At 36.5% G+C, this 65,459-nt stretch overlaps 3 long non-coding RNA genes across 4 annotated transcripts; 1 reads left to right on the forward strand and 2 right to left on the reverse strand.

Moving 5' to 3' along the window:
• Nucleotides 1-10,937: 10,937 nt before the first annotated feature.
• LOC131434108 (uncharacterized) lies at nucleotides 10,938-24,072 on the reverse strand. Its single transcript, XR_009230313.1, has 3 exons — nucleotides 23,943-24,072; nucleotides 23,509-23,813; nucleotides 10,938-12,439 (listed from the first exon to the last, which is right to left on the reverse strand). It is a non-coding gene; the product is annotated as an uncharacterized LOC131434108 (long non-coding RNA).
• Nucleotides 23,939-46,366, forward strand: LOC131434083 (uncharacterized). Of its 2 annotated transcripts, none has more exons than XR_009230309.1 (2): nucleotides 23,939-24,806; nucleotides 39,756-46,366. It is a non-coding gene; the product is annotated as an uncharacterized LOC131434083 (long non-coding RNA). The 2 variants fall into 2 exon arrangements; XR_009230308.1 differs by lacking the exon at nucleotides 23,939-24,806 and adding an exon at nucleotides 24,813-25,359.
• On the reverse strand, nucleotides 37,791-39,737 carry LOC131434096 (uncharacterized). The gene is made up of 2 exons (XR_009230311.1): nucleotides 38,847-39,737; nucleotides 37,791-38,365 (listed from the first exon to the last, which is right to left on the reverse strand). It is a non-coding gene; the product is annotated as an uncharacterized LOC131434096 (long non-coding RNA).
• Nucleotides 46,367-65,459: the final 19,093 nt, after the last annotated feature.

Below are 65,459 nucleotides of genomic sequence, written 5' to 3' on the forward strand. Positions count from 1 at the left end.
CTCGTTTCGAGTGACATTTGCCGGATCTGCGTTGCCGTCCCATGTCTATGTCGATAAAATTCGCCTCCCTGTTCGGCTTTTTGTTCCAAATGTAATGAATTGTACGAACTGCAAAAAATTCGGACACACAGCTACTTACTGTAGCAATAAACCAAAATGTATTAAGTGTGAAGGGCCTCATAAAGATAATGATTGCAACAAGGAAATTGAAAAATGTATTTATTGTGGGAATAGTCCTCATGATGATATTTCAGTATGCACTGCATTTAAAGTGCACAAAGACAAAATTAAGCTTTCTTTAAAAGCACGGTCTAAGCGCACATATGCAGAAATGCTTAAAACGGTCATTGATGTCCCCCCTTTGGAAACCGAAAACGGGTTTTCAAATCTAGAGGAAACAGAGGACTCTGACTCTGACGAAAATAGTGAAGGTAATTCGTTTATCACTACCCAAGGGTCAGTTAAGAGAAAGAAGTCTTCTTCCAAATTACCAAAAAAGACACCTAAAGTTTCATCTTCAAAAAAAGATCCCCGTGTTAAACAAAAAAAGTCAAAACCAAAGACTGTGCCTCCTGGTTTGTCAAATTCACAAACCAATCCAGGATCTAGTACAGAAAAAGATAATAATCCAGTGGGCTCCATTTCACAGCCACCAACAGGATTACTGAAGTTTTCGGAAATTGTTGAATGGATTTTCTCAGCATTCAATATATCTGAACCCTTAAAGACCCTCATAATGACATTCCTTCCAATAGCTAGAACCTTTTTGAAGCAGTTATCAGCTCAATGGCCAATTGTCTCAGGTTTTGTATCTTTTGATGGATAATTTATCACCCGTCGCAAATGATACAATCACTGTCCTGCAGTGGAATTGTCGAAGCATCATGCCAAAACTTGATTCATTTAAAATATTATTGCATAGTCAAAAATGTGATGTATTTGCTTTATGCGAAACATGGCTTACTTCAAACATAGCTTTAAATTTTAATGATTTTAACATTATACGTCTCGATAGAGACTCTCCGTATGGTGGAGTGCTTTTGGGAATTAAGAAATGCTATTCCTTTTATAGATTAAACATCCCTTCAACTTCTAGTATAGAAGTTGTTGCTTGCCAAATAAACATTAAAGGCAAAGATATTTGCATAGCTTCGGTTTATATTCCTCCAAAAGCACAAGTTGGACAGCAACAGCTTAATGAAATGGTTGAAGCCCTTCCTGCACCACGATTGATTCTGGGGGATTTAAATTCGCACGGTATTATGTGGGGTTCCGTTTACAATGATAGCAGATCATCTTTAATACAAAACATTTGTGACAATTTTAGCATGACGGTATTAAATATGGGTAGCATGACACGGATCCCAAGACCTCCGGCACGCCCAAGTGCATTAGATCTATCTCTTTGCTCAACATCAATTCGACTAGATTGCACCTGGAAAATACTGCCTGATTTACACGGTAGCGATCATTTACCAATCATCATCTCAATTAGCAGTAGCAATTGCATTGCTACTTCCGCTAGTATTCCATATGATTTGACAAAAAATATCGACTGGATTAAATACCAAAGTAGTATCTCTAGTATTTTGAATTCAATGGAAGAGCTCCCTCCACTTAAAGAATATGACTTCCTCATTTGTTCGATTCTGGAGGCAGCAGAACAATCCCAAACTAAACGCTTTCCTGGGCCAACGACTAACAGAAGGCCTCCCAACCCCTGGTGGGACAAAGAGTGCTCAGAGGCTAAACTCGCAAAACAAAATGCTTGCAAGACGTTTCTAAAACGGGGAGGAGGAACTCCTCAGAATTTTGAAAAACTTATGGTTTTAGAAACCAAGTACAAGAGCATACTTCGAGCCAAAAAATGTAGCTATTGGAGACATTTTGTCGAAGGTTTGTCAAGAGATACCTCAATGAGCACTCTTTGGAACACGGCCAGACGAATGAGGAATCGTAACGTGGGCAATGAGAGTGATGAATACTCGAACCGATGGATATTTGACTTTGCTAGGAAAGTTTGCCCAGATTCTGTTCCTACGCAGAGCATTATACGGGAATCTCCTCCAAATAATGGTTTTATTAATAACCCATTTTCAATGATGGAATTTTCTATAGCACTCTTGTCTTGTAACAATAACGCTCCAGGGTTGGACAGAATTAAATTCAACTTGGTGAAGAATCTGCCCAACCTCGCAAAAAGACGTTTGTTGGAATTGTTCAACAAGTTTCTTGAGCAAAATATTGTTCCACCTGACTGGAGACAAGTGAAAGTTATCGCCATTCAAAAACCGGGGAAACCAGCTTCCAATCACAACTCATATAGACCCATTGCGATGTTGTCCTGCATCAGAAAATTGTTCGAAAAAATTATTCTACGACGTCTCGACACTTGGGTCGAGACGAACGGTTTGTTGTCAGATACTCAGTTTGGCTTCCGTAGAAATAAAGGGACGAATGATTGCCTTGCATTACTTTCGTCTGACATCCAAATTGCCTTCGCTCAAAAGCAACAAATGGCATCTGTATTTTTAGACATTAAAGGAGCATTTGATTCAGTTTCCATTGATGTTCTTTCAGACAAGCTCCACCAAAATGGACTCCCAGCGGTTATAAATAATTATTTGCACAACCTTTTGTCAGAGAAACACATGCATTTTTCACATGGCGATTTGGCAACACTCAGAAATAGTTACATGGGTCTCCCGCAAGGCTCATGCCTCAGTCCGCTCCTCTATAATTTTTACGTAAATGACATTGACAGCTGTCTAGTAACCCCATGTACACTAAGACAATTGGCAGATGATGGCGTGGTTTCAGTTACTGGACCCAAAGCTATTGATCTGCATAAACCATTGCAAGATACCTTAGATAACTTGTCCGATTGGGCTGTTCATCTTGGTATCGAATTCTCTGCGGAGAAAACAGAGTTAGTCGTCTTTTCAAGAAAGCATGATCCCGCGCAGCTTCAGCTCCATATGATGGGAAGAATGATCCAACAGGTTTTAACTTTTAAATACCTCGGGGTGTGGTTCGATTCCAAATGCACGTGGGGAGGACACATTAGGTTTCTGATAACAAAATGCCAACAAAGAGTAAATTTTCTTCGAACAATAACAGGATCTTGGTGGGGTGCTCATCCGGAAGATCTAATAAAATTGTATCAGACAACGATACTTTCAGTGATGGAATATGGATGCGTTTGCTTTCGTTCCGCTGCAAACTCTCATATTATCAAACTTGAGCGAATTCAGTACCGTTGTTTGCGAATTGCCTTAGGCTGCATGCATTCGACACATACAATGAGTCTTGAAGTTCTGGCGGGAGTTCTTCCATTAAAAGATCGATTTTGGGAGCTTTCATCACGCCTGCTAATAAGATGTGAGGTGCTGAATCCCATGGTAATTAATAATTTCGAACGACTAGTCGAGCTTCGATCTCAAACAAAATTCATGACAGTATATTTTAACCATATGTCACAGGAAATCAACCCTTCAAGATATATTCCTATCCGTGTCAGCCTCCTAAATGTCCCTGACTCAACTTTATTTTTCGATACATCCATGCAGCGCGAAGTGCGTGGAATCCCGGATCATCTACGTTCGACGGAAATCCCAAAAATATTTTCAAGTAAGTTCAGGCATATTGACTCTGAGAAAATGTTTTACACGGACGGATCGCGAATTGAAGAAGCGACAGGGTTTGGTATGTTCAACAATAATGTTTCGGCCTCATTTAGGCTTCAAGAACCTGCATCTGTTTATATAGCAGAGTTAGCAGCAGTTCATTATAGTTTGAGTGTAATCGTCACATTATCTCCAAACCATTATTTCCTCTTCACAGATAGTCTGAGTGCAATTGAAGCCATTCGCTCAAACATGACTGGCAAGACTGAACCGTTTTTCCTGGGCAAAATAAAACAGTGCCTGAACGACATATTGAACAATAATTATCTAATCACTATAGTCTGGGTCCCGGCTCATTGCTCCATTCCTGGCAATGAAAGAGCCGATATTTTAGCCAAACGTGGTGCTATTGAGGGTGAAATTTATGAGAGACCAATTGCTTTCAACGAATTCTATAGCTCGTCTCGCCAAAGAACACTTGCCAGCTGGCAAGCTTCTTGGGATAAAGATGATCTGGGTCGGTGGATGCACTCAATTATTCCGAAAATATCGACAAAGGCATGGTTCAGGGGACTGGATGTGAGTAGAGATTTCATTCGTGTGATGTCCAGACTCATGTCCAATCACTACACGTTAGATGCACATCTCCTTCGAATTGGGCTCTCCGAGACTAATCATTGTGCTTGTGGCGAAGGTTATCGAGATATTGATCATGTCGTTTGGACATGCGTGGAGTATCGTGATGTCAGATCTCAACTAATAAATTCTTTGCGTACCCAAGGTAGACTATCCAATATCCCAGTTCGAGACATTCTTGCTTGTCGTGACCTTTCATACATGAAACTTATTTATCATTTCATAAAGAAAACTGGAGTTTCAATTTAATAAAGGCCCCTTTCAAGACTTAGTTCTGATCCCAGCTGCGTCCATGAGTTCAACCAATAGCTAAATTAGAATAAAAATAATGTAATGATACAAACAAACTCGAAACAGTTTATGAAATTATTAACAAAATGTCTGAAAATAACAGCTTATTTTGTAATTTATAGAAGTTAATCGTTTGGTTCAAATAATATTTCCGAGTAGATTTCATAATTAATGACGAGTTACCTAAGATGATATTTAAGTAATAAGAGAATATGTTTTAATAAATGCAAAACGTTGTGACTATGTTAGAATTAAATTAGGATAAGAATATTATGTAAAAGTGATGCTACGGCGAAGAAAAACTTATGTAAACTGCTTTAAGAAATAAACGTATTTATGAAAAAAAAAAAAAGAAGTGCGTGTGCATGATCTTCCCTCAGGCACTAGCGATCATTTTGTTCGAAAAACGTTTGTTACGCATGCGCTTAAAGAAGGCTATACCTTCTTACGTAACTTTTGGTCCGGACACAAGGATTCCGAGTGAATCGCTTGTCACCTACGACAACCAGATGGCTACATGTCAATATTACCAAAACGCTGTTCACTACGGTAAGCCTTGTGATAAACTGAATCAAGAAGACATCGTACACCTGTATTAAAAAAAGTACTAAAATTACAATCATTAACTTTTAATTTCCTTCTAGAGGATCCACGTTTATTATTTGAAACTGAGTAGCAAATTGACGTAGGGTCCGATACATTATTTGAACATCAACCTTCACTACCTGGAGTAAGTTGGGGGTCGAATTCTACTCTATGAAATTTAGAGGCGTCCTGAAGTCCTGAAGAGACATATGTTTGATTTGTTTTGGCAACCTGAGATGAAATACTGCGAAAGCACCTGCGGTCCTACTGGAAGCGTAGTTCTATTAGTTTGTTTTGAAAAAGTGTGCTCTATCGGTTGCAGCTTGTAAGCGCTGGTATGAACGATTTGAAAGTGACAAAAAAGCTTTTGAAGAGGCCGACTCAAAAACAAATTTGCTGAAACGTTAAACATTATTCGCTAAGCCATTTCTGATTGTCTACCCGTCATGGAAAAAAAGCTCAGAAGGTGGCAAAATGGGTTCCTCGTGAGCTGAATGATTGACAGCAAAAAAAAAGCGAAATATTAGCTCTCTCGGCTTGTGGCAGAAGATGAAAAATGGGTTGACAGAAAACCAACATTCGACGCCAACGGTTAAATCGGTCTTCCCGTGCACCGCACCGAGTTTGCGCCAAGTGCAAAAATAATGAGCGCATGTGAAGCGCCGCAGGTTGATGGAACTGTTGACGTCTAACTACACAACTTTTGTCCAAATCACTGTTAAAATTTAATCGGAATATGAAGGTATCAGAGTTCCATATAAACTTATTTGTATCCAGGCGAACTATTTTTTTCAAATTCAAAATACGAAAAATAAAATCGCACAAGCAATTGTCAGGTATTGATTATCTACTGCTGGTTTAGACGATTTTATTTTCCGTATTTTGCCCTTTATAGAAAACAAATATGTAGGAAGACTGGTTGAAACTAATCGCATAGGAATTAAAATGATACTGTAAATTTGGTGGAATCAAAAAGTTTCATCTACGTCTACGTCTAGCTTCTCAAACCAGGGAGACACTGTGAATAGTAATCGCTTCCGAGAGTGAACGGTAAAATTGCAAACGACCAGAATGCTCCACAAGGCATGAGAAAGTTATTTACAGCACGACAACTCCGCCACACAATAAAACCGATTGAAAATCTTGTTTCTGAATTTAGATGGAAACTTTTGCCCCACCCCCCATACTCTTCAGATTTGGCTCCTTTCGACTATCCGGTTGGTAGTTCAAAGAAGTCACGCGAGCCATTTGTCGTATGCTCCAGTCTCGAGTCTGGAAAATGGCGGGTGGGTAATGTCACAGACATAACTGGAGAACACTTCCGAACAAAGATAATCGTTCGTATTAGTTGATTGATTGTGTGAATTTTGGAACTTGCAGTCTATACTAAATAATGACTTATTGATGACAAACATATTCTACCATACAATTCAATGGAAGCGGGTCATGTCGCTGAAAGCCATTTCGCCGAATGCTTTTTTTTCGAACGCCATTTCACCGAAAGTCGTTTAACCCAATGGAATCATTTCACCGAAAGAGTCATTTTTCCGAAGGATTCATTTCGCCGAAAGGGCAATTTCGAATACGTCACAATGATAATTAGTAATAATTGACTAGCTGAGTTGGCCGCCGATCCACCGTTGGAAGCGGCGGCATCTCGCGTACAAACCTGTAGTCGCCTCGTTTGCCCGATCTACTCAAAGTTGGGTTTATTTGGCTCAGTTATGGAATTCAGGAATTATTTTCTGGTTAAGCAGTCAATTATAAAATTCAGGTTCGGAATTCAGATCTAATATTGGGTTCCAGAATCTAGATCGAAAATTCATATCCTGAATTTCGTTCATGAGCTCTGAGGCTGAAATCCTAAATCGGAAGTTGGGAGTCGAATCCCGAACATAAATTAAGGAACAAAAATCAATCAAAAATCAAATCTAGTCAAGAAGCTAGATCCAGAACTTAGAATCAGGATTCAGTTTCTGAGTCTTAGATTTTGATTCTGAACCTGTTATTCTGGAACTAAATTGTGAAACTTAAAAGTGTGAAACTAAATTCTGAACCTGAATTTAGGTTCAGAATTCAGGTGTACCAGCTGAAAATAAAATAAAAACTATACAAACAACAAAACCAACTCATTTTTTAACTCAGATGGGAACTTTTACCACATCCGCCATACTCTTCAGAGTTGGCACTTTCCGACTATCATTGGTGTTTATCGATGTCTCACGCACTTTCTGAGAAGCACTTTACTGGTTCTCGATTGTATCATTTGAAAAAAATAAATGAACATGAATTAAGCGACGCATCTCTCGCCGGTGATAATGCAAAAAGGTGAATAATTGTTGCTAATTAGTTGTTTAGTTGGTTCTGGTAATGTTGAATTTGTTACTCAATTTATTTTTTATTTTATTTTGTACTTCCTTAGTTCATGTGAATTTAATGAAGCACCTCTCCTAAATAAATTTGGAAACAAATAGAAAACCAGTAGGGAGTTTGTTTCAAATTAGTTGCTAATTAGTTACGGTAATTTTAAATTTGTTGCTCAATTTTTTAATTTTTTTTTTTGAATACTTCACTAAGTTCATGTGAAGTTAACGAAGCATTTTTCCCATATATACTTGAAAATAAATTGTAACCCAGTGGATACTTTGTTGCTAAAAAGTTTCTGATTATTTACGATAACTTTGATTACTCATTTTTTTTTTCAGTACTTCGCTAAGTTCAGTTTTTCAAGTTTTTTTTCAAGCTTATACAAAGGTTTTTTTAGCAGAATTTTCGTCGTGTTGTGAGCAGTTTGTTCGACTTGTTGTGAACAGTATGCTTTCGAGCAGTTTTTTATTTCAACCAATTTTTGAGCAGTTTTGCCGAATAGTTTATTTGAGTTGATTTTTTTCAAGTAGTTTTCGAACAGTTATGGAGATTTTTTTCAAGCAAATTTTTCGAGCATACATACTTTCTTAGCAATTATCTTCGAGCAGTTTGTTCGAGTAGTTTTTTATTCGAGTAGTCTTTATTTGAAGAAATTTTGCGAACAGTTTTTTTTATTTGTTTTATGAGTAATCATTTTCGAGTAATTTTCTGAGTAGTTTATTTTAGTTTTCATTTCCGACTAATTTTCGAGCTGTTGTTTAAGTAGTTTGTTTTCGAGTAGATATTTTTTCGAGGAGTTCGGTGAAGCAGTTTGTTATTTCAAGCAAATTTTCCAGAAGTTTTTTTCGAGCAGATTTTCTTGAGCAGGTTTTCCGAGTAATTTATTTGAGTTAAATTTTTTCGAGTTATCGTTGTTTTCAAGCTAACTTTTCGAGCATAGATATTTTTTGATGCAATTATTTTTGAGCAGTTTGTTTGAGTAGTTTTTTATTCGAGCAGTCTTAATTTGAAGCAATTTTTCAATCAGTTGTTTTTATCTGTTTAATGAGTAGTTATTTTCGAGTAATTTTCTGATTAGTTTATTTTAGTTTTCATTTTCGGCTGTTGTTATCGAATATGTATTTTTTATTTTCTCGAGCAGTTTGTTTTCGAGTATATATTTTTTCGAGTTTTTTATTTCAAGCAATTTTTTGGAAAGTCTTCGAGCAGATTTTTTTGTGCATTTATTTTCGAGTGATTTGTTCGAGTAGTTTTTATCGAGCAATTTTTTCTTATTTCGAATAATTTTTCGAAAAGTAGTTTTCAAGTAGTTATTTTCAGCACACCGAAGTTCTTTTCACGGGTTTTTTTATGTGGCTTTTTACGCGGATTTTCGAAGCTACGATTTTTTCACGCGTCCCCCGTGTAAAAAGGATATCAATGTGTTTGTTTTCGAGAATTTTATTTGAGTTGTTTCTTTCGAGTAGTCTTCGAGCAGTTGTTTTTGTAATTTTCTTTCGAGCAGATTTTTCAAGTTGTTTCGAGCAGTTTGTTTTCGAGTATATATTTTGTCGAAAGCAGGTTTTTTCAAGTACCTCTTCCGAATAGTTAATTTTAGTTTTATTAGAGCAGTCTTTTCGAGTAGTGTTCAAGCAGTTATAAATATTTTTTTTTCGAGTAAATTTTTCGAATTGTAGTTTCGAGCAGTTTGCTTTCGAGAAGATATTTTTTTCGAGCAGTTAACGAAGTACCCCTCTCAAATAAATTTGAAAACAAATCGAAACCCAGTGGATAGTTTGTTGCTAGTAAGTTACTACTTAGTTACGGTAATTTTGAATTTATTACTCTATCTTTCCTAATATTCACTGGGTTACTACTTGTTTTCAAGCTTATTTGGGAGGAATGATTCGGTAACTTCATATAAACTTAGCGAAGTATTAAAAGAATTGAGCATCTAATTCATAATGACCGTAACTAATAAGCAACTTATTAGTAACATATCCACTGGGCTTCGGTTTGTTCTCAAGCTTATTTGGGAGGGGTGCTTCGTGAACTTAATATGAACTTAGCGAAGTTCTCCAAAAAAATAGAAACAAATTCAAAGTTACCGTAACTGATTAGCAACTAATTTGCAACAAACTATCCACAAAGTTTCGTTTTTTTTCAAACTTTTTTCGGAGGGATACTTCGTTAACTTTATATGAAATTGGCGAAGTATAAAAAAATTAACAACAAACTCAAAATTACCGTAACTAATTAGAAACTTATTAGCAACCACTTATTCACATATTTGCGAGGTGCCTCGCTTAGTTCATGTTCATAAAAATAAACAGTTCATTCGACGTGGCTCTTTCGATTTTTTGTAAGTCGATTTGAACACTAATTTAAATGAACTTAAAAAACAACACCCTCACAGATTTCTCTATTGAATATTTATATTAGAAGGTTGAATAGTTTTTGACAGAAAAACGACAATCATAGCTTTTGAATGGTAGCTCATATTGAATGACTTGGTTGAGCAAAATTGTGCGCAATAATTAGAAAAAAGGGGATTTTTTTTGAGAACCACCCTACTTTTCCTCCGACGAATTTATCTAACTCGATCAAAAGGTAGAGGTAGGATGATGGCTTCTTCAGCAAAGTTGTTGCAAATCAAAATTTTCTGCAACTTTGCTTCGAAGTGCTATAATTTCTAAATTCAATTAAGAATGTTAGAATTTCGGAACACTGTGCGATGAAGGTTGAGAAACAGTACCAATTTCGTGAATGTTTGGAATTCGTTTCTCAGACCGGGGATTTGGAGGCTTTGAGAATTTGATTGCAGCGAAAATTATCGAAATATACAAACGAAGTTTTCTGCAATCGGCGTTGAAGATATTTTGACCTGAGCTTTGAAGTTTGGTGCGTCAAGATGACAAAAAACCTTATTTGTACAGGATAAATAGGTATTTTTCTATGAATATTGGATCGATTTTGATGACTCAAAATCGTATGGAAATCCGTTGGGATCCGTTCTAAACGGATAAGGAAAATGCTATTTTGAACACCAATCAGTTAGAATTTGCGGCTATTTAGGAGTTTTGGTAACGTATGGGAACCGCTTTGTGCTAAGTGCACATAACTGTTCTATTAATAATAATTTATCATCTGTTAAGGGCTGGAAAGCCGTCACTAAGTGCCGTTCTTTCGGCACTTCAGTAAAGAAATGGCAGTTCGATTACGTTTGCTTAGCGGTTTAAGTCGAATCGTTGGGTGGCGTTAGCAGTTTAACCTGAGCTGCTAATGCACCGATAAGTCGAAGACGAAACGTTTAAATCAAATATAGAATATTTGGATTTCTCAATTACTCTACTAAAATAGCCTGAAGCGTTAAAAAATCATGAAAATTAAACTTCTTATATTATTATATATATTTAAGAAGCGTTCCTCTTCACCGACTTATTTCTCAATATTTTTCCACGAAAAAATTACAAAATGGGTTTTCGAATGATGGTTTTTATCATTCAAAACATTTGGATATATTTTGTTGAACGATAATTCTGGAAAAAAGTTGCGCCAGTTGAATACAAACGCCTTTTGCGGAGACACCAACCACCAAAAAAAAACAATATTTAATAGCGAAAATATTTTTGTCTCGCTAATGTCCCGTTTCGGAACATTGCGTGCCTGGTTGGGAAACAGTACCCAGTTTCGTGAATGTTTGGAAGTTGCCTCTCAGAGCGGGAGAATTTAAACAATTTAAAATGTAGTCATCATGAAAATTAAACCTCCTATATTAGGCAATCCATTCTATTCTACGTTCCATAAAATGTTGGCACTTGTTCAGATTACATCAACAATTTACGTTCATAACAACACCATCAACCATCCCGGAATGGAAGCGTCCGAGTTTCCTTGACGGGAATTCATCCCGAACGGAAAACCACGCGTCTCCACCGGTATCTATCGATTTTCTCAGTCCAAGACAATTGTTCTCTTGCCTAGCAAACGACCAGAGGAAGGAAGCATTATTCGATATTTTAGAAATCATACAGTTTCGTTCCTGTCCGGGAATGGCGACTGACCGGCTCCCTTGGAAGGATGGAATCATCTTGTATGGCATCCTCGAATCGGCGGAGGAAGTTCAAGGCTCAAAGCCCAAGGTACTCACTGTGCTTGTTCTGTGCGGTGGTATGAGTGAAGTACTTTTTTTTCGAGTGCATTGATGTTGGTTTGTTTGTTTGTTTGTTCGTTCCATCAAGGGAACTCAACTTGAGTTTGCTGCTGCTGCTGCTTTGTTGGTAAGCGGAAAATTTTCAAGCTCAAGTTCAATCGATTTTTCCCGGCTACCTTCTCACTCCTTTCGACTCACACAGCAATACACAAACACATACAATAAACCACTAGAATGTAGGGTAAAACCAAGTTCGTTGCAACGTGGTGTGTCCTTCGTAGGAAAACGTGCCGCTTTCGGGAAATAATAAAAGAAAACCAAGTGCAAGGACTTTGGTGGCGTGTGGATGCGATTTATTCGTTCAGCACGGCTATATTTCAGTTTTCAACTAGCCAAAACATGAATCGAATGACCAACCGACCGCCGAAGGACGGGGAAATAGTTGGCTTCCGTGGGTGGCTTGGCTTTGTGCCGTGCAGCGTTGCCATGTTTTGTTTTTTCCTGCTTTCGATCCGACTCACGGGTGCGGCGGGGTTGGAAGCGAAGAAGTTTGCTTTAATATTGCAACTTTGCTGTTGTGCTTTTGGGGTGAGCCCTCACCTGGCAACGGATTGCTGTAAGTCCTGCGTCCTGGAAGCGTTGGGTTTCCATGGGTCACCAGGAATGGTCGAAATCGGCCTACTTTGATGTGTTGTGGCTTCTTTTGTTGTTGTTGTTTTGATGTGCAAGGACAGCGTTTGCTCGCCGTTTGTGTTAGGAATGATTGGGCAGCTTTTTCGGTCATCAGTTTCCGTGGAGATATCTGCATTAAACCAAAAATAAAACTGTTAATTTTTGCAATATTATTTGTACTCTATACTGTTTGTTTAAAAGTCCATTAATGGTTGCTTTATAGTGCTTCTAAAAAAATTTCAAAGCATCACTTCTCCAGTTCGAACGAATTTCGAAACTCTCTATCTCTCTCTCTCTCTCTCTCTCTTTCAAAATGAAAGGTTTCATGGTCCCATAGCCTGCTATTGAATTTCATTTGAATCCGACTTCCGGTTCCGGAGTTATATGGTAATATGTGAAAATTTGAGAAAAAGTTTGCACTCAATTATCTCTGAAATAGCTCAACCGATTTTCGCAAGATTCAAAAGAAAGATCTTAAAGTTTCCTAAAAATTTGTGAAACATTTCATCCGGATCCGAGCGTGATAAGTGGAAAATTACCAATTTCATTAGTATTTTTTCACGAACGATGGTCAAAAACAAATCCCATAACACTGTCTGATAATTTTTTCTAGTTCGCTTTCTAGAGCTTGTTAGTTTGTGGACAAAAAACCTTAATTCGGCACTACTGATCCCCCCCTTTTCCAAGTTCCGCAAGCACCGAAAGTGGCGATGAAAAACTCCAAAAATAAAATTCACTTTGATTTCTCTGCGATGCTTGAACCGATTTTCACAAATCTTAATTTGAATTTAAGCTCATATTATCTACTGTGAAATTTCATCCGTATCCAACTTCCGGTTCCGTAGTTACAGAGCGATGAGTGTCGAAGCTTTCAAATTGGCATACAGAATGACAATACGAGGTCTGTTCAAAAAGTTCCCGGAATTTTTTAATTGCGCGCGTCTGGAGAGTCCGGTGGTCCAAATTTTTTTTTATTGTGTTGGTACATATGTCCCTAATGTATGGTGAAATTTTCAGCTGTATTCATTGTTTACATTCTGTCTTGTAGCGGCTGGTGTAGACGTGTTTTTTTGAGCTCGGCGATTTTTGTTAGTTTAAACAATGGAAGAATTGAAGAGTCAAAGAATTTGTATTAAATTTTGCGTAAAAAATGAAATAAAGTGTAACCAAATGTGCGAAATGTTACAGAGAGCCTACGGTGAGTCTGCTATGAAAAAAACAAGTGTTTACGAGTGGTATAAGCGTTTCCAAGATAGCCGCGAAGACGTTGAAGACGACGAAGGCTCCGGTCGACCCAGCACGTCAATAATCGATGAAAATGTGGGAAAAGTGGAAAAAATGAATCACTATTAGAGAAGTTGCTGATGAAGTTGGCATATCAGTTGGCTCATGCCATCATATTTTTTCAAATGTTTTGGTCATGAAACGAGTGGCAGCAAAATTCGTTCCAAAACTGCTGAATTCATCGTTGCTTATTCGTGATTTTTTGGCTAAAAACAAGACTTTAATCATGCCCTCCTTATTCACCAGATATCGCCCCGTGTGATTTTTTCCTGTTCCCAAAGTTGAAGAGACCCATGAAAGGACAGCGTTTTTCATCGATTGAAGAGATAAAGGCAGAATCGCTGAGAGTGCTACAGAGCATTACAAACAGTGACTATCAGGGGTGTTTCGAAGACTGGAAAAAACGCTGGCATAAGTGTATTATATCTAGGGGGGATTACTTTGAAGGGGACCATATAGAGGTAGACGAATAAATAAATATTTTTTTAGAAAAATGAGAATTCCGGGTACTTTTTGAACAGACCTCGTACAATACCGTGTAACGTGGAAGAAGAAAACACAACACGCACGATGCGTGCTTTGTTCTATTTCGGGAACGCTGTAGAGAAAACGAAACGGTTACGGATGTCTGCTACTAGTGTGTGATATTGGTTAAAGCCGGTGTCAATGAATTGAAGTTTATTTGAAAAAATATGCAACTTTTACAGCCGGTAGTGCAGTAATAACCATGCCGGTGGTGTAGTGATGTCAATAATAATAATAAAAATAATAATCAGGTCCGTGTGCAGGGGGCTTGGGAGTTTAGTATGGGAAGATTTCTCAACATTAAGAATATCAAGGGGAACGTGCTATTTGAGCCAATTTGTTCTGAATCCTCTTTCGAACTCTCCCTTGAACCCCTCCCTTGAATGATTCCTGCACGGAACGACCGAAATTAGCTCTGCGCCTAATTCGTATTACTGTTTTTGAATTAGATGATTTTAACAACAAAATTTCCAAAATGACTATGAAATTAGTTAAAACTGAGAATTTACTTTGCTAAAAAAAAACTCTTACTTTTAGAGAATGTGGCGAATATTCAGGACACAAACCAGCAAGTTTTCAATCCAACACGAAATTCTCATTGACAACTAATTTTGTTATTAAAATCAGTAAATTTGTTTCTATTCATCTATCACCATCATTGCTGAAGGACAGCACATAGGTTTTATTAACAAGTTTTTTAGCCAAAAACTCATGGGAAATGTCAAAGCAAAACAATTCATTAAAAAGTTTAAAAGGACAGACTTGTTGAAACTGTTTGCAAATTGTGTTGATGTTTTTCGCATGTGTTACGATATATCCATATATAAATGTCTAAACCGATAGGTAAAAATTACGTAAACTCTCAGTAGAATATGCATTTATTCAGAATTTGTGCGCATTTGAAGCGATTGTGCATAGTAATGTTTTTACGTGGAACTGTCGAAAACAGCGATTTAGAAGAAAAAATTTCAAAAAAAAGTTTATGTTTCGTTTATGTCTTTGTCTCCAATACAACATCGTATTTATACCTGCCAATATAGAAAACACAACCGCGACTGAAAATTTCTTTTCGGTAGTAGTGTGCCATCTAGTGGCTAGAAGTAATTACGATTGTAGGTGACAGTGCGCCATGTAGCTGCAGATTGCAGAAGCCAATTTAGCCATTCATGTTGGTTGAAAACAACATTTGATTTTTCTAACTCAACTAAAAAATTAGTTGAATGGGAATGGAGTGCCATAAAAAACTAGCCATTTCAACTAATGTTAACAGTTCGGGTGAAAAGTTCGTATCGTTTAATAGAAACACACATATTTTTGCCAAAATTCGTTTTTATTATTCAACATAATTGCCATCAGAGGCGATCTTCCAACTTTTCGATACCATTTTTGTAGTACGATTTGTCCTTTGCCTCAAAATAGGCCTCAGTTTCAGCGATTACCTCTTCATTGCTTCTAAATTTTTTACCAGCGAACATTCTCTTGAGGTCTGAGAACACGAAAAAGTCACTGGGGGCCAAATCTGGAGAATACGGTGGATTAGGGAGCAACTCGAAGCCCAATTCGTTCAATTTCAGCATGGTTTTCATCGACTTGTGACACGGTGCATTGTCGTGATGAAACAAAACTTTTTTCTTCTTCAAATGAGGCCGTTTTTTTTTTAATTTCGTCCTTCAAACGCTCTAATAATGCTATATAATAGTCACTGTTGATGGTTTTTCCCTTTTCAAGGTAGTCGATGAAAATTATACCATGCGAATCCCAAAATACAGACGCCATAACCTTACCGGCCGATTGGTGAGTCTTTCCACGCTTTGGGTTCGGTTCATCGCGTGCAGTCCACTCAGCTGACTGTCGATTGGACTCCGGAGTGAAGTGATGGAGCCATGTTTCGTCCATTGTTATATATCGACGAAAAAAATCGGTTTTATTTCGATATAACAGCTCCAAACACTGCTCAGAATCATCAATTCATTGTTGTTTTTGATCGATTGTGAGCTCACGCGGCACCCATTTTGCACAAAGCTTTCTCATATCCAAATATTCGTGAATAATATGTCCAACACGTTCCTTTGATATCTTTAGGGTGTCAGCTATCTCGATCAACTTCACTTTACGGTCATTGAAAATCATTTTGTGGATTTTTTTCACGTTTTCATCGGTAACAGCTTCTTTTGGACGTCCACTGCGTTCGTCGTCTTCGGTGCTCATATGACCAGTACGAAATTTTGCAAACCACTTACGAATTGTTGCTTCGCCCGGTGCAGAGTCTGGATAACACTCATCAAGCCATTTTTTGGTATCGGCGGCACTTTTTTTCATCAAAAAGTAGTGTTTCATCAACACACGAAATTCCTTTTTTTCCATTTTTTTCACAATGACAAAAGTAGCTTCACTCAAAATGCAATATCTCACAAACTAATAATCAGACAGCTGTCAAATTTATACACGTATCTTTTGAAGGTTGGTACTAACTGAAAATGGTATGGATTTAATTCTAGTGGCGCCCTCTCATAGAAACGATACAAACTTTTCAGCCGATCTGTTATTAAAACAGGTTTTTCTAATACCTTGCTAAGTTTATATCAAAGTAATGAAGCACCCTTCCTATATAGGCTTAAAAACAGTGGATAATTTGTTGCTTATTAGTTACTAATTGGTTTCGGTGGCTTTGAATGTTTCTGTCAAGTTCTTCGTTATCTTCTCAAAATTTCATGAGCTTAAATAAATGTAGAAGCAAATTCAAAATTACCGTAACTAATTAGCAACATACTATCCCTTGGGTATCGATTTGCTTCCAAACTTATTTGGAAGGGATGCTTCGTCAGCTTCATATGAACTTAGCACAGTACTCAAAAAAAAAATGAAAAAAATAATCAACAAATTCAAAATTACTGTAACTAGTTAGCAACTAATTAACAACAAAAGAGGTGCCTCGTTAAGTTCATATTTATCTCGAACGATCCATAGAAAATTAGCGTTTTACTTCCAGTGACATTACACTATATGTACGGAACCTGAACTCGCTCTTCAAGCCTTGTCTAGTAAAATGAAATTAAGATTGCAAATCATTTTGCGAACGATTGTATTCATTGGTTAGAATCCCTAAAAGACATAATTCAATGGAGAAAATAACTGCCCGACTATTAGAAAGGTGTTTATGGCTAGTTCTATTTTCAAATCATCACATTGCCTTCCTCGATACGCGCAGAAAGGCAAAAATAAGACTTCCGTAATTGAATTTCTGCATACCCAACCGAATTACCACCTCTCTCTCTCTCGCTCTCTGTATAATTCCTTTGACAGTTCGTTATCCACGCAAAACGAGTAATCGGCAAACGAGCGAGAAACAAGAAACAAACAAACAAAAAAAAGGCGAGAAAAAAACATACACCAAAGCAAAACAGCAAACGTTGCACAACGAAGTAAGGAACAAGAAGAACCCTGCTGCTGAAAATTGAAAAGAAGATGACATAATAAACAAACGCAGAAAAAAAACGAGGTGCTCACATTTTTACATAATATTTTGATATGTACGTAGCACGCCCCACTCGAAGCAAAATACATTCCTCCGGAACAAAAAAAAATTGATGAGTACGGGAACGGTGGGTGGTGGGGCTCCAAACCTAGCAAATTGAAACTGAAAACGCTCCAAGTTCCCAGTGTTCCCCCCTTGCGGGGTGGGGGGCTGGGGGGTGGAGGGTGGGCACAGTAGGAAGGCAGTCAGTCAGTCAGGCGAAAAAGTACAGCAATGTTTTTAAAACCGACTAAACTTCGGGACTGCTGAATGGAATAAACCAAGACGGTTGTATTGGTGAGTGACTTGCTCATCCGTGGGTTCAAGAGAGAGAGAGAGAGAGAGAGAGAGAGAGAGAGAGAGAGAGAGAGAGAGAGAGAGAGAGAGAGAGAGAGAGAGAGAGAGAGAGAGAGAGAGAGAGCATACCATCATCAATCGAGTCAGCGCACGTCCCCTTTGGCAGAGAAAAAAAACATGTGTGCTATGTCGAAGTCATCCGGGTGGTGGAGGAAGACTAAGGAGGCGGAAGAGGAGGAATATCAGGCACAAAAACGTGATGTGGGGAAGGTGTGCGATTCCAACTAGCAGAAGCGGGAACGAACGAATCATCCAAGCAACCAACCAACCAACCAACCAACACGAACACGAATCCCGGAGCATTAAGCGGAGAATGTGGGGCACGAGTGGTGGCACGACAAGACAAAACCCCGAGCAATAAGCACACAGCAAGCGGCGAACGCGCTCAATAAGTATGACAGAGGAAAATTCAAGTTCACTGTCAAGGTCGTAATCAGTACGCAAGCGCTGTGGCTCTGCATTGCAGGAACGGAATCGAGAAACCGAGTGTACACGCGATCAAGTTTTGTTGTTGTGGTTGTTGTTGTATTTGCTGTTCGCTTCTGCTTCCCAGTTTCAATCCTTCCTCCCCGCACCCTTTTTTCATCAGGTTTGCAAGACCCAAAAAAAAACGGACACCGGAGAATTTGTTCATACCCCGATTTGCGCATAGGTTATGTGCGGGAAGTGGCCGGTATGGGCTGCCTGCCTACCAGAGCTAGTAGCTTCCCCACCTATGTGGCATTTTGGGGCGATAGTTGAGCAGGTTTCACTGCGGGAATCGGGCCTGGAGTGCTTCGCCAAGCCGCATTCGGTGAGCAGAGCGTTCAAAGTTTTGTTCGATTCTTCTGCATGGATTGGTTTTCCGATTTCATTCTCGATTAGCTACGTTTCTAGTTTTTTTAGACGATCCCGATTTATAGCAACATTTTTGAACTAAAAATATTCGATACTCCTGTAGACACGCAACACACTTTTATTTTCATTCATTAATAAACTAAGCAAAAATTAACGTAAATTGGAGATAACAAACATCAAATGATAAATGCCAAATTTTTGTAATTAAAGTTCTTTTTTGCGATTCTCTATTTCCTGAAATCATTTCCTGGAAAAAGGAAGAAAAAACTTATATAAAAAGGTGGGTGGGAAATGTCAGAGACATGACCGAAATGACATTTCGTACACTGAAACTGAACTCTTGAAATATTCTAACATCAACTAATGCCAATACTTTTTATTCATATCATTTTAATGAAGAGCTGTAGGAAATTGAATCATTCACATAAGCTCTTAATCATAATCGAACAAATATTCAGAACCTTCAAAAAAACTACTCTTAGAAATGTTCCAAACGGGTCGATCAAACTGACCCGAACAACTTAAACAAAATGCTGAAAAAGTGTTAAAAATATATTCGAAAAAACTGTTATTTCAAAACTACTCGAAAATATCTAAAAACTGTTAAAAAAAACAAAAATAAAAATTTTCTGTAGTTTTTCAACAGTTTTAAGAAATGTTTTCAAAGAATTCTTAGAAAACTTGTCTTAGAACAGTTTTTCGAGTAGTTGCTCCGAATAGTATTTTTGTTAGTTTATGAGCATTTCTTAAAACTGTTAAAACACCACTGAAATTTTTTGTTTGTTTTTTGAACAGCTTTTAAGTATTTTCGAGTCGGTTTAAAATAACTCTTCAAAGATTTTCCGGACAAGTTTTCGAAGACTGCTGTACAAGAATTCTTAAAACTTCTAAAAAAACTACTGGAAAAACTTAACAATTCGAAGAAACGGCCCGAAAACGGTTTAAAAATTACTCGAAAAACTGCACAGAAAACTGTTTGAATAAGAATTTTGAAAACTGTAAAAAATCCACTCGAGGAATGCTCAGAAACGGTCCGAAAAACTTTAAAATTCTCAAAAACTGCTCGTCCAACTAAAAAAATGCTTAGAATCTAATAAAAAAAAACTACTAGAAAGGCTGTTCTGACTACTTTAAAACATTTAGATTCTATCTGTTAAAAAAATTAAAAAGGCGCATAAACTGGTAAAAATTCTACTCGAATTAAAAGCTCGATAAACTGTTAAAATACTTTTTGGACAATTTTTCGAAAACTGCTGTAGGACAATTCCTCAGACTGTTCATAAACTACTGGAAGAACTAAAACAATCGAGAAACTGCCCGAAAACGGTATGAAAATTACTCGAAAAACTTCGCAGAAAACTGCTAGAAAGAACCGAAAAACTTTAGAAATCCTCGAAAACTGCTCTAAAACAAAAGAAATGCTTAAAATCTAATAAATAACTACTCAATAGAAAACAATAGAACAATATTCAAAAATTATAATTGAACAAATATTTAAAAACTTCGAAAAAAATTACTCAAAGAAATGTTCCAAACAGTTCGTTAAAACTGCTCGTAGAAAAAACTGGAATAAACTATTTAAAATAACTCAAATAAATGCTCAAATGTGGCTTGAACAACTTAAACAAAATGCTAAAAAAGTGTTAAAAACTACTCAAAAATACTTAAAAGCAGTTAAAAAAAACTCAAAAATTTCTAAGGTTTTTTAACAGTATTAAAAAATGTTTTTAATTTTTTTTAAACTGTTAGAAAACTTGTGCAAAAAGTCTTTATACAGTTTTTCGAGTACTTTTTTCGAATTGTTTTCTATTTTTGTGTCGAGCAGATTTAGTACAACCTTTAGAAATGTTTTTTGGAGTACTTTTTTTTTTTAAATAAAACGTATTCATTTCAACTTTGTTGAGCAGCTTTTGAGTATTTATCGCGTAGCTTTTTGACACTATTCAAAGTTTTTTGTACGAACAATCTTTTCTAACACTTTTCTTGGCAGGTTTTCGAGCCTTTTTTTAATGTTTTCGGATAGTATTTGGTATTTTTTTTCTTCGAATTCCTCATAATTTAGTTCCATCAGTTTTCTTTAGCATTCCTTATGTTTGAGCAGTTTTAGAGCACTTTTGCAAGAAATCTTTAAAAAGTTTTTCAAGCAGTTATTTCAAGTTGTATTTTCATCAGTTTATGAACTTTTTTGAAGCGTTTTTCGAGTAGTTTTATGACTGCTTTTCAAGAAATATGTTCGAGTATTTATTTATTAATTTTAAGCATTTCTTAAGTTTGTCTAGCAGTTTTTGATTTTCAGCCGTTTTTGAAGTTTTCTCTTGACGTTTTCTGTGCAATTTTTGAGCATTTTCGAGTAGTTTTTGAACCGTTTTTCAAGCAGTTTTAGAGCACTTGCTCGAGAAGTCTCTGAACAGATTTTGGATCTTTTATTTCGAGTAGTATTTCGGTTATTTTATGAGCGAACAGATTTTTAACAACATTTCAGTTGGTATAAATGAGTTCATTAGGAGTAGTGTTTGTGATATTTCAAGCATTTCTAAGGATTGTCGAGTATTTTTCGAGTAATTCAACAGTTTGTGACATTTTTCGGGTACATTTCGCTTTTCTGACCTCGTTTTGAGTACTTTTCAACCAGTTTTTCGAGCAGTCTTAGAACACTTTTTCGGGATGTATTTATACAGTCTTTCGAGTAGTATTTTGATCACTTTATGAACAATGAGTTTTTGAACAGTTTTCTAAGCGGTTTTTTTGAATCAGATTTTAACCATTTACTAAGTTAGTCTAGCAATCTTCGACGATTTCTGAGAATTTCTCGAGTAGTTTTTTTACAGTCTAAGTTCTTCTACAAACAGTTTTCTGGGCAATTTTTTGGGTAATTTTTAAACCGTTTGAGGTCAGTTTCCTCGAATTTTTAAGTTTTTCCAGTAACAGTTTCTTAACAGTTTTAGGAATTGTCCCACAGCATCCCTAGAAAACTTTTCCGGAGAGTCTTTAAACAGTTTTTCGAGTAGTTACTCTGAATTGTATTTTTATTAGTTTATGCGTATTTCCAAGTTGTTCGAACAGTTTTTAAATTTTTTTTTCTATTATTTTGATAATAACTTTTCAAACGGTTTTGCTAGTAGTTAATCTGAATAGTATTTTTATCAGTGTATGCGTATTTCCAAGTTTTTTGATTTATAACTTTATATTTATTTAAAACTCCTACTCGAAAAAATATTTCAAAACTGTTCAAAACAATTTCAAATGCTTATATATCGATGAAAATGCTATTCGAAATAACTGCTCGAAAAAACTAATGACTACTCGAAGAACTGCTCGAAAAGCTGCTGGAAAAACTGTTGAAAAATTCAGTTTCTTTTTTTATAAACTCAAAAAATTATTTCAAAACTGCTCGAAATAAATTCTCTTAAACTGCTCGAGACAACTGGGAGAAGAAACTGTTTGGAAAAGAATTTCGGAAACAATTATAATTGTTCGCAAATACTGAAATCTGCCCTGAAATTGCGTCAGATTGTTTCAAAAGTTGCCCGATAAACTGCTTTTTAAAAAGGCTTTAGGAACTGTGTGATGAATTACTTTAAAAAAATCATGATAAACTGCTTCAGAAACTGTTCAGTTCTAGTTCAGTTCTAGTTCAGTTCTAGATCAGTTCTAGATCGGTTCTAGTTCAGTTCTAGTTCAGTTCTAGTTTCAGTTCTAGTTTCAGTTCTAGTTTCAGTTCTAGTTTCAGTTCTAGTTTCAGTTCTAGTTTCAGTTCTAGTTTAAGTTCTAGTTTCAGTTCTAGTTTCAGTTCTAGTTTCAGTTCTGGATTCAGTTCTAGTTTCAGTTCTAGTTTAGTTCTAGTTTCAGCTTCAGTTCAGTTCTAGTTCAGTTCTATTTCAGTTTACTTAAGCTTCTCGTGACGTTTCAAGTTCATGATGTAGACTACGAATAAAGCTAGCGAAAAACACTGTGAGAAACTAAACAGATGAAAAATACTCTGAAACTACATGATCAAATATCCGATGCCATGATGTAGTAGTTCTTCCCACTAATCAGATTCTCGGAATAATGGATCATCTATTCGTACGGATTAACATATAATTACATTGTTATATTTGATATATAGAATTAAAATCTTCCATCATCGCTCGGCTACGTGAGTATGTATGGGTGTGCTAATAATGATACCGATATAGTCGGGAACGGGATATGCGAGGGGTGACAAAACATGTAATTAAATTCAGTTTCTTTGCCAGGATCATGAAGGTAGCGAAATGCAAACAACGACGTTTTCGGTATCATTTTACCGATCGGTGAATAAAATGTACGTACGTAGTAGGCTTTGCCTGTTACCGTAACTACGGGCGTTACGTAAAACACAATACCTACACAATACGTTCGAACGAGTTAGTGTCGAGTGTGAAAAACACACCCTGGAAAAGCACTAGGTGAACAAATGACACCGACACACCACCAAGCTGTTTCATCACCGATAATTTCCGTATCGATTTTCCAGTTCCCAAGCTGACAAGCTGATGAGTTCTGGCCCCGCTCCGCACCCCAGTCCTATCTCCTATCGTTCCCGTACCCATTAACCTTGCGCCCTTGTCGTCCACCTGCTGATTGTCTCCCGAAACAATGAGAAAAGTTGCTTCTTCTATATCGTGTCAAAATTCACTCACACCGAGCGAAAAACTCACCTGCCTACCGCAGCTCCTCTGGATTCCCTCGGGAACCCAATCGCGTTTCGCGTTTCGCACTCTCACACAAATATACATCAGTCACTCATCGAGTGCTAACCGCACCGAACCGGCATCCCATCAGCAGCTGGTTTCCTTCTTCGTCCTTTCTTGGCTTGGCTCGAATAAGCAGCAAAATGTGAAAAAGGTTCCATCCGATAGCTCCATCTCCCTTGACCTTGATCCTCATCGCATGTTCCAGGCCTCCGGGCGCGTTGCTCCATCTCGTTCTGGCTGCCCCGGACGATGGTTTCGCTGCTCGCTTGCTTGGATGGTTGGTAAAGTTGGAGAACACGCAAATTGAACATCAGGCCAACGACGACAATAACAGGAACAACAACAACAACAACTACACTGGCAAATAGGCATTCCCTCCTGTATTTTAAAGCACTCACCGAAAACATTTCGCAATACCATCATCTCCTCCACCGAGCAAAGGTTGTGCTTCATCATTTCCATTCTAAGTGCCCATTGGAACGGTTCCACATCCACGGAGAGAGCGAGACCGCCGGACGGAGTCCAGCCGGGAGCTGCTGGAGAAAAAGATTGATCCATTAGGCATTGGGCGATAGGATCTGGAGTTTTGTTTTATTCGTCGTTTTTTCGGTGTTATCTAAAAAGTGGTATAATTTGTTTTGGGTTTTATTTTTCGCGAAAAAAATTATTTGAAAAACCGTCCTAGGCCTACTGCGCGATGTCCTATAATGGATACTTGCCCGTTGTGTGGTGGTGGTCGTTGTTGTTGTAGTGTTAGTGTGTAAACTGTCGAGCAAGTCGAGAAATTGCGTTGTTTGATTTGATCAAAAAAAAAATCGAATCGAACCCAAAATAAATCGGAATAAAAAACGTTAAGCCAAAATTGGAGTAGTTCTCCAAATTTGAAATTAAAATAGTCATATGAATTAAGTGCTCAAACAGGATCAGAAAAACTAAAAGAAAACACGTAATACAAGATAATGCGCAGTACGTTTTCATCCCAGTCATCATCGAACAGCTGTGGTGCAGCAAAAAAAAAACAAACGAATGAAAGTTCTGGAATAAACGTAGAATTCGCCGCGCGTGGCGATCGGTACGAAAATATTAACTTTGTTCGATCGGTTCCTCCAAAAAAACGAAAAAAAAGAAATGAAAACGTCACTTTTCCCCATCGTATCGATCATTAATTACTAATCATCGGTCAGCGAATAATCAATTCTGCTCCATCATCCAGGAATGGCAAGTGTTAGTGCGACGAAAAAATTCCCGAATCCGAGAGAGAGGTAAGTGTGTTGAATAAAATTACGACTCATCAGGAGGGAAGTGAGTGTCCCCCGCCCCGAAATGCCATCATCATCATCTTCCCGAATTCGAATTTACATTTACACTTTTTTTGTTGTATTCCCTCGTACGACGACGGAATATACCAAGGGGGAATCCGAGTGCTCTCTGTTTACGCCAGCCCACTCTCTCTCAGTCTCTGTTGAGAGAGAGAGAGTGAGCACAGGAAGCCACTCACTTCACACGGGCACGCATACAAACTCTCATCACTCACAGGGCACTCTCTCTCTCTCTCCCGTTCTCGCTCTTTGCGGTGTCGTTGTTTTGGGATTGGGGCTAAATTTTCCAAGTTCAAGTTCATTGTGTGTTTTTCCTTTCATTCATTTAAACGCAATTTTCCGTGGCTGCTTGCAGCCCTCTTACAAACTTGCCCGGTTCGTTTGCCAATGATGGGAAAATGTTTCTGAAATTTTTAATCGAAAAACAATGGTGTTGTGTAAAAAAGTGTGTGCTGTTAAAATTGAAGCCCAGCCGAATTTTATCAACCATCATCAAGTAAGTCATGTTTTGTTGTTTCTTTTTTTTTCTTTCTCTCTCTCTTTTTCGGCTATGATTTCATGCGGGGGCGTAACAAAAACAAAAACGAACAACAAAAACAACCTTAAATTTGCAACGTTTTTCGGCCGAGGATGATTTGGTCGATCGATTTTTCCTAATTTGTTCGGGGGAAGAAAAAAAAATCAGCTGATGTTTTGCACGTCCGTCCAACCAAGCTAGAGAGAATGACACGAAAGAAAGAAAGGAAGAAAGAAGAAGAAAAAAAAACAAAACCGGTCGATTGGTAAAACGTGACATGACAAATCCGACGACGAGTGGTGGGGATATTGTTTTCCAAGATGGCCGCGCGTGCACATTTTTACAGTGGGTATTGAACGGTTTCACAACCGACTGTGTGTGTTTGCCGCCGAGGGGGGACAGAGACAGAGAGTACCACTGCTGAATGGAGAGGGGGGGGGGTCATCATCAGTGTGTCTGCCGCCGCCGCCATCTTTGCTATGACGAAATACGGCGGCACTTCACACTCCATGCCTGCTGCGATAGGGCAATGGGAAAATCATTCCGGTTGTTGGTTGACAAAGGGTAAGTGTTCCGAGGAGTAGGGGAGAGGCTTTGACTGTTCTGGAATTTCGTAATCGGAGTATGGAAAATTTAGTTTATTTTTTCACTTCCTGTGTTGACATTCCAAGAGCAGCGATGATGAAATTCCCTCTGTCAAATAAAGTTTGGAGGTTATGTTTCCGGTGACGTTTGTTTGTTGTTTGTTGTGTGTTGAAACTGTGCCACGCTGTCTGCCTGCACCGTGACAGTTTTAAAGCGTTAATCTAATCAATTCATTATTTTCCGTAAAATTTTATCATGATAATATTTTGCATTTTCACAATTACCAGCTAAACTTCAAAGTACAAATTTGATGTTGATGTGGAAAATGGTCTGTTATCGTAAACAAATTAGTCACTCGTCAGTGTGCAACCTATCGATAACAAACAAACAGCTGTCCGCACGTGTCTTTCGTCGCATTTGCTAGATATATAGGTTTTACAACAACTAGGCAACCCGCAATAAAAGTATTATTATTATTATGTCAGTGATTGTAAGTCAGCTGATTGTTTAGTTCGAAGCCTACTTGGACTTCAAGTGCTTCTCTGATGAAGCGTCGCAGTGCAAATAAAATTTACAAGCACATATGAAATTGAGGGATTTGAAAATTACATTGTTTTAAATGGAATGAAATAAAAAACCTATTTTAATCCACCTAGTGGTGTAATGATGCCTTTCTCATATCAATCATACTATCATATATAATACTGTGGTATTCTTCAAAATAATTTTCTTCGATTCCTAAAAAGAATAACCGAAATCGGTTAGTTTGACCGTCTACTGATAAAAACTATTAATTGGAGAAGATTTGAGGTCGATTTAGAAAACTGTTTACGGTTTTTCGCCCTTTTCAGTGATGGTATAAAAATTTTAACACTACCCTATATTTCCGGATCCGGAAGTCGGATCTGGATAAAAATCAGGAATTACGTTTGGGACCACAGGGACTTTCATTTGAACCTAAGTTGGTGAAAATCGGTCGCCCCATCTATGAGAAAAAAATGAGAAATTTTAATTTTTTGTACATTTTACCCCATAGTTCCGAAACAGACCACAAGACCTTTCATTTGAGTCTATGTTTGTGAAAATCGGTTCAGCCCTCTCCGAGAAATGTTAGTGCAAAAAAACGTTACATATTCACATACGCACATAAACACACACACACACACACACACACACACACACACACACACACACACACACACACATACACACACACACACAGAGACAGACAGACATTTTGCGTACTCGACGAACTGAGTCGAATGGTATATTATATGACACTCGGCCCTTCGGGCCTCGGTTCAAAAGTCGGTTTTCACAGTGCTTGCATAACCTTGCTATATGAGAAAGGCAAAAACGGAAAAAATTGGTTGCGACTGTGACTAGAACCGCGGAACATTCGGTCACACAGTACGTCCCGGTAATTGATTAGGCCACCGAAGCACATTCAAATTTGACACAAAATCATTACGAATGGAATTTTCTGTCAATAGATTACAAGTTAGATTTGACCAGTGAAATTCTTCTTTTTCTTTCTGTGTAGCTAATTAGTGAACCCCCTTCAGGCAAGAATTGGAATGAAAAAATCAATTCTTTTTCTGGCTGTGAACATCGAGAAAGTTGTCCTCATCAAGGGGATCCCCGCTAGTGCGGCGGGCATTTTTAAAGTCTATTTTTGGGGATTTTTTTTCTGAAAAACTACACACGGGCAAAATTCTGATTCAAGAAATGAGCAAAACGAGTAATGATTTGGGGAAAGTAGTATATTTTCATGTTATGATAATACACCATGGTTAAAAGTTCTCGGATCATGATCCTTTTGGACTGATTTCGTTGAAATTTAGCGTAACGCATTTGACGTTGTTGGGTATAACTTCAGGCGTGTGTGTCTTTGCTACATAAATTCAGGCGTTATGTTTCAAAATATGAAGATTTCAAATATGAATTAAATGGAATGGTGTGAAAGTGTGCGGCATATTGTTTACACGATTTCAACTAATGTCTCAAAAAGTGAACATTTGAATAGCAAAACAGTGAAAAGCGCAACGAATTTCTTTTAATTTGAAGCATCAACAATTTAAGTATGTTTTTGAACAACCACGACAACTAAAATAACGCTTTTACCTGCGTTCATTGCTCCAGTTTTGATTTTTTGTTTCAGAATTTGAAACACATAAACGAACTGCATGAAAAAACACGTGTGAATCAAACCTCTTAAAAAGATACTCTATGTAGAACGCTTGCAAATACCGCGGATCGATTTTTTCTTTGTTGTTTTCAAAACATCGTTTGCAAAATCGCCTCATTTGAAATATTTACGTGAATCAATACAGCTTATGTTCTTATATCTATGAAACAAATTATTCAAACTGGTTGAACAAAAAAATCTAATTTTCGTTCTCTTGAGGCAGACGGTTCAATGTGATGTCCGGATAGAAAATTGGATTTACGAGCTTTAAAAGAAATACATTCCTTTTTAATTTTCTAATCATGACAGCAGTAACAGATTTCTTTCCGTGCAAGGATCAGCCCCATGGGGTTGTTCGAGCCATTGGTGTGGAACAAGGCTACCAAAATTTCTAATGATCTACAATCAAACAGTTCAATCAATCGTCTCACTTTTGAATCCGCAATTGCACGAGAGTCTGCTTAGATTGAACTTGATTAGGAACCAACACCGAACATTGTTTGTTTTATAGCCGACGAAATTACACCAACATCCCAAATGTATGCAATTATATCTTTGACCATACTTGCGATACGATTTTGATATTTAAACTTCTTTTCGCCAAGCTTGTGTTCAAGTTTTGTATGCAAGCAATGATTTTTATAGCGTTAAGTTTCTCTCCCATTCTGCGATTTCGGTTGAAGCGATAAACTTTTTCTTATTATCAATCGAGTTCATCTTATATAAGCCAGAAATTAATCTTAAGCATTCAAAATTTACCGTGGGGTAGTTGTCAATTTCTCAGGCGAAAGGACATTACATGGAATTTGGTGACACAAGATCAGAGCATACCAATTAAAGCTTCAAATCGTTTTATGGCAATTTTTGTCTTGCTGTCTAGCAACAGCCTACCTCTAGCATGCTACGCGTAGGACTGAAACGTCAGCTATAATTTCGCTTCTATTTATAGATTTGCGTGCTTCCAACAGTTTCGCTTTTGCATCGATTGACCAATCAGAGCGATGCTTTCACTTCGATATATCGCTTACTGCTTCAAAACCGTCGTCTATGGCAGGGAAATCCGATATGCCGGAGATTTTTAGCAGACAAAATACGACACTGCTCGCTACTAATCAAAATTTCAATTATTTATAATTGAAAATATGTGGCTTGATACATTCAAATCGAATCTTAGAAATATTTGCGATCAAATAATGCAATAATATTAACAATTGATACAAAATATACTGAGCTGTAAGTGTTTAAAACCTGACCATATTTCTACGTGTATTTTTCTTTGAGTTTCTGATTTGCACCCCTATATAGAAAATAAAGATGTGTTCCACATCAAAACCGTTGAAACCGATTTCAACAGGCTTAGGCTCTTTTAACAGTTACTATCGGGCCTTTGGCGGTGACTTCTGATTCCGGAAATACCATCATATTTGACATAAATGATGTAACCGACAAAACGCGTTGTTTTCTTCGCGCTTAATTTTTTCGAAGATAGCAGAACCGCTTTCAACAAGCTTAGACTCTTTTGAAAGTTACTATTGAGCCATTGAACAAGTTCAAAAATCAAATGGCTGTGACTTGTGATTCCGGAAATATGATGGTATAAATGGCGTAACCGGCAAAATGTTTGTTTTTTTTTGCGCTCAATTTTCTCGAAGATGGCAGAACCGATTTTATCAAACTTAGGCTCTCTTGGAAAGCTAGAGTGCGAAGATCAAATCGCTGTGACTTCTGATACCGGAAATGTGATGGTATAAGTGACGTAACTGACGTTTTCTCAGAGATTGCAGAACCGATTTCAACAAACTTAGGCTCGTTTGGCAACCACTATTGGTTTCTTTAAACAGGTTTGAAGTTCGAATGGCTGTCACGTACGATTCCTATGGTATAATGGCATAAGTGACGTAAACGCCAAAACTAATTCCTTGTATATGGACTACCCGATATCAATAATTTTAGGTTCGTTTGAGACTAAAATTTGAGCGAAGGATCGATTTCGAATATTATATGGTAAAAATGTCTAGTTTTGGAGGCATAATCGTTAAAGTGTAGTAATCGACAAAATATTTTTTGTCGTGAATACGACTTACTTTACTATGGGATGCATTTTCAAAATTCACCATTTGAGAGAGTGATAAGTTTTTGATCGTGAATATCTCTTATTGTATCTAAAGAATCAACATAATTTTTGCTACATGCCATCGGAAATATGATCACAATTTTATGATAAAATTTCCAATTGTGTGACATAATCTCAAATAATTAAAAATTAAACTTTTTCTGAAATGTTTGGTATAAACGAGTATCAAAGAGGATAATTCATGAGGCGCGTTTGCCTTTCTCGTATTTTTAAAGCTCATAGCTCAGTGATCTGTGAAAGGATTTATATAATCTAACTACCAATAGAATCGAAATTTTTCAACTTAAACGTGTATAGCAACAGCTGGGAAGTATTTCAATAGTACACTATTGAAAAGCCTGTCTCCTTTGACCCATGTCAACACCAGCCAATCAGAACGCGTTCCGGAGGAAGAGAACAAAATATCTGCTGCTGTACAACAAATCGTTCGAGAAAAATGTTCTGAACAGTGTTTAATATCGTAGTGAGTGAAAATATAATATCTGAAAGGCAGGAATGAATCCCGTACAGCATCCTGATAGTTTCTTTCAATGAAATGCAAATCCAAAATGAAATAATCGACATTAAAATTCTATATGCTACTATTTTTATAGCCGTTAGGACCGCCCAGTAGTGAAAAAGCCACAAACGAAATCACGTAAAAAGAAACCCCTTAACAAAAGTTTTATCAGTTTGGATTCTATCGCCACAGCGAGCAGATGTATTTCGTGTCGTTTGCAAAGCTAGTTTCGCTTCCGACAAGAGCGATTGCGTCACAGCTGCTAGTCATTTGCATTGATGAAAAAACGAAAAGGGGACAATGGTGGAGAGCATCATCACACAAAATAAGCCGTTCTAATGGCTCTAAAAGTTTTCTAAAGAACTAGTAGGATTTCTTCTTCGCAAATCGAAGGTAAATATCCTCCGTTTAGTGCAAATCTAGAACTGTTTGATTAGATTTGTGCACTTTTTGCTGTGTGAAATTCACAGTAATCGAGATCAAGTGAAGTCTTCTTTGTTTTTGCGAAAAATGTGGAAAAGGGGAATGCTTGCATAATTCATACAATTGAGTGTTAAGGAACATGTCAGTTGTTTTCGTATTCGCGACATACAGTTATGTCTCTGACATTACCCACCCGCCGTTTTTAAACCGTATAAATATTTCAGATTCAAATGCTTAATTACTGATACTTTTAGTCTAAAATATATTTCGAAATATATGACATAAGCGCTGACGCATGCTTTTGTGAACTACCCGAATCACTCTGAATGAATTGGTGTCAAAAATGAGCCAATGTCAATGTCAGGAAATATCTTAATCAAACCTGTTTTAATCCCGTTTGTTATGATGCCTTTCTCATATTATATGATTGAGAAGGGCTTTTTTAATTTTTCGCCAAACTATTAGTTCTTTAGAGCATCGAGGGCAGTATCTTAGGTTTTAAGTATCACAGTCTAACAGTGATTACAGATATTTTACATCATTTTGTAACATACAGTCGACTAAACAGAGGGTTTAACACGCTTCCTTGAGCACACAAATTCGGAAATAACAAGTAACTCCGAATAAAATTTTTAATGTGTAACAGACAAGAAATCCTGACTTATTTGACTTAGGTTATGTCTAACAAACCACAAAAAAGTCAGTGAAAATCAGTGACTGCATTACCGGAGTTCCACAGGGCAGTCAACTAGGACCATCCATATTTTTGCTCTACTTGAATGATTTGAATATTTGGCTAAAACAGCATTCTAGTCTAAGACAATGATAAAATCCGATCAATCCGATCGGCATGGCACATGCCTTGCTGGTAATGAGAAAATTCCCTCAATCGAAATCTAGGTGCCACGAAAGTGAGTTTTCCTTCCCGGCCGTAAGTGGAACGAATTTCAGTCATTCAGCAATAAGCCATGATAAAAAACTTAGAAACAACGAATAAGATGATGGAGAAGAAATAGCGTGAAATACGAAAGCGAAAGAAAATGCCATTTTCTTACGTAACGATTTTCTTCTTCTGGCTCATCACTCGCACCACAACGCGCGCAGTAGGCAAACCATCCTGCGATGGGTTGTTCGTTCTTAGAGCAGAACTTGATTTATTATACAACATTCACCCTCAACCCCCTTTGCTTTAACCCTTTTCCCCCACAATTCGCAAAACCATTTGTCAGCGTCACGCATTCAGTTTCTTTTTGCACGATCTTCCCGTTTTCATTTTTTGCTTAATTTGTAGATTGCGATCGTTCTGCTTCTTAGTTCTCTGTGCTTCTCTCAACTGTTAACTTACTGACTTAAAATCGATGCAAATTTGTGTTGCCAGTTCTCGTTTTACAGCTCCCCTCCTACTCCCTCAGGCAACCAAATTCCCGTACCCCCGAGCCATTGCAATGTCCACCATTTTTTTCGTTTTCTCGTTTCTTCAACCATCTGCGCATCCTGTGTTCGTACGTAGCAAATCGAGGCAACTCTTCCTCCATCCATATCGTGCCACGGTCACCTCGAATTGGCAAAACAGGTTTCGTTCGTTCCGTTCCACTCTGCGCTTCTGAGTCAAGTTCAAGCTCAGAAGTTTGCGAATTTTACTTTTGCTAGCAGAAGCAGCAGCTCAGGAAGAAAAAATAAACAATTCCACCACTTTCGGTTGAACCAAAAGCACACTGCTAGGTGGATTGGGTTTGGAGGTTTCGTTTTTCCTTTATTATCATATCCAACGCGTTGTTGCAGAGAACAGTGACTTTGCGTTGCAAAAAAAAGTAACATTTTATTGGTGTTCCCTCGATCTCCTGTATTTTTGGCAAAAGTTCTTTGTTCCAGTCGGAACCGGTTTCCGTTGTTCGTTCGTTCGTTCGTTCGCTAACTGTCCGGAAGGTGAACTGACGAAACCCAACGCAAAGCCAACGTTCTTGGTTATGTAATAAAATATTGTTCGGTTTATTTTTGGAGTGAGAACTGCTTCGGAGGAGAAGGATGATGTGATACAAAAAATTTAAAAACGAAACGAAGGAACTTCCTGCGACCCATTACACTTTTAAGTTGTTGTTTTTTTCTATTATCTAGGTTAAAAAAAAGATTGTCCGTCAAACCTTCAATTCGTACGTACATTTTCTACCAGAAAGGTTTAACCTCACTAGCCGATTCGCAACAATCGCCCTTGTTTGATGGGTCTATGAGAATCACAAGAGCTTTCCAGATAACATTTTTCAGGTTGATACGATTTTTCGTTCGTAGAACTGCTCTATGTTTGAGCCACCCTGGAATGTGACGCATCACATTCTTCGGTGAAATTTAGGCACCCTTAGCTGGTACTTTTACTTGATCACTGCATATTAACCCTTGTATTAGATCCTTTTCATTACTACTATTTCCAAGAATTTCTTTTTCTTCCTGCTTGGAGTTGCACCTTTTTTTGTCAGGTTGCCTTTCACAATCGATCAGCTTCAATGAAACGAGCCTTGTACTGTGATAATAACCGGATCACATTTATTCAGAACCATCGTTTTTCGTTATACTGCAAGTTTGTTAAAATTTGAGGAGTGACAGCTTTGCCAGTAAAAGTCAGAAACGGCAATCGAACTGATGCTGCTTCGAGAAATAATTGTCTTTTTCTTGTGGAGGATCATCGTTTAATAAATTCTTTGGTTCACAGCTCTAGTAGAGAACGAGTAATTTTTTCAGTCCTCATCAATAGATTGCATGCCGAACTAGAAGGTTTTTTTTCTTTTCGAGAATTCAAAACATGACTTAACTTTTTTATATAAATGATACACAATTTTAGACTAGTTTAGTCGAAAGTGAAGCGAAGGAGAGTATGTTATTTGGCTCAACTCACGGCTGAGAAGAATCCTAGACTCCTGGCAAAAGTCCAAGACTCCGGACAAGAGTCCCAGAATCCTGACAAGAGTCCAATACTAATGATAAGAGTTCAAGACTCTTGAGAAAAGTCCAAGACACAAGAGAAGAGTCGAAGACTCTTAGGAAGCAGGCATGGCAAAAACACGGATCCGTTCTGCACGGTACTCACCTTCACTCGTGAGCACACCACCAGGAGTATTGAATGCTACGCTTCGTGCCCGTGTTTAAAAACATACACCGAACGCAGTAGAAAAAGCACCCGTAACGGTGGTCGTGTAATTGTCAAACACCGGTGCTTGGATTTTCGGGCAGCACTGAAGTCGAGTGTTCCTGACTTCGGCAAACACCGAAGCCGAGTGTTTCCGATTTTGCCATATACGTTGCTTGTACTATAAGCACCTATAGCGACACGGTATGACGAAAAATGCGTTTAAATGATTAATTCTTTTTTCATCAATACGCGTCTGATTGAATTCAATTGATCGACAATATAACCAACGCATGGGTGCTCTTCGGTGCCTTCGCGAAATTGAAAACACTCGGCTCCGGTGTTTAACGAAACTGAAAATACGCGGTTTCGGTGTATGCCGAAGCTTGAAACACCAGTGCCGAAAATAAAACAGCGCCACGAGCACCGTGGCTTCGGATATTGCGTTTCGTGTTTCTCTTTGTGCACTGGCACGCAATGGCATTCTCAATACACGCGGTGGCGGTGGTTATATGAAGCACGCAGTGCAGTGCAGTGTTTGGACATGCCTGTTAGGAAGAGTCGGAGATTCCTGACAAGAGTCCAAGACTTCTGATAACGAGTCCAAGACTCCGGACAAGAGTCCCAGAATCCTGACAAGAGTCCAATACTAATGATAAGAGTTCAAGACTCTTGAGAAAAGTCCAAGACACATGAGAAGAGTCGAAGACTCTTAGGAAGAGTCGAAGACTCTTAGGAAGAGTCGGAGATTCCTGACAAGAGTCCAAGACTTCTGATAACGAGTCCAAGACTCCGGACAAGAGTCCCAGAATCCTGACAAGAGTCCAAGACTAATGATAAGAGTTCAAAACTCGAGAAAAGTCCAAGACACATGAGAAGAGTCGAAGACTCTTAGGAAGAGTCGGAGATTCCTGACAAGAGTCCAAGACTAATGACAAGAGTCCGAGACTCTTGAAAAAAGTCCAAGACCGTTAAGAAAAGTCCAAGACTCTTGAGAAAAGTTCAAGACTCTTGAGAAGAGTCCAAGACTCCTGACTAGAGTCCAAGAATCCTAACAAGAGTCCAAAGCTCTTGAGAAAAGTCCAAGACTCTTGAGAAAAGTCCAAGACTCTTGAGAAAAGTCCAAGACTCTTGAGAAAAGCTCAAGTCTCTTGAGAAGAGTCCAAGACTCCTGACTAGAGTCCAAGAATCCTGACAAGAGTCCAAGACTCTTGAGAAAAGTGCAAGACTCTTGAAAAAAGTCCAAGACTCTTGAGAAAAGTTCAAGACTCTTGAAAAGAGTCCAAGACTCCTGACTAGAGTCCAAGACTTCTGACAAGAGTCCAAGACTTCTGACAAGAGTCCAAGACGCCTGACTAGAGTCCAAGACTAATGACAAGAGTCCAAGACTCTTGAGAAAAGTTCAAGACTGTTGAGAAAAGTCCAAGACTCTTGAGAAGAGTCGAAGAGTCTTGACTAGAGACCAAGAATCCTGACAAGAGTCCGAGACTAATGACAAGAGTTCAAGACTCTTGAGAAAAGTCCAAGACTCTTGAGAAAAGTCCAAGACTCTTGTGAAGAGTCCAGGACTTCTGACAAGAGTCCAAGACTTCTGACAAGAGTTAAAGCCTCCTGACAAGAGTCCATCCAAGATTCCACTAAAACTCAATTTGTGAGAACGCCTTATTATTGCTGGTTGCTCGATATTAGCTAAAAAGTATCAGTGCTATATAAGAAATTAATAAGTGCCATTGATCAAGTTCGAAGATCAAACAGCTGTGACTTCTGGTTCCGGAGATATGATGGTATAAGTGACGTAATCGACAAAACGCATTGTTTTTACCATTCAATTTTCCCAAAGATGGCTGAACCGATTTTAATAAGCTTAGGCTCGTTTGAAGGCTACTGTTGAGCTCTTAATCTAGTTCAAAGATCCAAAGGCTGTGACTTCTGGTTCCGGCAACGCACGTGTCTAGCGCTTGGCTTGATCAATGATGCCAAATATGTGACATAAACGCTGAAACATGTGTTTGTGAAGTTCTCGAATCAATCTGAATAAATTAGTGTCAAATATGAGCACAAATTAGTATCAGATATTATCTTAATAAAAGGCAAAAATAGTTAAATGAGACTGTTTCGATAAAAGAGAAAGGCATTATCACAGCGTTAGGTGGATTAAGAAAAGTTTTTTTTTTGTAATTTGACTTCAAATATATAAAGTTGATTTTTGCAGTGTAGGATTTATTTTTATGAGTAGTATTTTTATGAGAAAATTAAACTAGCACAACATTCATGGGTAGGACTTGTCATTTTCTGATAATATTTTTAACCAAAAGAAAAATGGTGAAAAGAAGTCTACCCCTTTTCAAAAGACGGTCTAAGGAGTTTATCGATAAGTAGTTAGCAACATTCAAACAGTCATTACTCTGAAATGGCTTAATTTTTTGCAGCGTGTTTTGCGGCGACATGTTTGTTTGATTGATCCGGAAACGCAAAAGAAAATTCTGCACACTTGGTGCTCAGAAAGTGGTGTCACGTACAACGAAATTGCAAAACGGGTGAAAGTGCACCACACCAGTGTCAAAAATATCGAGAAGTTCGGTAAGACCCTTTCCATGAAGGATCCGGTAGGGAAACGGGTCCCAGCCAGCCCGGCCGGGACTTAAAAGTGGTTGAGCACATCAGGAAAAACCCATCGGCGTCGACGCGGGATTTGGCCAAACAGTTCAACGCCAGCATCGGGATGATTCAACGGATCAAAGTTCGGAACTCCCTGAAAACGTACAAGAAACAAAAGGTGCCGGAAAAGTCCCTGGTACAGCAAGTTCAGGCCAAAACAAGAGCGCGAAAACTGTATAACCGGATTCTACAGAATAAAGACGGATGCATCCTGATCGACGACGAAACCTACGCCAAGGAAGACTCGAGCGTTGCCCGGACCGCAATATTATACGAAATCGGTGTACCAGGACCTGGACGACGCTGGAAAAGTTCAGGCAGAAGGTGTTTGTCTGGCAAGCAATTTGTACCTGTGGTTTGCGGTCGTTGATTTTCTTTACGAAGGGCACAATTAACGCCAAGGTGTACGAGGAAGAATGTTTGAAGAAGAGAATGCTGCCACTGTACAGAAAGCATAAGACTCCACCTTTTTTCTGGCCGGATTTGGCTTCAGCCCACTACGTCAACTCCGTTCTACAGTGGTTGTGAAAAAATAATGTACAATTCGTGGAAAAGGACATCAACCCATCGAACTGCCCGGATCTTCGGCCAATCGAAAGGTATTGGGCAATTGTCAAGCGGCACTTTCGGAAGGAAGGTACAGTGTCCCAAAACATGCAGGAGTTAAAAAAAACTGGACAGCTCCCACCAGGAAAGTCACAAAAGTAACTGTGCAGAATTTAATGAAGAATGTCAAGTCCAAAGTGCGAGCGTTTTACAGAAACTAGGATTTTCTTCAATATAATCAGTGAAATGCATAAAAATGTAATTTTTCTACAATATATCGAAAACTGATGTCAAAATATTTTTTTTTTCGCTTTTTTATTCAATAATCAATGTTGCTAACTACTTTTCGATACACTCCTTAATGTTGTCCACTTTTCGTTTTCTTTCTCTCCAATGCAAACGACCAGCAGCTCTGTCGTATGATGCATCCTGATCGACGACGAAACCTACGCCAATCGCTCTTGTTTGAGTTGAAACTAGCTTTGCGTACAAACCGCAACACATCCGCTCGCAGTGCCAAATGATGCGAAACTGGTTTAATGCGTCTTCTCGCCCCGACGTCTGCTTCCATCCAACGCACAAGAAGAAATGATCGATTTTCGACCACGGTTCCCCTTTTATACGCTGTCAGTTGAGGATATGTGCCTGACTACCTCAAAACCCAAGCGAAAGTAAAGAGTTTTCCGCAACAAAAAAAAATTTGTTTCAACAAGACAGCGCACCGTGTCACAAGTCAATCAAAACAATGGACTACATGAATTGATCTTCAAATTGCTCTCACACCCTCCGTATTCGCCAGATTTGGCTCCCAGCGATTACTGGCTGTTCGCAGACCTGAAAAAAATGCTCGCCGGTAAGAAATTTCGCACGAATGAAGAGGTTATCGCTGAAACTGAGACCTATTTTGAGGCAAAAGATAAATCGTTCTACAAAAGTGGTATTGAAATGTGAGAGCTGCCCTGGAATTATTGCGTTACTGTTGATGGAGATTACTGTGATGAATAAAGTTAATTTGCGTTAAAGTGCGTTAAATGTTTGAAAAAAATAGTTAAAAATGTTTGTCCCTTTTCACGAGACAGTCAAGATCAATTTTTTGAAAAACAGAGTATTCAAAGTGACTTTTTGTGACAAATTCTACATGTCCAGAAAGTTTCATTCAAATATGAGGGAGTATTGCCAACTGTTAATACGATTTGGCTCCGAATTCGTCAGCTAACACGACTGTATTAATATTTATATTTAGTAGTAGTGGATTGCACGTCGGATAGCGCTAGAGAAGTACATCCACCGCACTAATTACTAAATAGTCACCTACATATTAGAACCAGATGCCAACAAAGCAGAAAAAAAACTACGGAGTGTCCTCCTCCCTTCGAAACAACAATCGTTTTTACTGTTTGATTACTCAACTGAAACTAGTGAAGCGCACCGCAACACCGAAGCGGAAATTTTGTCCTTGACAATTTGCTAGAAACTGACATAATACCTAATACGGAATACACGTCGTAATGCCGACCGACCGGAGCACCAGTGCAAATCAGAAATTAAAATAGTTTCAATTCTCGTACGGGAACTCAATCGGAAGGAGGGAGAGGCTGGTTGATTATATCCATAATAACGAATCATCATCATCATCATCGTCATCGTCATGAACAACAACGTCATCTTCGTCATCATCATCAGGTGTGGTGAGTTGTTTCCCCCGGATTCTCCCCCGGGATTTTTTACTGACGGAGGGGTGGGCGGCAAACGCTAGCTGCTAAGTGTATAATTATTGTACCTATCTACCTACGTGCTCGCAACGACACAAAACGGTTGACAAAGAGGGAACCATCGTGTAAAGGGAAGTTACTAACGCTAGTTAGTTACTTTTCGCTTCCAACACACGCTTCCTGATTGCTGCTTCGGCGCTTCGTTTGTGTGTGTTGTATTTATTAACTGTGGGTGAATTTCCCATCTGCAAGTGAACAATTTTGTTCATCTACGGCCCGTCGTTCGGTTCGGCGGCCATTCGACGAGTTCCCACAGGAATAGGATGTAGGAAGGTTCCTCAGTTCGGTGTTGGTGCTCCCGTCGATTGGTAGTTTGATTATGCAATCTTTTCTTCTTCTTCACCAAATTTTATTCGTCAAACTTTTTTTCTGTCAACAAACAGAAGAGAGAGAGCGAAACAAAAAAGTTGAATGTCACTGACAGGTTTTTTCTGTTTTTTTTTTATTTTCAGAACTTGCATCGATTCACTGCAACTCAAACGAACGTCATCCAAGCAGGCTGTTTCTGCTGCTGCTTCGGCAAAATACCTTGAACTTTTTGCAATATGGATGAAAAAAAACGGGCTATGCACAAACGTCGAAGTGAGAAAGAAATAAAAAAAAAACAGAACATTTATTTTGAACTTGAACTTGAACGCCATACAACCATACCGACACACGCATACCGACACTCTCTGCAACAAACAACAACAACAACAAGGTAAGTCCCAAATCGATAATGTGTTTTGACTGCTGTTGTGTGCGCTGCACTTGCAAATGTGAGAACCTGATAACGATGATGATGATGATGATGATGGTGAGTGTGCTGATCGTGAGTGGTTGAGTGCCTGAGTGAAGCTCACTCGGGAATCGATGACAGTTGGGTTCGCTTCCGCTTCAATCGGTGCTGCTCACGCCCACTCGGAGGTGTGCTGCGAGAAAAAAATAGGAAAATTCAATTGATCGATCGCAGCTAGGTACGGTTGATGAGTTGAAAATGTAGTTTGTTTAGTTTGTTAGTGACAGGTTTTTTTTTCAAATTAGGAAAAGTGACACATCTCGTTCTGGTTTATTGAAGAGACACGCATCTTTATTAATGTTATTAATCATGAAAACCTGAGAAGTGACAATCTTTTTTTATTCGTATCCTTTATTTAGATCCGGCTTTAACCAATTATGGTCGTTCGCCGGGAAAATGCAAATCTTATGAAAGAAGCTTAACAAAATCGAGAATCAATTTTCCATTACTAGAACGTGTTTCAACAGGAAAATTTTTACATAAAATATCCAGTAATTTTCTGTAAGAATATCCAAGCTTGCAGAAAATCACTTCATAAGTCTGTTTTTTTTTAATAATTTTCAAAATGCTTCAGATTGGTAATGTAGAACATGGCTTTTTTCCGGATTTCCGAAGATATGAGTTTTTTTATGCGAATTCTCTAAGTTGTGCATCTCTTTTTGCGAATTTATGAAGATATGCAGTTTTTCAATGCTGATTCTCGAAGTTATGCGGCGAAAACTAGAAACAGAAACTAGAAATAGAAACTAGAAACAGAAACTAGAAACAGAAACTAGAAACAGAAACTAGAAACAGAAACTAGAAACTAGAAACAGAAACTAGAAACAGAAACTAGAAACAGAAACTAGAAACAGAAACTAGAAACAGAAACTAGAAACAGAAACTAGAAACAGAAATTAGAAACAGAAACTAGAAACAGAAACTAGAAACAGAAACTAGAAACAGAAACTAGAAACAGAAACTAGAAACAGAACCTAGAAACAGAACCTAGAAACAGAAACTAGAAACAGAAACTAGAAACAGAAACTAGAAACAGAAACTAGAAACAGAAACTAGAAACAGAAACTAGAAACAGAAACTAGAAACAGAAACTAGAAACAGAAACTAGAAACAGAAACTAGAAACAGAAATTAGAAACAGAAACTAGAAACAGAAACTAGAAACAGAAACTAGAAACAGTAACTAGAAACAGAAACTAGAAACAGAAACTAGAAACAGAAACTAGAAACAGAAACTAGAAACAGAAACTAGAAACAGAACCTAGAAACAGAACCTAGAAACAGAAACTAGAAACAGAAACTAGAAACGGAAACTAGAAACAGAAACTAGAAACAGAAACTAGAAACAGAAACTAGAAACAGAAACTAGAAACAGAAACTAGAAACGGAAACTAGAAACAGAAACTAGAAACAGAAACTAGAAACAGAAACTAGAAACAGAAACTAGAAACAAACACTAGAAACAGAAACTAGAAACAAACACTAGAAACAGAAACTAGAAACAGAAACTAGAAGCAGAAACAGAAACTAGAAACTAGAAGCAGAAACTAGAAACAAAAACTAGAAACAGAAACTAGAAACAGAAACTAGAAACAGAAACTAGAAACAGAAACTGGAAACAGAAACTAGAAACAGAAACTAGAAACAGAAACTAGAAACAGAAACTAGTAACAGAAACTAAAAACCGAAACTAGAAACCGAAACTAGAAACAGAAACTAGAAACAGAACCTAGAAACAGAAACTAGAAACAGAAACTAGAAACAGAAACTAGAAACAGAAACTAGAAACAGAAACTAGAAACAGAAACTAGAAACAGAAACTAGAAACAGAAACTAGAAACAGAAACTAGAAACAGAAACTAGAAACAGAAACTAGAAACAGAAACTAGTAACAGAAACTAGAAACAGAAACTAGAAACAGAACCTAGAAACAGAAACTAGAAACAGAAACTAGAAACAGAAACTAGAAACAGAAACTAGAAATAGAAACTAGAAACAGAAACTAGAAACAGAAACTAGAAACAGAAACTAGAAACAGAAACTAGAAACAGAAACTAGAAACAGAAACTAGAAACAGAAACTAGAAACAGAAACAGAAACAGAAACTAGAAACAGAAACAAGAAAAAGAATCAAGAAACAGAAACAAGAAACGAAAAATAAGAAATAAGAAAACAGAAATAAGAATCAAGAATCAAGAACCAAGAATCAAGAATCAAGTATTATGAATTATTATGAATTATGAATTATGAATTATGAATTATGAATTATGAATTATGAATTATGAATTATGAATTATGAATTATGAATTATGAATTATGAATTATGAATTATGAATTATGAATTATGAATTATGAATTATGAATTATGAATTATGAATTATGAATTGAGAATAGAGAATTAAGAATTGAGAATTAAAAATTTAAAATTAAGAATTAAGAAGAAGGGTTTTGAATTAAGAACTAAGAACTAAGAAACATTGAACAAAAAAACAAGAAACAGAAACTGAAAACAGGAACCTAATACATAAAATATAAATACGAAGTTGAGACAAAACCTAGAAACAGGAACTAAAACATAAACTAGAAAAAAACTAGGAATAGAAATAGACACTAGAACCAGAAACTAGAAACAGAAACTAAAAACAGGAACATTAACATAAACTAGACAAATAATCTTGAAACTAGAAATTGAAATAACAAACCTAAAATGGATACTAGAAACCGTAACAGAAACTGAAAAGAAAAATTAAGAACAATAACTAAAAACAAGGGAAAAAATATATTACTAACTAAAAATGGAAACTGAAAACAGAAATTAGAAACAAGAACTAGAGACAGAAACTGAAATCAGGAACTAAAAAAAGAAACTTACAACAGAAACTGAAAAAAGGAACTAATAACATAAACTAGAAACAAAGATTAGAATCAGAAACTTGAAACGAAAACTAGAAGTTGCAATAAAAAACTTAAAACGGCAACTGGAAACAAAAACAGAAATTATTAACAGAAATCAAACAGATACTTAAAACTAAAAATGATAACTAAACACGAAAATTAACAAAAACTAAAAACTGTAACAAGAAACCAAATACAGAAACTTTAAACAGAGACTAGAAGCAAAAACTCGAAACGAAAACTAGAAACAGAAACTAGAAGTTGGACTAAAATCAGAAACTAAAAACAAAGACTGGAAACAGAAATCAGAAACTCAAACAGAAACGGAAGCCAGATGCTAAAAACCAAAAATGGTAACTGAAAACAGAAATTAGAAAAAAAAAGATTCCTAAACAAGAAACCAGAAACAGAAACTAGAGACAGAAATTGAAAACAGGCAAAAAAGGCACTCATAACATATACTAGAAATAGAAACTAGAACGAGACACTATAAACAGAAATTGGAAATAAAATCAGAAAAGGAAAACAGATACTAAAAATAAAAAACAGCAACTTAAAATTAAAATTTGAAACAATATACCGAAATAATAAACTGAAACAAGAAACTAGAAAATGAAACTCCGAAACAGAGACTAGAGACAGATACCAGAAATAAATAAAAATCAAAAGCAAGAAACAGAAGTACGATGAACAAATTAGAACTAAAAACTAGAAATGGTAACCGGAGACAGAAACTAAGATAGGAACTAAAATCGAACTTAGTTAGAGATATCAGATAAGGAAACTAGAAAGCAGATATCGAAACGCGAAACAGAAACGTATTTAGTATTTACAATTAATCATTCGTTTTCATTGAAGCTCTGTTAGACGGAAAATCATACGTTTCTCGGTTCTAGTGTTATGCACAATGCGTTACCTTTTGATAGAACTTTAATGGAGACGAATGATTGAATGTTAGTTGTTTTAGAAAAAAACTCATAAATTTTGGTTTTTCACATTAAACAAAAAATGTAACCAAAACAATTTAACGTGTCGAAAAGTGGTTTTATTCATTACTAAACCATCGAGAGTGGTACCAAAATCGAAAGTTTCAAAAAATTGCCCTTCTTGTTTGCACAAACGAACAACTTGTTGTTACATGTTTGTACCAGAAAAGTTACATAAACCAAACCAACTGGAAAAAAAAAGGTTGCACAATCAATCGGAAGAAACGGAATAACACAGCAACCGCTGGCAGAGCAGTATTGATTCTCACACAGGCTCACAGGCTGCTCTGTATCTGTAGCAGTCCCTTATCGTTATGTAATTTTCCATTACAAGATTATGCAGCCGCGGCGGTGGCGGCGGTACATATGTGGTGATGCGGAGGGTGCGATTGTTTCCAATCAATCCTGCACATACGTCAGTCAGTCAGTCAGTCAGTCAGCGCAGTGACAACTACCCAGAGAAGCCAGATCTGCAGATTTGTCTGTAAATTTGAAAATTTCGTGCATAGTGCTGCACACATACATAGCTCTTGCAGACTTTTGAAAATTGAGCTTTTCACAGACTTTCGTGAAAATTTACAGACTTTTGAAATTGTCAAATCGCCAAATCAGTTATTGTATCATACTTCATAGAGGAATGGCTGCCAGCCATTTATTGGATATATAAACTTTTCCAACCCAGTCTAAAGATTTTTGAAATTTTTACCTGGCATCTCTGCAACTACCGACCGACAGCGATAGAGATAGAGAGCGGGCAAGCGAGCGAGCGCGAAAGCGCGGAATGGAAGGGATGAAAGAGAGAAAATAAAACACATCATCGAGGCCAAGTGCCACCACTGTCACGTGCCACCAACCGTTTTCAAAACGTGACTCTCATCATTTAGCTTGCTGAGCTCCCGAGCTTAGTACATGTATTAGAAGAAAACAAACAAACAAACATGTCAATTTTTTGTTTCACTCAACAGCAGCCTCTGTGCTTACGGCTTGCATAACGCCGCAACCACCGATCATCATCGATTCTCTGAGTGAGTGAGTGAGTGAATGAGTGAAGTGAGTGAATGTGGTTGTCGTCTACCAGCAAATGAATTTTCGAACCGATCGGTTCGTGTCTTGGCTAACTGTTATACCGAAAGCATTCTCCCCGTCAACAGTCAACAATCCAACCAAGCAACCAGGGAAAGATTTTCGGCTACCGGGATACACCCTGTGCTCGCTTTGTATTCGCTATTAGTGAACACAGCTGGTGGTATCTCAGTGGCCCTAATCCGATTGCAACGGTGAAAAAACAGAAAATGCAGGCGGGGAGCGAGAGGGCTCATAAATGTTTTAGTTTGAAAGAAAGCTTTCCGTTTCGACCACCGATTGGCTGGCGGTGGAAAAAGAGTGACGAAAGCGCTCTTCGCTTGTTGTTGGTGATGATCGATTTTATAGCACGTAGTCACAAAGTACCCCGAGGCTCCATCCGAAATGCGTTTTCTCGTCCCTTTTTATTTTTACTGTCATTGTGCATTTAACATTCAAGTAAAAAAAATGATATGGCATTAATATTTTGCACCTCTCCTGTTGGAACCACGCCAAAAACTGACTACTTGGATGACGATTCTGACGTGCGAATCCCACCTTGTTTTTTTTTTTGTTGGCACCTCTGAAAGTTGCAATGCAACATTGTTTTTTAATTAAAATAAATCTATGTTCAATTTAAATAGCATCCGTTTATTTTACTTTAAAAGCTATATACAAACAAAAAATCACAAATATCGAGCCCCACTGACAACCTGAACCTGCAGGTACTGTCGGATGCGTCGGATTCTTTTGACGAATCGAGTCCGGATTTGGTTCGACAGTCGTTCCATCATACTTCCGCCCATTCAACTGGCTGCTAAGGGAACCTCCGAGAAGGACAACAGCCGGGACTTGACAATAACTGTGAATTGAGCGATCGATTCCTTGATCACCTTGGCGGTTAAAAAAGAAGAAAAAGTCACGTAAGCTCGATCCCGCTAAAATTAGGTCCCTTTCGTCCGATCGTCCTCCGATGTCATTTCTTGATTCGGGTTGACAAAAAAAGAAGAAAAAAAAATACCCACCCCAATTCAAACTGCACATCCTAGTTTTGTAATGTTAATTTAGTTTTATTTTTAAAACACTTTCGTCAATTGGTCCCTTTCGTTTGCGCACTCGTTTTTTATTTCGACTTGGCACCGGTGTAGCAGTCGAATAAATCAACCGAATTCCAACCTCGAAACATCTTAACCTTTCTGACTTGCATCAGTTCTCTGCACTCGTGAAATCAATCTAGTGAAAATCGAACTGATCATAGTTTTTTTATATCCGTTTTGTTGTTGTTGTTGCTAACAGCTGTCAATTACAATACCAACTATCGACCCGACCGATCAAAAGTAGACTTTGACATATCATATTGTTTGCCAACAAGTCAAGGGCAACCTTTTCATTCAAATGCTGCAAAACCGTTTGTGCCGTGGGTATTCGGGACAGTCCAAATATTAGATTCGTCATTCTCGAAATGCGATGCTACTTTACTCGGGGCACATTTGGGGCCTAGCGTGTGCCGTAGCGCGAGCAACCAAAAACCCCCCGCCGCCCGACTCAATGAAACCACCTACCGATCGCTTCTCTTTGCCACCGATGCAGTGCGCGAAAATAAATCGAAACTTACATAAAACAAACTACACTTGCCAAGTTTTCTTCTGCTTGGCTTGGTGGTTTTTCTTCTCCTAACGGCATACTTTGCCGTTCAGCCCTGCATTTGGAATGGAAATTTTCTAATTCGAAAGAAACCAGGAAGAGAAATTTAAATAACTAGAAACAGAAATTAGAAACAGAAACTAGAAACAGAAACTAGAAACAAAAATTAGAAACAGAAATTATAACAGAAACTAGAAACAGAAACTAGAAACAGAAACTAGAAACAGAAACTAGAAACAGAAACTAGAAACAGAAACTAGAAACAGAAACTAGAAACAGAAACTAGAAACAGAAACTAGAAACAGAAACTAGAAACAGAAACTAGAAACAGAAACTAGAAACAGAAACTAGAAACAGAAACTAGAAACAGAAACTAGAAACAGAAACTAGAAACAGAAACTAGAAAAAGAAACTAGAAACAGAAACTAGAAACAGAAACTAGAAACAGAAACTAGAAACAGAAACTAGAAACAGAAAATAGAAACAGAAACTAGAAACAGAAACTAGAAACAGAAACTAGAAACAGAAACTAGAAACAGAAACTAGAAACAGAAACTAGAAACAGAAACTAGAAAAAGAAACTAGAAACAGAAACTATAAACAGAAATTAGAAACAGAAACTAGAAACAGAAACTAGAAACAGAAAGTAGAAACAGAAACTAGAAACAGAAATTAGAAACAGAAACTTGAAACAGAAACTAGAAACAGAAAATAAAAACAGAAAATAGAAACAGAAACTAGAAACAGAAACTGAAAACAGAAGTTAAAAACAAAAACTAGAAACAGAAACTAGAAATAGAAACAGAATCTAGAAAAAGAAACTAGAAACTAGAAACAGAAACTAGAAACAGAAACTAGAAATAGGAACTAGAAACAGAAAATAGAAACAGAAACAAAAAAAGAAACTAAAAACAAAAACTAGAACAGAAACTAGAAACTAAACTAGAAACAGAAACTAGAAAAAGAAACTTAAAACCAAAACTAGAAACAGAAACTAGAAACAGAAACAAAAAGAAACTAAAAACAAAAACCAGAAACAGAAACTAGAAAAAGATACTCAAAACAGAAACTAGAAATAGAAAGTAGAACTTTTTTAAACAGAAACTGGAAATAGAAACAGAAACTAGAAAGAAAAAGTGGAAATAGAAACAGAAACTACAAACATGAACTTGTAACAGAAATCGGAAATAGAAATCAGAAACAGGAACCAGAAATATAGAAAACAAAATAGAAAAGGCGTCATAAATTTTAATTTTCACAGAAAATGTCTGCAAATGTTACATTTTCTTCAATTTGACTAATACCATACATCTTCCATGATTTACAAATGTATTTTTATACACATTTTACTACTTTTACACGTTTTACTATTTTTACAAATAGTACTAATTTCACAAATTCAGCTAATAGAACACAATTAGCTTTGCAAATTGTACTAATTCTAGCAATTGTGCTGTTTTGAATTTGAATTTTGCAGCTTGTGCTTATTTTACAAGTTACTTTTCAAATTGTACTAATTTTACCAATGGTTCTAATTAAAAACATTTCAATTTTTCAAATTTAATTTTACAAACTATGCTAATTTTACAAATTGAACTCATTCAACACATTTTCATTCTGCGAATTTTACAAATTTTATAAATAGTTCTATTTTTTCAAGTTGTACTAATCTTACAAACAGCTAAGTTTACAAATTGCGCTAATTAAATGCATTTTAATTTTGTGCATCGTACTAACTTTACGAGATGATCTAATATTCCAAATTGTTCTAATTTTATAAATTGTGATAATCTGCAAATTAAAAATTTGTTAATTGTACTAGTTTCACGAAGTGTTCTCATTATTTTAGTTGTTCTAATTTTATAAATAGAACCAATAAAAACATTTAACTTTTGCTGGTTGTACTAGTTTTTCGAATTGCTATTACGAAGATATACAATTCAACAAATTATGCTAAATTTGGAATGTGTGCTAATTTAAAAACATTTTATTTTGAAAACTGTTCTCAATTTACTAATTATTAAAAAAATTAATTTGTGCTAATTTCATCAATTGTGCTAATTGAACATATTTCAGTTTTGCAAGTTGTACTAATTTGACAAATTGTTGTTTTAAATTGTACTAATTTTACAAATTGTTCTAATTTTACAGGTGCTAATTTTACAAATTGTTCCAATTATTTAAATTGTTCTAAAAATTTTGGTTTAGCGAATTATACTAATTTTACAAAGCGCTCTACGATTTTAAATTATTTTAATTTAAATTAACATATGCTAATTTTAGAAATTGCTCTAATTACACACATTTTGATTTTGTGAATTGTACTCATTAGAGATGAGCAATTCGTTCGCGAACGGTTCAAAAGAACTAGTTCTTTTTAAAGATAGTATGAGCAATAGTTCTTGTTTCGAGAATGGTAGTTCTTCGGTTTAAAGTTGTAGGACCTTTTCTTGCTCGTCAAACTTTTTTGAGAACGGTAGTTCTCTAATAAGGAAGCTTCACCACGAAACCTCAGTTCTAATTTGAGGGACCTATTTTGCTCAATAAACAAACCAGCTATGAAAAGAATGAACGAACGGCTCTGGAGAACTAGTTCTTTTAATAGAACTCTGCATCACTGAACGGTTCTTTGAAAAGAACTGTTTTGCCCATCTCTAGTACTCATTTTAAAAATAATTCAAATTTTTGAATTTGTGCTAATGATACAAATTGTGCTTATTTTATGAATTGTTCTAATTGAATCCATTTTAATTTTGCCAATTGTACTAATTTTTCAAACTATAATTTTTCAAATTGTGCTTATATAAATTCTGCACATTTAAATTTGGCTTATTGTAGTAGTTTTACAAATTGTTCTATTTTATTAAATTGTTCTTGTTTTTTTTTTAAATTATGCTAATATTACCAATTGTGATAATTTCACACATTCTAATTTTGCAAATTGTACTAATTTAATTTATTTTTTTAATTGTTTGTTTTTTTTAAACAGTACTAATTTTACAAATTGTACTAATAACACATTCATATTTTGTTAATTGTATTAATTGTGCAGCTTTATGATTTTGAATTTTATCAATTTAACAAATTATGGTCATTTTAGAACTTGTGCTAATTATATACATTTTAATTTAGCAAATTGTGCCGATGGAACTCATTTTAATTTTGCAAGTTGTATCAATTTTAAAAATAGTTATTTATCAAATTGTACTAATTTTACGAACTGTGATCCCTTCGCGTTTCCCCTTTGGCTCATCAGTGCTTGAAGCAGTTAAAATTGAACCGCCATTTCCGTCTAATAGTTTAATTTGAACCGCTAAGTAGACCCAAAGTTAACACAATTTATGTGCCACTTTAAGGCTAATATTTCATTAGGTGCCATATCCTATCTGATGTCTCGGGCGAAAAGCTCTGGTGAGCCGAAGGCGAAACGCGAAGAAATCGAAACAAAATATGCACTTTTTGTCCAAACCAAAAGCCACGAAATGTTCAAACTGTGCTAATTTCACAAATTGAGCTAATTAAACACATAGTAATTTTGCAAATTGTACTAATTTTACAAATTGTTTCTTTTTCAAATAGCACTGATTTCATAAACTTTGCTAATTTTACAAATTGAACTAATCCACACTTTTTTAATTTTGCAAATTGCACTAATTTTACAAATGGTTCTATATTTTCAATTTGTAATTCACCAGTAAATTTGGTAAATTGTTCCAATTTTACAAATTATTCATATGTTTCAATTTGTGTTACAAATTATGCGAATTTTACAAACCGTTCTAATTGAACACATCTTAATTTTGCAAGTTGCATTGATCCTACGAATTGTTGCTTTTAAAATTGTACTAATTTTACTAATTGTTCTAATTTGTCAATTTGATCTAATTTCATAAACTTTTTTCTAGTTTGACAAATTGTTTAATTTATTTAAATTGTAATAATTTTACACATTGCTCTGATTTTAAATTGTAATAAGTTTAACGAATCATTTTAATTTTAGCAATTGTAGTAAAATTTGACACATTTTAATTTTGCAAATTGTACTCGTTTTACAAATTATTCAAATATTTCAATTTGTGGTTATTTTACAAATTGTGCTAATTTTACAAATTGTTATTTTTTAAATTGTATAATTTTACAAATTGTTCTAATTTTTCAAATTGTTCTAATTTTACAAATTATTCTAATTTTTCAAATTGTTCTAATTTTACAAGTTATGCTTAAATTGTAACAATTTATCAAATTATACTGATTTTACACACATTTAAATCAGGAAATTGTACTCGTTTTTCAAGCTTTTCAATTTGTGCTGATTTTTTGTGCTCATTGATTTTAATTTTTCAAGTTATACTAATTTCACAAATTGTTTTAATTTTTCAAATTGTTCTAATTTTACAAGTATTGCTAATCTATTCATTTAAGTTTTTCTAGCTGTTTAACAAATTGTTCAATTTATTTAAATTTTATAAATTTCACAAATAGAATCAATTACACACATTTTAATTTTGTAAATTGTACTCATTTTACAAATTATTTCAATTTGTGCTAATCTCACAAGTTCTGCTAATTGTATAAAATGTACAAATTGAACACATTTTAGTTTAACCAATTGTGCTAATTTTACAAATTGTTTCTTTTTCAAATAGTACTAATTTTACAAATTGTTATATTTCAATTTGTTCTAATTTTACAAGTAGTGCTAATTTACATATTTGAATTTTGCTAATTGCACTAATTTTACATATTGTTCTATTTATTTCAAGTCCTACTTATTTTACAAATTATTCAAATTTTTCAATTTGTGTTGGTTTTACAAACTGTGCTAATTTAATAAATTGTGCTGATTGATTTTATTTTTCAGATTGTACTAATTTCACAAATTGTTCGAATTTTTCACATTGTTCTAGTTTTTCAAATTGTTCTAATTTGTTAAATTGTGCTAATCTACACATTGAAAATTTGCTTATTGTACTAGTTTTACAAATTGTTCTAATTATATAAATTGTATTAATTTTACAAAACCAATTAACATTTGATTTTCCAAATTGTACTAATTTTACAAATTGCTCTAATTTTAAATTGTAAGTACTTAACAACTTGTGCTATTTTTAGAAATTGTGCAAATTACACACATTTTAGTTTTGCGAATTGTACTCATTTTGAAATTTATTAAAAATTTTCTATTTCTGCTAGTTTTTTAAAAATTGTGCTACTATTACGAAATGTGCTAGTTGATCACTTTTAAGTTTGAAAATTGCACTTATTTTACAAAATGTTAATTTCAAAATTGTACTAATAATACAAATTGTTCTAATTTTACGAACTGTTCTAATTTTACAAGTTTTTCTAATTTTACAAATTGTTTTAATTTTTCAAATTGTTCTAATTTTACAAGTTGTGCTAATCAGCACATTTAAATTTTCCAAATTGTACTAGTGTTACGCATTGTTATAATTCAACACTTATGCAAATTTTACAAATTGTACTAATTTCACAAATTGTACTAATTTTACAAATTTTTCTAATTCTATAAATTGTGCTAATCTACACATTAAAATTTTGCTAATTGTAATAGTTGTACAAATTGCTCTAAGTATTTAAATTGTACTAATTTTACAAATGGAACCAATTAACATTTTAATATGCAAATTGCACTAATTTTACAAATTGCTCTGATTTTAAATTGTAAGTACTTAACAACTTGTGCTAATTTTTAAAATTATGCAAATTACACACATTTTAATTTTGCGAAATGTACTCATTTTAAAATTTATTCAAATTTTTCAATGTATGCTGGTTTTTCAAATTGTACTATTATTACAAGATGTGCTAATTGAACACATTTTAATTTTGCAAATTGCACTTATTTAACAAATTATTTTTAAAATTGTACTAATTTAACAAATTGTTCTAATTTTTCAATTTGTTCTAATTTTTCAAGTTGTGCTAATCTACACATTTGAATTTTGCTAATTGCATTAGTTTTACAAATTGCTCTATTTTTTACAATGTACTAATTTGTCAAATCATGCAAACAAATTGTGCTGATTTCAGAGATTTTAAACTTTCAAATCTTGCTAATTTTAGAAATTTTCCGAAATCTTCATATTTCATAGGTCTTACATATTTCGCTGGTTTTACAAATTGAAATTATTCAAATTGTGCTAAATTTTCAAAATGCCTGAATTTACAATTTGTGCTAATTTCACAAATTGTACAGATTATACACTTTTTTTGTTCTACGAGATGTCTTCATTTTATTGTGCTTATTTGCTAAGTTTGATTTTTATGTCTTTCTTGTCTTAACATTTTGTACTAATTGAACAGTTGATTTTGACAATTTGTGAATTTTTTATTTAGCAGTATATATTTTTGATTGCACACTGCTTTTGCTCTAAAATTTCGGGATCAGATTTGCTGAGTTGAAGAATCTTTAAAATCCGCCAGGAGTTAACAATTACATTGAAGTAGCAGAAAACTAATATCGCTTCGAGTGTCCTTCCCTGAAGTGTTGCTTCACCTTGGAAACTTTGGTTTTGCTAGCTTGCCCTTTTGAACAGAATTCTACGTCTTTTTTCTTGATACGAAGCAACAGCTTCAACATTTGATTTATCCGGATTCTTAGTGCTGTTTTTTTTCCTATGAAATTTATACAAGTTCTGTATTCATTTTTGCCATATCTCATCGATCTTCTTCCTACGCCTAATAATGGCCAACACTCATCCAACCAACGGTAAACGGACGGAGGCAGGCAGACGGGGCGCACTTTGTTATGCACTAAATATAATATAGCTAACTGCATTCGAACGCGAAACGAATGCGCAATGGGCTTCTTCCATAACAGTTTTTTTTTCTAGTGGGTACGAAATCAAATGGAATCTAATGAAGGAGTAAGACAGTTAGCGGCGTCGGCGGCAACGGCGGCGTTGATGGGCGGCAATTAAAGAAGGGAAAAAGATCGATGAATTATGCATGCATGCATGCTTACTTGCTTGCTTGCTGGCGGCGGCGGTTTGAACGCTAATTCCAACTGGGATACCGTGCGCGCGCGAGTACTACTGAGGAGAGACAGAAAACGGAGTAGGGAGAGAGAGAGCGCATGTTTTATTTTTCTATAGGACGAACACGAGAATTATGGCGTTTGATGGCAGGAAATTTCTAGAGCGCGGCAAAGGGCAGTAAGAAGAGTAGGCTACGGGGAGAAAAGTGCATCTCGGTAACTACTTTGCAGTGAAACATATTTGGACATGTGTCAAAATTTTGCACTGCCGAAAAGGCACGTCACTCGGAACGCGAGGCGCAAAGCATGGCTACCTTGGATGCGAATATTGCGAATGTATTTATTCATTTTTTTTTCGCAGCAAAACCAAATTTATCATAAGGGGTTTACTTTGTGACTACAGTGTCCGAGGAGGAGGCTTATGATTATTTTGTGTTTGCCAATTATTTTCAAGCACCAGCAGCGGCAGCCATTTTCTAGCTTAATTTGTTACACATCATCACGTCACGTAAGTATTTGATTTTATTTTCATCTATCGGTGTTCGGTTTTTCTTTTACAATTTCATACCAGTAGTAGTACCGGGTGTGCGGTTCAGTCCAGTGTCCGATGCATTACTCAATTCCTCCCAGCGGAAAATCTCACGAAAAACATCCTTCGTCTTGATTCTCTTATTTCAGTGGAATAAATCGTGTGTCGAATTGTCAAAATCTCCCGAATGAGAATAGTTGATGCTACGAGGTTTGACGTTTCTAGGTTTTACTTAGCTGTTAACTTGTCAATTAATTTTAGTGTTAACGGTGTGAACAACATCGAAATTTGGATCACTAATCCATTGATACATATTTTCATTCGTTTATTTATTCATGGCTCACAACATTTTAGTTCACAGATTGAAAGATCCGTGAACGATTGTAGAAATTTAATCAAATTCAATGCAATACAAATTATAACAAGTGGTCCATTTTCTTCATAATTTCAGTTTTATCTGTTCCATATATTTTCAAATGTTCATCAATTTGACATATTTTCCTTAATTGTGACAAAAGTTACCATTTGAGTTAAAATTTCTACACATTTGCCATTTTCTAGTTTACAATTATTACATAAAATAACCCCGCAATAAAAAAAACCCGTAAAAAAGACCTCAGTATAAATTAAAACAGGTAGAATTCCTCCAAAAAATGTTTGATTTGGCAAGCAATTTGCAGCTATCAAAAGGAAAGCGACTTTTTCGGAACGCGTAAATTCAAAAATCCACGTGAAAAAAAGGGAAACTTTGGAAATGCGCGTTAAAAAAACGCGCAACTTTGGGAAGCCGCGTTAAAAACCCGCATTAAAAATCACGTAGAAAAAAACCTCAGTGTAGAAAACACGTAAATTTGAAATTCCCTGATTTTTTTTTTCAGGTAACCGTAAACCAGAAATCTTTGAAAGTCTGCGTTAAAAAAACCCCCGGAATTCTGCGTAAAAAAGACCTCTATGTAAATTGAAAGAGGTAAAATTTCTCTAAAAAAATAGTTTTGATATGACAAGCCATCTGCAGCTGCCAAAAGGAAAGCTACTTTTTAGGAACTTGCTGAAAAGTTGCACTTTTTTAATTGTTCGAGATCTGGTGTAATCTAAAAAAAAATTTCGAAAATAAATCGACTTGAGACTTTTGAGATTTTTGAAATCGAAATTTTTTTCGATGCGATTCCTTAGAAATACATGAAACGTCGAGATCTGCTGTAATTTCAAAAAATAATTTTAAAAAAATCGAGTGTCAGAGAGCTGATTTAAATTTAAATATTTGGGGATGTTTTTAGGGATTTCTAAAACATAACAAGAAAACCGGAGAACTTTGAAAATTTGCGAAAAAACTCCTAAATTCGGAAATCCGTGTAAAAAAATGCCTATCTTCAGAAATCCGCGTGAAAAAATAAAACGCGTAACTTCGGAAATCCGCGTTAAAAAAATGTGTAACTTCGGAAATCTGCGTAAAAAAGCTACGTGAAAAACACATAAAAACCACGCAAAAAAGATCTCAGTGTAAATTAAAAGTGGTAAAATTTGTCTAAAAAATCTTTTGATTTGGCAAGCAATCTGCAGCTACCAAAAAACGCGTAACTTTGGAAATGCGCGTAAAAAACGTCTAACTTCAGACAAAACGCGTAATTTCGAAAATCCGTGAAACGGGAATACACGTGAAAAAAATCGCGTATTTTCGGAAATCCGCTTAAAATACCCGCGAATTAAAATAGGTAAAATTTTTCCAAAACCTTTTGATGTAGCAAGCAATCTGAAGCTACCGAAAGGAAAGCGACTTTCTCGAAACTTGGCAAGCAGAAAAGTGACTAACTAGGAGATTGAACTTTCCGAAGAAGTTACCTGCATGGTAAGCAAATTGCACCTAATTTTAGATTACGTTTCATGCATTTCCAAGACATTCGGCATAAAAAAATTTCGATTTCTGAAATCTCAAATTTTTCCCAAAATCGATTCAAAAAAATTTATTTTTCATTCACAAAACACTACATCTGGACGCATTTCTAAGATATTTGGCATCCAAAAAAAGTTTCCATTTAGGAAATCTCAAATTTTTCCCCGGTCGAGTTTTAAAAAGATTTTTTTGAGATCACACCAGATCTGGACGCATTTCTAAGATATTTCATCATCAGAAAAAAATTCTTTAGTTTTGCGGTTTTTTTTCGCGAATTTCCGAAGTTACGCGTTTTTTTTATGCTCTGTTTTGCAAATAAATGTTCTCTTGGACTCAAATATGAAATTCGTTTTCAGCTACAAATTGCTTGCTATACGAGGATTTCTTTGTTCAGAGTTAAACCTTTTATTTAGCAATCTTTCAGAGCACTCTGACAGTATAATATTCGTGCTTCTGGGAATTTTTAAAATGTCACTTTTCAGTCTGTAGGTTCAGTTCTGAGTTATACCCCGACTAATAACGGGGCCATGTAGAAAATCCCTCGTTTTAGAAACTCCGAGAAGGATCGCTTTTTTGTCTGCAGCTATAGATTGTTTCCCGAATAAGACAATCTTTTAGTAGATTTGATTAACTTTGTTTTAAAATTCTCTTTGCACTTTGGTGATGTTCCAAAATATGTAATTAAAGGTTTTTGAAATTGTGGAAATATCTCTATTCTGTCGGCAGCTTCAAGTTATTTGTTACAAAACAGAATTTTTGATCTCTTATATATCTATCGTCCATTTGGACAGTATGAATATGTGCTTTCAGAAACTTTTAAAATGTCGCTTTTCAGTCTGTAGGTGAAGGTTGCTTACCATACAAGGAATTTTTATCTGTTATATTTTGCAGTTATTCTGAGAGATAATACCCCGACTAATAGCGGAGCCATGTAAAAGATCGCTTAGTTTTGAAACTCCGAGAAAGGGTCACTCTTTTGCCTGCAGCTACAGATTGCTTGCCGGATAAGAAACATCTTATTGGTGTATTTTGGTCTACGTTTTAGTTCTCTTAGGCTCTTGGCGATGGACCAAAATATAACGTTTTTAGCTACAAATAACTTACTAAACGAGTAATTCTTTATTCAGAATTTAACCTCTTGTTTAACAATCTGTTCAGAGCACTCTAACACTATAATATTATGCTGCAGTCAGTCAGAGCACTGCGTGGAAAGAACAACGGAAACATTTCGTAGTTTCGTAAAATTTCGAAGCCGTTGTTTTCTTCAGTCCGCATGTGCGGGCTACGTTGAACTCCTCGTTTTGTAGTCGTCTTTAGCAATTTTAGAAGTACACTGATGTCGTTATTTTATGTGGTTTTTGGGCGAATTTTAAAAGTCATGATTTTTTTTTCAGTCGAATTTTTGAGTCCCAGAATCCGCGAGTCGATTAAGAAAATAAATGTATTCGAGATTTCTAAAACATCTGACATTAAACATTTCATTTTTCAATTTTTTTTTGCGAATGTTTTGAACTAGTGCAATTTTTTAAGCGATAAATTTATTTATTCTCACATAAAAGACGTGTATATTTTTGTTAACAACAAGCCTCTACATGACAAAATACCAAATTTCATGACAAGCTTCTCACGAGTGTTTAAATAACAGCTGATCGTGTCAGACAAGCTCTAGTTTTCATCAAGCTATGGAAAAAGACGCACTAGGAAATAAAAGTAACGGTGAAATTGAATGATTTGCGGTACGGATTAGTCCACCACCATCCCCCGTATTCTCCAGACCTGGCCCCCAGTGACTATTATCTATTTTCAAATCTGGAATGGTTTCTCTAGGGAATTTTTTTTTTCGTCGATTGCTGAGAGGTGAATTGCAGAAACGGAAGCCTATTTTGAAGGCCTTGATGGAAATTATACTGAAGAATAAAAAAGTTTTTACAGTGAAAAATCGACTTTTTCATTGTTAGGCCCGGGATTTTTCATTCCATGTAGTATATCGGAAATACGTTACCTCTCATTCATTTCTGGTTCAGAACATTAAAATATAGTTTTAAATTCGTCGCTTTTCCCAGCCAGTAGGTCGCTTGCCACTTGCGGAATTCCGATCGGTTTTATTTTGCAGTTTTGAAGTATAAAATTCATTCATTTTTCAGCTCGCAGGTTCTGGTCCCTTTCTATACGAGAAACTTTTCCGGGACCACCTTTCCACCTTTGATATTCTCCAGTCAGAGCACTCCGCCAATGAAACAACGTGTTTTAGAGATTTTGGCGCTGTTTTTTATCTGCAGCTACAGATTGCTTGCCATTTTAGAAATTTTTTTCTAAGATTAAATTTAATTAATTTTAAACTCGTTAGGGCATATTCAGGAGTGTTCTAGTTCTAGATGCATAATTTATGTCAGTTTTAAAATTTAAATCTAGAAATTATAACAAAATAAACTGGCAGCCCCAGCAGCGTTTTATCTGTGTTTCAAATATAGAAAAAATAGAACGGCAATGTATACCAGTTTTAAATTTGACAGTAGAACTGATCGAAAAAATAAAACTAAAACGGATTGCGGGGGATACTTTTGTTTCAGTTTCATTTACATTATAGACCACCCATATGAATCTTGCATCTGCTGAATTTGCTCTTAGCGTTGTCAATCGTTGAGAGCTAAAAATTTAAATATTGGTGTTCTGTTCCCAATCTAGTTGCGCGGTTTGTCGACTTGACAATCAAATCAAAACGGCCAATCGGAAGCAACCATGGGAAACCGTACATCCCGTCGATGTGGCGGCACCAGGCGATGGTGGTTTGCCATGCTCTGAAAGTTTGTAGCCGGAGGTTTTCACCACCGAGAAGCCTACAGGCGAGTCGCGCGATTAGGTAAATCGCGGTTACCCCGCCTGATGATGATTGATAACAATGGAAAGAAAAGCGAATCGCAGTGCGCGAGTGGCACGTCGTCAGCAAAAAAAAAAACGGGGTTCCGACGGGGCTGGGATGCGAAACATACGAACGTTACAAAAAAAAATCGAAAACACAATCCACGGACCGATGAACTAGATTATCGGGGCTCGCGCGCTACTTCTTGCCAGCCGCGGGGGAAAAAAAAGGAAAACATGCGAACCATATTTTGTTTCTCTTCTTTTCACCGATTTTCTAATAAAATGTGCATCCACGAAGAAACAAAAAAAAACACCAACAACAGCACTAGCAGCAGCGAGTTTATAGTTTCAAAGTAGAAAACTGGAGTTTTGAGGGGGTGCTACCTCCGGTCGGTCGGTCGGCTGGTTGGCTGGCCAAGTAGGCCTTGACTGTTCGACGAGATGCGCTGGCTCTTAAGGGGGAAGAGAACGGATGAGGGGAGGGGAGGGAGGTGATTCGCCAGTTCGCGCGGAACGGTTCAATTCGAAATCTCGGCTGGGAAAAAGCGTGAAAATAATAAGGTGCAAAAGTAGCATGAGAAAACACGGGTAGATGATAAACGAGGATTAGGCGAATGGAAGGGAAGGGGGGGGTTAGGTAAGACAAGTGATGGTGGAGACGGCAGGCCAACAGCAGCCGCCTGTACAGTATTATCGGTGGCCTGACGAGAAACGGTGAAAGCAAGGCATTTAAAATCTAACCACCGTTCGCGTGGTTCAGCGGAGCTTGTTTTTTCCCGCTCTCTTACCGTTTTCATCTTTCACGGGGGGATGGGTAGGAGAGCGGGATTTCCAGTCGCCCCCTTCTCCTTCCGTTGGCTCCTTGATTGCTTCTTGGTTGGCTGCTGGCAGTGGAAAATTGTAGCAAAACAATCTCGTATTAAAGTCACGCAAGTGCACAACTGCATTTACTGTCGATCGGTTGTTCCAAGATGAAAAGAAAGTTTTATTTCCATTGCATTCTCCGCGATGTTTGGCTTACAAATCTCCCCGCCCCCCTGCTCCTTGAACTCCGCAATGGGGGGACTCCGCTTAGTGAAATCACGGCAACTGGCACACGAACAGGGCGATTGTTCGGAATAGTTTTCAAGGTCTTTCGAAGGAAAGCAAGCTTTCAGAAAAAAAACACCTTGACACTTGACGCTTATTTTTTTTTCGTAACGCTTCGGCCTTGCCCGGTCCGGGGCAAGTGACGGAAGGAAGCTCCGTTGGAAGTAAGATTAAGCACCACCTGCAATGTGATGTCATTTGTAAACTCCTCTGTTGGTCGACTGCCAACCAACCAACCTCTCCGCCGGTCCGAATCTAGTCAGCCATGGGAAATCATTGCTGTCAAAATCTCGCCTTCATACACACTTATTCTCCGGGTTACTTAAATCATCGTCAAAAATATCCGATTCTCAAAAAAACTTAATTTTTGTGCAATAAATGTTTGATGATTAATTGGTGCATTTTTTTTGAAAAATTTATATTAAACTAAAAAATACCTTAAAAACCTATTCGTTTCCTTCGGGACGTCAGAAAAGACATTGCGCTTCGGCGCAATATAAAAAAGTGTTTCGCAAATAGCGCTAACTTTACGTCTGCTTTGCGGTTCAAATTGAACTGTCTAAGTTTTTGCACTAAGCAGTTCAATTTGAACTGCTCCGCACTCAATTTTTGTGCAATAAATTTTTGATGATAATTGGTGCATTTTTGTAAAATTGATATTAAACTAAAGAACACCTAAAAAAGATAAATAATAAAAAAAACTATTGAGATTATTAGAAGAAATTTTCTGATTCGATAAAAAATTATTGTTGATTTGAAAAAAAAATGATTTTCTGATTCGTGTATTTCTTGCCTTTCTCATATAGAAAGGTTATGCAATCACTGTGAAAACCAACTTTTGAACCGAGGCCCGGAGGGCCGAGTGTCATATACCATTCGACTCAGTTCGTCAAGTACGCAAAATGTTTGTGTGTGTGTGTGTTCAGAGCGAAACTACGCGATTGAAGTCCGATCTAGAGCGACCCCAGGTTGCTGAAACAAACAATTTTATACCATCACTGAAAAGGGCGATAAACCGTAATAAATGTTCTAAATCGACTTCAAATCTTCTCCAATTGATAGTTTTTATCAGTAGACGATCAAACAAACCGATTTCGGTTATTCTTTTAAGAATCGAAGAAAATTATTTTAAAGAATACCGCAGTATTATATATGATAGTATGATTGATATGAGAAAGGCATCATTACACCACTAGGTGGATTAAAACAGGTTTTTTGGTTTATATTAAACTAAAAATTACCTTGAAAAAGGGAGATCGAAAAAACTTTCGAGATTTTTAAAACAAATCATCCGATAACTAGTCGCTTTTGTTTTTCATTCGCTGTTGTTAGATAAAATGCGTACTGGGAAATGTAATCTCCTTTTATTCCAACGCTTCTCTCTAACTTCTCGGTACCCAAGCTTGTAGAAGGATTTATCTTTTGCCTCTGAATAAGCATCACGTTCAGCAATTGCTTTTTTATTTGAGTTGAATTTCTTACCGGCAAGTTTTTTTTTGTTGTTGTCACTATCACTGTCACTGGGGGGCCAGATCTGGACTGATGAGTAAGGTGGATGAGTAAGCAACTCGAAATGTAATTCGTTGTCTTGATGAAACAGTGATTTTAGCATCAGCATTTCTCAAGACAGTCAGTGAAGATTATCCCTTGTGCACCCCATAATACTGAAGCCATAACCTTCCTAGCCGACTGTTGTGGCTTCGGACGTGGTTCACTGGCTGCAGTCCACTCAGATGATGATCGTTTTGATTCCGAAGTAAGATGATGGATCCATGCTTCATCCATTGTCACATATCGACGCAAAAAATCTGATGATCGACCACGTTTAAATTCGGCAAAGCAATACAAAATAGGGTTCTTTCCAATGGTGCAGAGTCCGGATAACTCTTTTGAAACCATTGCGAGCGTTCAAAGTATTTTTTTCAATTTTCGAGCAATGTTAAATCAACACATGAAATCCATTGTTTTGAAAATTACGAAAACTGCTTCACTTTAATGGCTGTCACTTTTATCTGACTAATCGAAATGTCATGAAATTTCACACGTAATCTTTTGGAAGTTGGTACTTCATAACCGTCGTATGGATTTGACAATGATAGCACCATCTGTGTGTCAGTCACACGACTTATTGAGTTATGTGTTAGATGACTGAAAATTGCAAGCGAAAAAACAGTTCCTCATTTAGCAAGAAATCTGCAATGCGGACTGAAAAGTGATCGTTTCCTAATTTTCGTCAATAAACTTTATGCTACTTTTATGTTTCAGAAAAAGTGCCTAGGGCGACTGTAAATTAATATAGGACCAGCAAAAAAAAATTGTGTGACAAGCGATCTTCATTCCAGAACTGACTCAAAAATTCCCGAAAAAGTTCCTTGTATGATCATTTAGGGATTATCTTAAGTTTGTGCTTAGAGCACATAACCGTTTTTACTTTTCTTTACGTTTCGTCTTAGACTCGTCGAGGCAGAGCAGTTCAAATCCTCGAAATTCGGTCCTTTCAAGTACCAACGAATATATCCTTAAAAACTGTTTTTGATATTTTCTTACATTGAAATAAACATAAATTTACATCAAGAGTCAATCCGGTTATGTCTATAACACCCTTGTGTGGATGGGTTTCATTTTACGTGAATGACCAACGTTTCGAGAGTTTATTCCTTCATCTTCAGGGTAAAACGACAGCAAATATTTCAACTGAAGCAAGCAAAAGCAGGTCATTAATAATCAAAAAAGCTGTATGTTAATACAAACAACCAATTTTTACGGCTTTGAGCGAGTTTTTTCGGGTTTTTATCAGGTAGGGGTGGGGTGTAGGTTCAAGAACTTGCATACCTGACCACTGACTGACTTTAGAAACTTCCCTATAAAAGTTTCTCGTAAGGCAAACAGAGGCTACAGCTGCGTATTGAAAAATGACATTTCCTTATCATCTGCTACTACGAAATGTGGTTTTGGTAAAGCGTTGTTTTAAAATATTTATTTCACGTTAACGCCCTTCGCTTCGAAGATTTATTCCTTCATCTTCAAGGTAAATATTTTTATTCGATTTGCCCTGAAGATGGAGGAATAAACTCACGAAACGTTGGTCATTAATGTGTTTTTTTTTTTAATGGAACAAGTGATCTAAAAGACAAGGTTTTGAGATTCGATTTTTTTTCAGTTTTAATCGGGTACGGGTTGGGCTTGGGTTTAAGAAATTGCATATCTGAACATCTGTAGGACTGATGTTTTTTTAAACAAATAATAAAAAAAAAATACATTCAATTTAATATAATTTTTTAATACAAACAACAGCCCGTTGCCAGTAGAATAGACAAGTTAAAAAAAAGTTCTTGGTGCGACTAGCATTCATGTTGCATTTGGATTCGAAAGTCGATTATTTGTTGTTTTTTTTTATTTGGCTCATTTGTATATACAAACTTCATGACCAAAAAAGGACAATTTTGATTCTAGCCTAATTTTGTGAGAAAGGTCTAAGCAAAAATGAAGCAATGAAGCAATCAATCACTGCAAATATACCGTATTTCTGTGTGTCGGTTTTGCATGATACGCTTTGTGCGATGATTCACTCAAATCATGTGTTTGGGATTTTGGCACTGAATTTCACCTGAATGCTCGTTCATACCAAACATTTTAGGAAACTTCAACTTTCAGTTATTTTTGGATATCTCATAGTACTGAAAATTTTAATATCTGAATGAAACAATTTCCCTGGTTAGGAGTTAGTCACGGGTTCGAGTCCCGTCTCTACGGTAACATTTTCGCGGTTTTTATTCCATATTTGCATTCGCATGTCAATTTTCCAATATGTTTTCCCCGTTAGATACTGATCGAATATTTTAAGATTCGGTAAAATTTTAGATAACTATCGGTGCTGAACGGAGAAGTATACTATGTGAAAAACCCATTATATTTTTTTTTATTAATAAAAATCGATTTTCTCAAAAAAAAGTTTTTGTTTTTTATATGATGTAGTTAATAACCGAAGAAGTTCATTGCACTCTAGGTCCCCAGATGTAAAAATAATACACCAAAAAAGTACCCGTTCCGAGTGAAATCGGCAAGTAAACTTGTTAAAAACTCCTCGTGCGGCAAGCAATCTGTACCTGCCAAAACGGAAGAGTATGACCGTCGAAGTTTCTAGAACCATGAAAGCGAATGTTTACCAATGTTTGCGAATCTGGTAGTACTTTTAGTAGAGACCGCTGGATTTTTCTTTCAAATTATGATAAAAAAACGATATTTTATTCAAACTAAAAATTGATTCTTCATTGTACGAGGTTAAACATAAGCATAATGAAAACTGGATGAAATTTAAGTTATTCCTTCACGAATTTTCGAACTTTTGCTCGAACGCTCTTCATCAAGTTCCGGACAAGTGTTGCATCGCATTTTTTGGACGCTTGAGCCGAAATTTTTTTGAACTCCTGCATATTCCCAGCTGCCTTAGCCGTCTTCTTGAAAACCCTCCTCACGATTGCCCAGTAACGTTCGATGGGGGCAATTTGGTGGATTTATATTTTTCTCAACGAAATTTCCGCAAGCCAATTGAGAGTGGTTTTAGCATAGTGAGCCGACGCTAAATCCGGCCAAAACAGTGGAGGTGTACTACGCTTCTTATATAAAGGCAGCAATCTCTTCTGGAGACACTCAGATCGATAGATTTCTGCATTTATAGTTTAGAGGTAGTGTAAAAAATGGTTGACTTCAAACCACAGGAAAATATTGCTTGCCATACCAGTACCTTTCGACCGAATTTCTCCACCTGAATTGACCTGTCCGCATCGCTCACATCCTCCCCAATGACGACAGTCAAGTATTGTGAACCTGGAAGGGCTTTTGAGTCCTCTTTTACATAAGTCTCATCGTCCTTCAAAATCACGTATTGACATGATTAGGGATACCACTTTCTGGTCCAGTTTCGGGTAGTTCATCCAAAGAGTAGTGTTCCACAAAATTATTAATGATGGTTTTAACAATGGCATGATGAATTCCAAACCGCTTCGCCAATTTTCGCATAGTAATACCTTTCTCACTTAGCCATGTCAGACCGTGTCAGACGAGTTCTAGTTTTCATCAAGCTATGGAAACAGACGAGTTGATTGTCCTGGTCTATCCCCCGTATTCTCCAGACCTGGCCCCCAGCGACTATTATCTATTTCCAAACCTGTGAAAAGGTTTCTCCTGGGAAAGAAATTTTGTCGAATGCTGAGGTGCATTGCAGAAACAGAAGCCTATTTTGAAGGCCTTGACAAATCATTTAGATGGAGATTATAATGAAGAATAAAAAAAAGTTTCCATGGTAAATATTAGACTTTTTCTTTGTTAGGACCGGGACTTCTCTTCTGCATCATTTAGTATGCCAACTTTGATCAAATCAGTTTGTTCCCCAAGTAGGCGGAATCGAATCGATGCTGTCAC

Source organism: Malaya genurostris, chromosome 1 (assembly GCF_030247185.1).
Source record: "Malaya genurostris strain Urasoe2022 chromosome 1, Malgen_1.1, whole genome shotgun sequence".
Lineage (NCBI taxonomy): Eukaryota > Metazoa > Arthropoda > Insecta > Diptera > Culicidae > Malaya > Malaya genurostris.